Below are 60,948 nucleotides of genomic sequence, written 5' to 3' on the forward strand. Positions count from 1 at the left end.
AGAGCAATGCTTCTAAACTATACTGTGCATACGAATCACCTGGGAATCATGTTAAAATGCAGATATTATGAGTCATAGGTCTGGAGTGGGCTCTGGGACTCTGAATTTCTAACAAGCTCACAGCTGCTGCTGAAGCTTCTGGTTTGGGAAGGAGGAAGAAGCTAGCAACTGGAGAGTCTGATGATGTGACTCTTGTGTCTGCTTCTCTACTTTTATCTCTGGCCTTCCTGGTATTTTGTGGACAATTTTATATGCTAATGATGGAGCTTCACAACTGCAGCATTTAAATAAGGCTAAAGACTTTTTACTACTCTTGAATTACCATTTTCTCCTCTAAGTTATGTAAATATCAGCCTCAGTCTTATTTTGTCTTTGCATATAGAGATCCAGAGTCATGTTCCATCTCATGCTATGAGTAATATTATATTTTAAGGAAACCTTTAAAAATATAGATAAGCAAGTCTGTTAGGAAGTATCTTTCACTTAAAGATTCATGGTTTAATTTAGAAATAAAAAAGTGTTATTTGATTTAAAATGTTAATTATTGGGAGTATGGGCGGTATCATTGAAAGTTTCTCTGGAGCAGAAGTTTACATTTCTATTGAAATGACATTCACATATACACACACACCTTTGTAGAGACAAAAAGGAAAAACATTTTAGCCACAAGGTGGCAGTAAGATATATGTGAAAAAGAAAGGGATTTCAAATAAATAATGATTTCAGACTATTTCTGAGGAAATGATTGTCAAAATAAACAGCATTTGCTAATGCAGTGGTATGCAGAAATGCCTTATCGAAGCTTCTTATTTATGGAATTCTTGGATAATCATACTCTAAATTGTGAGCTGTGCTAACTGGGCATCCTCTTGGGTCCTCTGTGAACATTGCAGAGGACAATTTCCAGTTAAAAAAACAATTGCATTGTAATATTTTTTTATTTATTTCAGTTTCGTTTCACTTAACCAATAGTTAGTGTCATAAATTACATATAAATATCCCCAGGATGTGAATTCTAGAAGCTCTGACAAGCTATCAATTTCACATGACATACTTAACTTAAACTGCTTCTTTGGTACAAGGAATACATTTATTAAAAGTTTTGAAAATGTTTTACTGTTCCACTCTTTGTGAAATTATATCACTTTTTAAAAATCTTAAATATATGACTCATTTTTTTAAAAAAGACTTTTTGTCTTGTATTATAACTGTATTGTATACTAGGAATTAAACTGATTGTATTTTGAGTATCCCATCAACAGTTCATTCGAAAGCCAAGATTAAGTTTACATAAGCAGTTCTAATAGAAAGGTGAGATAAATATTACAAAAGCTTCAAAGGTATCCAGATGAATGGGGTACTCTTTTCCCTTTGGAAAAGGATTGCAAGGGTCATGGTAGAGGATGTTAAGAAGGGCTTTGCGAAGGACAAAGAGACAGATTGAATTATTCAATACCTGTTCCAGTTCTTTAAATAACTTTTCATAAGGTGAAGCTTTGCTCACCATATATTTAGAACTTGAAAATCTCCTCAAATACCAGCTACAGGCCAAAACTTGTAGCTGTTTTGGCAGTCAACTGGGAAAAGGAAGAATGTTCTGGCTGGAGTAATGGGTGGAATTTCTTCTACTTCCCTGCCTTTGGCAGGATGCCCGAATGTCAGTTGTGTTGAAGCTGGAAAACATCCAGAGTGAAGCCGGGGCCAAAAAGCCAGGGAGTGACACCTGTGCTGGTGTGTCTCTGGCTCTTACTCAGATATCTCTTTTTTTAAAAAATATTTTTTCTTCATTTATTTATGATAATCACACACAGAGAGAGAGAGGCAGAGACACAGGCAGAGGGAGAAGCAGGCTCCATGCACCGGGAGCCCGATGTGGGATTCGATCCCAGGTCTCCAGGATCACACCCTGGGCCAAAGGCAGGCGCCAAACCACTGGGCCACCCAGGGATCCCTTACTCAGATATCTCTTATGCAAGGCAATAGGGACTGTACTTTTGTTTGCTTTAGACTCTGCTGAAGGGTTGAGCAGCATTATACAAATCATATATCTAAATATGAGTGAGATTCTATTAAAATCAGTGCTCAGAAATGAAGGAATTGTCTTTTTGGAATTTATGAACACTAAAGACTTCAGGTTTATGAAGTCTGCCATACTAGAGTGCTCTTTCAATTACTCTATTTTGAATAAAAAACCCACTGTTGTTTGCAATAACTCCACAATATCTATCAGTGCTATATTATGGTATTTACAGCCTTTAACTGACAATTAAAAAATAATGAGAGAAAAACAATTTAACAATGACTTTATAAACATTCCAGGGGTTGTAGTATCATACTCAGAAATGATGGTGGAACTTTCTGTTGATGTGAGCTTGAAACCACAGGCAAGGAGGGAGAAGAGCTAAAACCATGGAGTGTTATTGTACAGTGATGCAGTGGTTGATGAGGCAATGAAACCATCATAAGTGAAGCAGCATTTACATACAAATCATAAAGATGTAAGTACAAAACTGAATTTAATATATGAAGGATCATACTTCTGAGTAAAACTATCATTATCATTTCATTTACTATTATTGCTGCAATCAAAAAGGTGAATCTTCTCTGGAAAACAAAAATCTAGCAACAAAATTTGTTTTGTTATCTTTATGTTAGGTTCTAAAATAGTACAAATTTTACTATTCTGTTTTCTTAATTTAGCTGATGAACTTAAACTATTAATTTAAAAAATATGCTTGATTAAGAATCGAAATCATTGTGGCAACAGCCTATATGCCTACTAGGCCATCATCTTTTATGATACCAATGGGGAACACATGCAGCACACAATTGACAAGTGGACTATGTTGGATCTTTACCTCGTAGCCTGAGTAAATCATATATCCTGATCACAATGAACGCTAACTTATGATTTGGAGTGATAGCAGATACCACTATTGTTCCTAACCAATCACAAATGCATACTCCACCATCATAACCAGTGACAAAGGGGACTCATGTCATGGCCAAAGACATCCAGGACTGGGCAACAAGACATAGTATCTCCTAGATTTTCCATCCATCTTATAATATTCAGAAAATAGATATCATTTAAATGGTAAATGAAGTGTTGAAAGTTCAACTAAAAATTCATATGCCATCGTTATAAACGCAGGACTATATTTCCAGCTGAAGCCATCATAGAAGTCAACAAATTCAGAGATTTCCAGCAGGGGGATACAGTGGACATAGCAACATGAAACTCCAAGAGAGTGTTTTCTTAATAGTGACTGACACAGTGGGGACATCAATTAGATGTAGCTGTCCTAGATGTGGGCCCAATTCATTCCAATGCTAATTCAGATATAATTTGGTTACCTCCAAAGTTTAAAATGTATTTTTCTCCAGAATTGCTAAGATAGGCTTTGGATTGGCTAAACAGAGCTTGATGATGGTGAGAGTGGTTATTAACCTTGCTTACATGAGGAAGCTACTTCATTACTGCATATATAAGGGGTGAATATCATTAGATTGGAAGTAGATAATTGTTTTGTCTAGCCAATGCTGTCACCCAGATTGTGAATTAGGCAAGGCATGGGAAATTCCGTGCTGTGGGTTTAGGGTGAGGGGATCCAGGTCATACTGGTGCCAACATGCAATTGTCTCCCTGATGGGAGCTTGAGAAAGAGGAAGGTTACAGCTATAAGCCCTGGCAGCAAAGAGTGAATGAAAAAATAGAAGGGAGGCACTTATTGACAATTTGTTGTCAAGAGACAGTGGGAGAATAAGTTTGTTTCCTAGGTCAGGTGGAAAGGAAGAGCCTGCCAGGATTGTCAGTTTCCTTCTAGTAAGCCTCATGCTTCTCTGCCTTTTTTGGGGGCATCATATACATGCTTTATTCCTCAACTTGACAATACTTCCACATTTGGTGCAGAAATGAGGGGCATTCTCATCCTCCCCTATATTCTACACTAATTATGAGCACTCTTATCATCATAATTGTTTTAGTCAGGTAAGCCTCAATTGTATCAAATATGATACCCAATCCTAAAATCTGAGTTTCCCCCAAGCACATATAGCTTATTGCCACAAAAGGAACTTTGTAATGGAGCTAATTTTCAGTACTTAAGGTGCCCGTATATCCAGAGAATTGGTTCCGTCAGATGGGTGTTCTATCTTAGGGCACCATGCATAGTCTCCTGTCAGATTTTCTTTGGGGCTGGACTACTGTAGATCATGCACCCCCAAACCCTGATAGATAGTCTCTGGAATGGTGCCCATTGGCCTCATCTCTGACTCTTGCCTATACTTATTTAGGAAAGTAGGAAAGCAAATTGTCTCAATTCTGCCTATTATTTGGCCAGAGAGGCACATTTTGAGCAGTTCTGTTATAAGAAGTTATCCTCTGGTCAACAGAGATCCTGGATACTTTGCCATTGTCCATTTGTTTTTAAGATTATAGGCTTACTCCTATTGAGTGCTTGATACAATCTTGAACAAAAAGTGTGTATTGGTTTAGAGAATATTTACTTCCAAATTGGGAAGAAGAAGCATTAGCTGAGATGACTCCCTCTGATGGTAACCCAGTTGACTCTCCAGATAAACTATTCTAGGATGGAAATCCTATAGTTAACATCTACCAAGAATTGTATCCTCATGGTCTTTGAGCTCACACAAGCTGCTGCTAACTGAGGTGGGAACACTTTTATCAGTTTGGCTCAAAAGGTTATCATTTGTTCATCTTATGGTGACTCTTGACCCAGGGGCTGGTTGGGATGAGCCTCTTGAACTTCCCACTTCCTGTTTTGCCTCATCTCTCAGCCTCTAATACAACAAAACAGTTCTGTTTGGCTCAATCGTCAAAATATATTCAGATTCTGACTACTTTTCACCAGTTCTGCAGACACCATTTTTTCCCCCTAATCCACCACCATCTCTCCTGATTTTTTGCCAAAACCTCTGCATAAGTTTCCCGGCCTCCTCCCTGGTCTATTTTTCACACAGCTGCAAAAGTCACATCATGCTTTAGATCCTCCAGTGGCTTTTCATCTCATTCACAGTAAACACAGGGCTTCAAGGCCATAGCGGAGAGCATCCATCCTACAATGACAGCCCCGTGTCCTACCAGTGTTTTCCTCCTCATTACGCTTCAGCTACTCTGATTTCCTTGTAGTTTCTTCAGTTTCTTCTGTGTGCTCATTATGCTTCCACTCTGGGCTCTCTTGTTTCCTACTTGGAATGGTCTCCCTACTTGGAATGGTCTCCCTCCCTCCCCACCCTTATATCCATCCGCACAGCTTGCTCTTTTTTCCCTTCTCGGGTGTCTGTTCAAATATTAGTTTATTGGAGCTAACTTCCCTGATGACCTTATTTAGAATAGAAAACTTCAGCTTCGTTCATCTCTAGTCTCTTCACCAATAGTGTTGCCACATTCCATGTTTTTGTTTAGTTGTCCACTTAGTTGTTAGTTTTCTCTCAAACAAGAATGTGAACTACTATATTTAAATAGGTCCTTGTCCGTTCTGTTCATGTTTCTGTTTCAGTGCCTGGAGTACTGCCTGGCAAATAGTGGGTCCTCGTTAAGTATTTGTTGAATGAATGAATGAAATGTGGCATGTGCAGTCCAGTTGACCACCAGTTTATATTCCATATAAACTTATGTTAAGCCTATTTTATTATCTGCTTATTACCCTTTTTAGGTATTTGAATTTGTGACTCTCAGCTTATAGCTTAGAAACAAAAGTTAATTTAAGATCAAATGAGCAAATATTCAGATAATATGCCTTTGAGAAACATAAAAAAATCTATGTTAACACCATCTCCCTGCCACTTTCCATCCCTCCCCCAGGACAGAAAGTCCAGATCTCAAGAATAGAGGCTTTACTTTCTTGGGAAAAGAGAAAAACAGTTCATTTCTTCCCAGAGTCTACAGCAATGACACAGCCTTAAATTAATTCCTCTGAGGGAGAAAATGTGGTAAATAATAAGCTTATTTTTACAATGTAGAATAAATGTTTTTTGAATTAAATGGAATTGTACATAATTCAGATCAGAATGATTTTTATTTGACCATGGCTATTAATACTTTGTGTCTTTGCCTCACCCCTGACTGAGTTGTTAAAGATATATAAAGACTGAGGGAAAGGAAATTGCTATTTTAAAGGATTCTTCTGAGCCCGGAAAGAAACCCATGATTATATGGGCAATTAATCTATGACAAAGGAGGCAAGAATATACAGTGGGAAAAAGATAGTTTCTTCAACAAGTGGTGTTGGGGAAACTGGACAGGTACATGCAAAAGAATGAAACTGGGCCACTTTCACCATATACAAAAATAAGCTCAAAATGGATTAAAGATCTAAATGTGAGACCTAAGATCTAAATGTGAGACCTGAAACCATAAAATTCCTAGAGGAAAACACAGGCAGTAATCTCTTTGACATTAGCTGTAGAAACATTTTTCTAGATATGTCTCCTTTGGCAAGGGAAACAAGAACAAAATGAAGCTATTGGGACTACACCAAAATAGAAAACTTTTGCATAGTGAAGGAAGCCATCAACAAAACAAAAATATAATCCACTGAATGGGAGAAGATATTTACAAATAATATATATGATAAGAGGTTAATATAAAAAAAAAAACATGAGAAACTTCTAAAACTCAACACCAAATAATCCAATTAAAAAATGAACAGAAGACCTGAATAGCCTTTTTTTTTTTTTTTTTTTTCCTAAAGAAGATATACTGGGCACCTGAATGACTCAATCAGTTAAGTGTTTGCTTTGGGCTAAGGTCGTGATCCCAGGGTTCTGGAATCGAGCTTTGCATTGGGCTCCCTGCTCAGTAGGGAGCCTACCTCTTCCTCTCCTGCTCCTCCTGCTACTGCTCTATGTCAAATAAATAAATAAAATCTTAAAAAAAGTAAAGATATACAAATGGCCAACAGACACATGGAAATGTACCCAAAATCATTCATCATCAAGGACATGCAAATCAAAACCACAATATCACTTCACAACTGTCAGAATGGCTAAAATCAAAAACATTCAAAACAGCACACATTGGCAAGGATGTGGAGAAAAAGGAACATTGTTGGTGGGGTTGTAAGCTAGGGCAGCCACTGTGGAAGACAGTATAGACATTCCTCAAGAAATTAAAAATAGAATTACCATATGATCCAATAATTCTACTCCTGAGTATTGATCCAGAAAAAATGAAAACACGAATTCAAAAAGATATATGCACTCCTATGTTCATTGCAGCATTATTTATGATAGCCAAAATATGGAGGCAACCCAAGTGTCTATCCACAGATGAATGGATAAAGAAGATGTGGTGTATATATACAATGGAATATTTCTCAGCCATGATAGAAAATGAAATCTTGCCATTTACAACATGGATGGACCTAGAGGGTATAATGCTAAGTGAAATAAGTAAGTCAGAGAAAGACAAATGCCATATGATATCAGTCACATGTAGAATTTAAGAAACAAAAAGAATGAACAAAGAAAAAAAGATAAAAGATCAAACTCTTATCTGATGACTCTTATCATATGAGCACTGTGTAATGTATAGGACTATTGAATCACTATATTGTACACCTGAAACTAGTATAACACTGTAAGTTAATTATACTTGAATTAAAAAAATAAACTCTTTTGACAATTTCTTTTTTATTTAATCAAATTATTGAGGTTTAATTTACATATAATAAATGGCACCCGTTTTCATTTTCCAGCATGAATTTTAATAACTGTACACACCTATGTAATCATTTGCATGGCATCAAGATACAGAATGTATCAGAACTCTGAAGAGTTTCCTTGTGTCCCTTGGTAATTTCTTTCCTTCTTACTTCCTTTTCTAAGCAACCACTGATCTGCTTTCTGTTACTCTAGATTAGTTTTACCTATCTTAGAATTTCAGGTAAAATGGATCATACAATATATAGTCTTTTATATTTGACTGCTTTTGTTCAGTATAATGATTTTTGAGAATTATCCATGGTTTACATGTATCAGTAGTTTGTTCAGTAGTGAGAATTATCCATGGTTTACATGTGTCAGTAGTTGTAAAGATATTTATTTATTTATTATTTATTTATTTATTATTTATTTATTTATTAGAGACAGAGAGAGGCAGAAACACAGGCAGAGGGAGAAGCAGTTTCCCCACGGGGAGCCCAATGCGGGACTAGATCCCAGGACCCCAGGATCACGACCTGAGCCAAAGGCAGACACTCAACCGCTGAGCCACCCAGTCGTCCCATGTGTCAGTAATTTTATTGTTGAGTGATACTGTTTTAACCTACAAGTTTGCTTGTTCATTCACCTTAGAGTTGTCAGAGTCGGTGGCGGAATTTCTAGTTTTTGGCTATAATTAAAACTGCTGTGAACATTTGCTCAGGTGCTCATGTGGGAGTGTTTTAACTCTTGGATAAATACTTAATAGTAGAATTCCTGGGTCATCTGGTGAATATATATGTAATTTTATAACAAAATTCTGGCAATCTTTGTCTTCTTGTAAAGGGAAGCTTTCTTGGTAATTTACCTGCTTTTCATTATGCTCATATTTTTTTAATTAAGTCACTTTTGTGTGTATGGGGGTGGTGAAGACTCAAATATGGCATTTATTGCCAATCATGCCTGTAGAGAAGTTCAGAAATGGCATTCAAATGGAGGAAAAGTTTCCTCTCCCTAAAACTCTGTGGCTGGATGATGTGTCTGTCCCTCATGGGGCTGCTGGGGTGGGGGTGGGGGGAGGTTTCAATGAACTGAGACATAAAATGTCCTTGATATAATGCCCTGCATATAGTTCATGCTCAAGGACATCATGTGCTTATTATCTGTGTTTATTAATAAATTCAGATAGAAGATGTGACTCAAGTGGCATAGAGTGAAACTATTGACTTTGTACTCTATGGTGATTATCTCTCCTGAAAAGCTTACCTCACAAAATCCATGGTAGCTTACTTACTTGCATTAGTGCCTTATAATGTATGTTCATCTCCATTAAATACACGAAAGTAAGTTCAGAGGATCAAAATGTCGAGAAAGGCAGAATCCAATAATGTCTCAAATGGCAAAATGAGAAAAATAAGAGCAGAATCACAGGTGGAAAATTATAATAATTTAAAACTGAATACGTACTTTAGTAGAGACTTTCCAGTTTCCTAAAATGAGATAATTTCATTAAAGCCTGTAACTACTTTTGACTTTTGCTGTGTCAGCTCTGGTGCTTAACCCTTTTCTCTGATGAGAGGATCATGCTGATAGTCTGCGTGTATTTTTAAAAATGTACTAATCTTGAAGACTCTTTAATCTGTGGGTGGCCTTGTTAAATCCAGAGGTTGGAGAGAAGAAAGAATATTCAAGTTTATGTAGAAGCTGCATTTTTAAAACAAAGAGAAACCTTTATGTAATGTATATTTTAATCAGAAGTACAAACCACTTGGTTTTGTTCCTTAGCAAGTAGTAGAGCCTATTACTGACCTCCAGCCTCAAGATGGCCAAGTTACTGTGGGCAAGCTCTGTTCCTAGTCAAAAAGAGTTCTTGGATGCCTCTATATGAGCACAACAGAAAACCTCCTGTGTAATAGTTTTCATTTTTGATGAGAAATTAGTAGGAATTAAACTGCCTTGGTAGAGATAGGTGAATCTCTAGTCTTTCCAAAATAAGATTGAATGAAGATCAAAAGGATTGCAGTGGTTAGCAGTCTCATTAATCAAGTGCTATTTGAAAAAGACTGTGTTCTGTACTGAATGCTACTGAAGATTATCAGCTGGTAAAATGCCTACATTCTCTCTCAGTATTCTCTTGCCATGTAATCTAAGAGTTGAGATAGAGAAGAGAATCACCACTGCTTTGCCCTGTTGGTGGGAGAAGGATTTCTGCTCTAGGATTATAGGGATGGCTGCACACATGACACCCCACGCTGGGCAGATGATATTGACAGCTCTTGGAGTTCATGCTGTGTTAGGAGGGAGCCTGGAGCAGCCTCCATGAAGATGAAAGAACAGAGAGTGAAGTCCAGATGAAAGCCAATGCTAACTGCCAGATAGGTATGTGTACATATCCTCACAGCCTGGTGGAAAAGGACATCACAAGTCCTACAGAGCCTCATGGGGGTTGCACTCCAGAACGGACTGAATAAGCAGGGGTTGTGGGAGGCAGGCTTTGTGGTATCAATAGGGATAGGAGCCTTCTGGTTGCAGGGTGGGGAGTGTTATTGGCTTGATTGAATAATTCCACAGATTAGCAGAGAACTTAGACTCGCTGCTCAAGGATAAATAGGAGATACACATGGTCCTTTTGATAAGGAGAGTTGTGTAACTGGGGATCTTATGCCCAGGAACAGGGTGGGGAGAACTGGTGGTTAGGCCTTTGAGTACCTCCTGATTTTGCCAGATATCAACGCAACATATAATATTGGATCTTGATTTAAGCCTTATACCATACTATCCAACAAATATTTAATAACAGCTACTAAATGCCAGGCACTGTGCTAGAAGCTGAGAATGTTTCACAAATAATTTATTTCCTATGCACTTGAGGTGTTTAAAGTTTTATAGAAAGAGCAAAACATGCAAATAGGTAAGTGTTAAATGAGCTATAGTAGATATATAAATATAGGACCTGAGGGCATAGAAGAAAAGTAATCAGTCTTACCTAGATAAGAATAAGAATAAGAATAAGAATAAGAATAAGAATAAGAATAAGAATAAGAATAAGAATAAGAATAAGAATAGTTTCCCCAGCAAAGTATTTGTTTTCTGTCTCCTTTGTGAATAAGGGAAATTGTAGCAGAAGCTCCTCCAGAGGATATTTCCTTTATATATCTATATCTATTTATAGCTATATCTATGTATATCTATCTATCTATCATCTATATATGTATCTACCACTCTATCACCTATTTTTTTTTTTTTTGGGTCAAGGTTATATTGTATGGACATATCTGAGTTAGTTCCTGGTTAGAGAAATTTGGTAGCTGATTGATTTAGACAAATTGTTCAGCTCTTGGGGTTGGGAGGTGGGTGATGAAGCACATGGCTGCTCAAAAAAATCAACACAGTTATTCTAATTCTTCCTCTTCGACACCTCTTCTTCTCTTCTTTTTTTCTCCTTCTCCTTATTATTTACCCCCCTCCCAACCTCTCTGCACCCCCCCTCCTTCTTCTTCTTTCAAGATGTGGGCAGATTCATAGTGGGGTAGGCAATATCAGCTCTTACCTCATCCTCTCATGTCCAACCTATCAATTTGGTTCTGTCAAATCTAGCTCCAACACATTGTTAGAGTCTTTCCACTTCTTTTCATGTCCACTGCCAGCACCTTAGTTGAGGCAAAATGGGGCTCTTTCTCTGGGCCCTGAACTTTGGAGGGCTCTGTGTATCACAATCAACTTATTAAAGTGCACATGGGTTCCTTTTTAATTGGCTCTGGAACTCCACAGAGGCACAGCATGATCCTTCACCCTGACCAGCTAACCACATGATCAGCATTGTCCCTTTTCAGGGAAATTCTTCTCCACAACTCTCACCCTGTATTCTGTAAGCCAGCAATGATACATTAGAAAAAGCCATGAAGGCCTGTGATGTGTGCTTTCACCAATGTCACAAATTTAATATATTCCAAGACTTGTACAACCATCATCTCAATTTAAGTTTAGAACATTTTTATCACAACAAAATCCTGCAACTGTTAGTAGTCATTTCCTATTCTCTACCCCTTTCCCCATCCTTTTTTAAAAAATTTTTTTATTGGAGTTCAATTTGCCAATATATAGCATAACACCCAGTGCTCATCCCATCAAGTGCCCCCTCAGTGCCCGTCACCCAGTCACCTAATCCCCTGCACACCTCCCTTTCCACTACCCCTTCTTCATTTCCCAGAGTTAGGTGTCTCTCATGTTCTGTCACCCTCTCTGATATTTCCTACTCATTTTCTCTCCTTTCCCCTTTATTCCCTTTCACTATTTTTTATATTCCCCAAATGAATGAGACCACATAATGTTTGTCCTTCTCCAATTGACTTACTTCACTCAGCATAATACCCTCCCGGTCCATCCACGTGGAAGCAAAAGGTGGGTATTTGTCGTTTCTAATGGCTGAGTAATATTCCATTGTATACATAAACCACATCTTCTTTATCCATTCATCTTTTGATGGACACCGAGGCTCCTTCCACAGTTTGGCTACTGTGGACATTGCTGCTATAAACATCAGGGTGCACGTGTCCCGGTGTTTCACTGCATCTGTATCTTTGGGGTAAATCCCCAGCAGTGCAATTGCTGGGTCTAGGGCAGGTCTATTTTTAACTCTTTGAGGAACCTCCACACAGTTTTCCAGAGTGGCTGTACCAGTTCACATTACCACCAACAGTGCAAGAGAGTTCCTCTTTCTTCACATCCCCTCCAACATTTGTGGTTTCCTGTCTTGTTAATTTTCCCCATTCTCACTGGTGTGAGGTGGTATCACACTGTGGTTTTGATTTGTATTTCCCTGATGGCCAGTGATGCGGAGCATTTTCTCATGTGCTTGTTGGCCATGTCTATGTCTTCCTCTGTGAAATTTCTGTTCATGTCTTTGCCCATTTCATGATTGGATTGTTTGTTTCTTTGCTGTTGAGTTTCATAAGTTCTTTATAGATCTTGGAAACTAGCCCTTTATCTGGTACGTCATTTGCAAATATCTTCTCCCATTCTGTAGGTTGTCTTTGAGTTTTGTTGACTGTTTCTTTTGCTGTGCAGAAGCTTCTTATCCCCATCCTTTCCTAGTGTACTAGGCAATCATGAATTTACTTTATTTCTTTGTATATTTAGTTTTTATGGACCTTTCATGTAAATAGAATCATACAATATGTGGTCTTTTGTAACCAGCTTCTTTCACTGAGTTGTGATGAATTCTGATGCAATGCTATCTATATATTATTCCTCAGTAGGTTTGATTATTCTTTTCTTTACTTAATGAAATAGGAAATTACCCAAACATGGGAAGGATGTTCAAAAGCTATTATGTAGCCCCAGATATGACAAATGTCCATGACACATGGCTAGCTTATTCTTTATGTCTCAGCTTATATGTCACCTTTTAGATACCTGCCCTAGGTAAAGATAGACCATCCTTGGTATTCTATTTCCCAGACCCTTGTTTGTTTTTTTAAAGCACTTAGGATAACGTGAAGTGATTTTAATTGCCACGCTGTGTGTGTGTGCGTGTGATCTCTTTCCCTCATCAGAATATAGATTTCATGAGTGAAGGAACCATGTCTATCTTGCTCCCATTGTACCTCTAGCATTATGGTTCAAAATTTAGCACAGTGGTTCCAAGTAGGCACTCAGCTTTAGAATAAATGAATAATTGAATGTTATTGAATGATAAAAGGAATGTAGTGGGAGGCAAATGGTTATGGGAACCATATGGAGATTTCAAGCATGAGGAAGCTGTGGGCATCTGGGTGACCGTGTCTTCTAGGTGGCTGATAGAGTTTATACTCACAATTGTCAAACTAAACAGTACAGAACAGCTTTTAAGAAAAGGCAATATTCTCTTGATTTCCTCTACTCTCAGTCTTTCTCTCCAAATATAAACATTTCTAACTGTGCTTAGCTGCTTTAGTGGTTACTCCATTGTCTGCATCTTTAAATCTGACACCTTATTGCTCTTTCCTAATTTATCCACTTCTGAATTATCTATTGCTATGCTTCATGAGTCTATTTAGGTCAAATTTCTTTTTTTTTAAATTTTTATTTATTTATGATAGTCATACAGAGAGAGAGAGAGAGAGAGAGAGGCAGAGACATAGGCAGAGACATCGGCAGAGGGAGAAGCAGGCTCCATGCACTGGGAGCCCGACGTGGGACTCGATCCCGGGTCTCCAGGATCGTGCCCTGGGCCAAAGGCAGGCGCCAAACCGCTGCGCCACCCAGGGATCCCTTAGATCAAATTTCCATCTTTCTTCCCATCTCCTCCCAAGAGTTATATCTTTAAAACATTTCTGTTGAGTACACTTGTAAACTTAAAGTAGTTGCTTAATCTTCTGCTTTCCCCACTATAAATGGTTCTTCCTGCCCTCCAAAGTTGTAAGATAAAGATGTTTGTGTGTCTGGCTTTCCTTCCATCTCCATTTCCTAGTCTCTAGAAATTGTACTTTTAGTTTTGTATAGTTAAGATAATGACGTTTATATGCTCCTGACATAGGTTCTCTGGCTGCTCAAAGTCACATCACATTTGAATGAATTGGTTTTGTGTTTGAACCATGTTTGAACCATGTTGAACCATGTTTCATTTTTATTATCATTCCTGGAGAAACTGATTCCATTTTTTCCTGATGGATGAAAAAACATGTGTTTCTTTACCATATTGCTTATATCTAGCCTCTTACTTATTCTCTATACTTTTTAGAGCCAATTATTTTTTTCCATGAAGGCACTGATTTCCTGTTTTAAGTTGGAGTGGTTGCATAAACTGTGGTTTTATCATACAATGTTCTGTTTTTCTGGAGGTTTACATTTCCTTCATTTCTTTTTTCTTATGAAGGTAAAAAGTATATATTGATACAAAATTCCCTCAAGGAAATAAAATTTCAGTTAAAAATGGAATAAATTCTATAGGCATGTTGATTATATTATTTTTGGGTAGATTATATTATTGAGCTAAATATTAGATCTCAGAATTTGACTGTAGTGTGTAGTTAACATTTAATTATATAATAAGTTCCATAAATATGGATAACTCTTTACAGCTTACATGCTTCCAGACTAATCAAGAGTTGTGTCCTTAGTCATAGTGCTTATTATATTATAATCAAAAGAAAAACATGAGCAGAAAATTTTTCTGACAAAATTCCTGCTAGAGTCAAAGCCATAGCTAAGAGAGGGAGGAATGTAGAACTTAATTTGAGTGCTGTTTTCTGCTGAGATATGAGTAGATAAGGTAGGTGATGACCTGATCTTTATCATTTATTAAATATGTGAAAATATTTCGAGATGGAAAAAGAGGTAGTTTACATACTTTTAGAAGCAAAGTCTGAATAATTAGATATCCCAGGAGTAAACAAATTTCTCAGAGTCTGTTTCATTTTGGCAGATAGTATTTAATGGTATAAAACCTAAATTTATGGAACACCTACCCCTACACACCTACACTTACACATACACACACACACGCACACACACAGAGGCATGCATATAAAAGACCCGATTGGCACTTGGACCAAACTGACATAAGGCACAGTAATTGTGCCAGCATAACCATCCTTATCACATTAATGTGCCCCATTATGTGATGATTAAAACTTTCCATTTATCTAGCTTGCTATAATGTTTGCATTCCAAGCAGAAATGAGGGATACAAATTATGCTTAGGCAAGGGGAAAAGCTTGAAATAATTATGACAACTTACAGTATACAGTATATAGAAAGTTTGCAAAGTGCTTTTCAGATAGATTTGCTCATCTGCTTTCCATTACAACCCTGAGAAATGCATGTTGCTGTATATTAGCTCCACTTTATTGCTGACAAAACTAAGGGATCAAAAAAAGTTATGTTTTTCAGGAAATTGTTGATAAGAAGCAGAGAAGGAGGATTCAAACCTGGGAAATATGGCTCTTAGTCTTTTTACTGCAACACAGAATTATCTGTTATCACCTGATATGGTCTGTGTAATAAAGGGAAGACACTGGATAATTGTAGGTCTCCAGATTACTCATGCAAGGTATTGTTTACACCTCACCACCTCTTCTAAAGGTCAAAATAGTAAGGACAGATCTGACCTTCAATCCTGGCTATTCTCAGGAAAATATATGATTAAGGAGAACAACACTGTGTATCTAGAATTCTCTATCCCACCCCCATCTCAGATAACTTCTACTGAAAATGAATCCAGAAAACTTTGGGTTGGGAAAACGTCATAAAATTATTAGAGCATATTCCTGCTGCTTTGCCTCAGTGGTGTTCGTGGTTTGATTAGGTGCATTCTTTTATTTCAGCATATACTTTTTGAGCATCTACTATGGGTCAGCACAATTCAGAATGTAAAAAAAAATGCAACACAACAAAATGATTACAGACTGTGGTCAATCATATAAGGGAAGTAAACAGAGAAAGGCAAAGTGCTTTTATTGTTAATTTATTTGTTGGGTTTAATATACTATTTTTTTGTTTTATTTTTATTTATTTATTTTAAAGATTTAATTTATTTGAGAGAAAGAGAGAGAGAGAGAATGCACTCACACTAGCAGGGGGAGGGTGTGGGTAGGGGCAGAGGGAGAGGATGAGAGAAAATCTTAAGCAGCCTGACTTGGGGCTCTATTTCATGATTCTGAGATCATGACCTGAGCTGAAGTTAAGAGTTAAGAGTTAAGAGTCCCACACTTAACTGACTTAGCCACCCTGGTGCCCCTGTTTTATTTTAAAAAATTTTTTATTTATTTTTAAAATTCCACTATAATTAACATACTGTGTTATATTAGTTTCAGGTGCACGATATAGTGATTTAACAGTTCTATACATTACTCAGTGCTCATCATGATAACTATACTTTTAATTCCCTTTTCCTCTACCCACTGCCTTTCTGGGTAGAGGGAAAGGGAATTAAAAGTATAGTTATCATGATGAGCAATTATTCTCTACCAATTATTCTCTATATTTAAGAATTGTTTTTTCATTTGTTTCTTTTAATCTTCCTCAATTTATTTTGTTTTTTAAATTCCATGTATGAAAGAAATAATATGGTATTTGTCTATGTTGTTGCAAATGGCAAAATTTCATTCTTTTTTATGTCTGAGTCATATTGCATTGTATGTATATACCCCAACTTCTTTATCCATTCACTTATCAGTGGACAAAACATAAAGTGCTTTTAAGTGAAGGGGTCAGAAAGGCCTCTGTGGAGAAATGACATTTAAACAAACCCAAAAGATGCGCTGAAGCCAGCAATACGAGAACCTGGGGAAGAACATTCTGTAGAAGACACAAGAAAGAACAAAGACCCTGATATGGGAAGTGATCAAAGAGCCATGACCAGTCTCTGTGGGCAAGGAGAGAGTGAACAAGATTTTTTTTTTTTTTTTTTGAACAAGATATTAAAGTGGAGAGATAGCAGGACCTGATTGGAAATGTAAGGAGATTTCTGGGTTTCCCCTGAATGCAACAGAAAGCCATTGGTGTGGTTGAAGCAGAGATGACGTGATGTAATTTACATGGAAAAAAGTCACTATAAAATCAAAAAAATCAAAATAAATTGAGATTGGACGGAGGGGTTAAAGCTGAAGCAGAGAGACAGCTGGGATGTTTTCAGCTTGAAGAGACAGTGATGTGGACTATGGTGGAGAGAACTGGAGAGAGAACTGGAGAAAAATGGAAGATAGAATAAGTGAATGGATCCTTTTTTTTTTCCTTTGGATGTAAAATAATGAACCTAACTTCTACCCTAGAGGCCAACCCTGTAATAGCTACTGTCAGCACAGAGGCTTCCTCTATTTTTTAATGTCATAGTCCTTAGCCAGTTACCTGGGATCCTTATTCCAAGGACAGATTTCTTTCAAATTATGCAGCGATAGTTTATTTTTTTGGAAATGAATACACAAAATTTACATAAATTCTTTACTGATGAACAACATACCAATAACATTAAAGACAAGGTATCTATGTAAAAAGCTCCCAGATCAAGAGATGAAAGACATTCTCAGCATCTCTGTAGCTTCCTTCTGTGCCCTCCAAGTCACTCCTAATGAGTTCCCCAACAAACCACTCACTATCATGATTTCCTTCAGTACAGGTTAGCTTTGCCTATTTTTACACTTTTTACAAATTATATGGTATGTGCTGTGTTGTGACTGACTTCTTTCAGTTAGTATGTATGACTCATTCATATTATTGGCAGTTGTAGTTTGTTTATTCTCATTGCTTTATAGTATTCCATTTCCCAACTATACCCGTGGAATAGTCCCATAATTTTCCCATTCTGCTTTGATGGACATTTGTTTGTTTTTCCATGATAATAGGATTGAATCATGCTCTGCTGCACAGCAGAGTCTTTATGATAAATGTCCTTGTTAATATTTAAGGGAGTTTCCTCAGCAAATGAAAAGAAAAAGCTAATTATTTGATATGGACCCTATTTACAAATATTAGCACAATTACCAATGTCAGTACAAATTTACAAATATTGGTACACATCTAATGGCAACATTGATGAAAATTTGTAATTTGTCAGGCACTGTGTTGTTTGAACATATCTCACCCAATCCTTATGGGCACTTTATGAGCCTTATTCTATCTCCATTTCCCATATGAAGAAGTTGAGACTCAGATAGTTTGTCTCAGATCAGAGTATCACCACAGAAATAGACCTAATAGGATTTATATGTGTTTATATATATTCATATAGATATAGATGGATAGATGGATAGATAGGTAGATTTGCTGAAAGGAATTGGTTTACATGATTGGGAGGGTTGTCAAGCCAAGTCTGAAATCTCTGTAGGGCCAGCCACAAAGAAGGGCAGGTTGGAACTTTTGGACATGGGATGAACTGTGATCTACAGGCAGAATTTCTTCTTCCTTGGAGAAATCTCAGTTCTGCTGTTAAGGCCTTTCAACTGATTAAATCTGGCTCACCTAGATGATCTAAGATAATCTTCTTTACTAAAGTAAACTGATTATGGACTTTAATCACATCTATAATATACCTTTTTAGTAACCTTGAGATCAGTGTTTGACTTAATGATCTGACTGTTGATACGTAAAATGATCCTCATACTCATATAACTAGTAAATTGTAGGACTGAGATATAAATCCAAGTTTGTGTGATTTTAAAGTCCAGCTCTAAATTTCTATGATCTATTAAAAATTGGCTTAGACTATGAGCAGAGAATGTTCTAAGATTCAGTGGTGACAATCTACTAGGGATAATCCAGGAATGAAAAGATGACCTCTGTGCCTGAAGCACACAGATCTGGGGAAGGCAAGAGAAAGATCAGAGGCTGGAAGGCTTCTGATAGGGTCTCTGCTAAATGTTAGCTGCACGATCTAGGGCAAAGTTACATAAACTCTGTTACTCTCCTTTGTAAAATGGGTAATGGAACCTATTTCCTAAGGTTATTGACTAAATTGATACATGTAAGATGCTTGGAATAGTGCCTGGCACAGGTAAGTATGGCATAAATGTTAACCATTAATATTAGTGGACTTTTGGGAGGGGCGGGTTGGACATGGTAAACTTGCTCTTAAGTAGCCATCCTTGCCCAGTCCTTTATAGGATTTAATATATAAGAAAGGAAGAATCAAGTCAATAAAGGAGGGCTGCATAACTCAGTAAGTAGTGCTGTAACACTGCCCAGATCTTTCAAAAAATTAAATAGACGCATGTTAGGCAGTGTACCATAATAAAACCTGGGGTGGGGGTATTAAAAGTAAAGATAAGACCATGAAAAAAGAAAAACATATAGGCAAATATTAGACAAGGTATGAAATTACAGAAGAAATGAGAATACATCTGACTACATAACAATGAAAACATTTAAAAATATCTCTGAACCATCTGATCAAAATTCAACAGCAAATGTCAATACTGCTTGCTATCAAGATGACCAAGTGTGATAGCTTAAAATCCATAGAATAAATCAACACCCCAATATATAAATGAGTGAGTTATATGAACATTCAAAATGTCAAAAAAATTGGCCGCAATAGGTTTAATTATAGAACTAAAGGAAATTAAAATAAAATTTGAGTGCATTCTTTTTTGCCTATCAAATTAGTAAAAAAAAAATCATGCAGATGAAAATATAGGAAGATACACACACATATATATGTTTGCAGTGTAAACTGGTACAGTTCTTCTGGTAAGCATTGTAGCAATAATATATATTAGAAAATTTAAAATATTGCTTACCTAGTAATTTTACTTAGTCTCCAGGGAAGAAATAACCTGTAATTCTGACAAAGTGAGATGTATAAAGTTATTCATCACAGCACTATTTATAATAAAGAAGCATTGTAAAGATTCTAAACGAATGGTAATAGTGAAATGTTTGTATCTATCTGATTACTACACAGCCATTTACAATTATGTGTATGGAGAGAGTCAGAGAAATGAGATATTAGTCAAAGAGTACAAAATTTCAATTATGCAAATGAGCAAGTTATGGAGCTCTAACACACAGTAGGGTGACTATACTTAATAATTCTGTGTTGTATACTTGAAAATATTTCTTTTTTTAAAAGATTTTATTTATTTATTCATGAGAGATGCAGAGAGAGAGAGAGGCAGAGACATAGGCAGAGGGAGAAGCAGGCTCCTCACATGGAGCTGGTTGTGGGACTCGATCCCAGGACCCTGAAATCACGCTCTGAGCCAAAGGCAGATGCTCAACCCCTGAGCAACCCAGGCGTCCCAACTTGAAAATATTTCAAGTAGATTAAAAAAAAGCAAACAAACTATGTGAAGTGATGTATATATGTTAAATAACTTGATTGTGATAACCATTTTGCAATTTGATGGTATTTTGGTATATGCATACCATAACATTACTTTGTACACCTTAAATATATATAGTTTTTATCAGTTATATATCAATAAAACTAGAAAAATAAAATTATGTCTGTGAATAAAAGGGAAATGCTTTTGTTAAATGAAATGTAAAAAGTAGAATACGTCACTATTTTATATATGTGTATATAGCTCCATTTATATCCGTAGAAAGTAATTATTTTTGGGTGGTAGAATTATGATTAATGTTTTTCTTTATTTCATTATTTTCTCAATTTCCTACACCTTTAAGTTTAATTGGAACAAAAATTGCACGGAAAAAGGAACTGCTATTTGCCTAAGATGGGACAGGAAGTTTTAGTGTACTCACTCTGCTTGGCTGTACAGAATAACTTCTAGCCAATTCCTGGGTGCTTGGTGCATTCTCTTATCTCAGTTGTTATATTATTCTTTCAACCAGGAAATATTCTCTCGATTGTCTGCTTCCCAAATTCCTCCATCATCCTTCAAGCATTATTTCCTTTTAAAGTATTCTCTGACACTTCTCCTTTTTTCCTCTTCAAGAGCTGGGTGGTACATCCTTTCTAGTGTCCCATAGCACTTGGTACATAGATAAGCATGGCCTTAAAGTCTGGAGACACAGGCAATATACACAAATATTTATCAGTAGTACATTCAAATACATATAAAGTAATATCTGTTTCTAGACTGGATGCCCGTGCTTTATATTAAAATTTTACTTCATTCTATTATAATCGTTATCTTGTTCTTTCCATACTTGCAACCCTTTTGAAGGCAGTTCATTTGCCTTTCTTTCCAATTTTAGTATATGTGCTGCCGAAGCAAGCACTCATTTGCCTTTCTTACTCTGTACTGGATCCTTCCTTTTACTGAAGTGGCCCTTGGTAAATATCCATTGAGCAAATGTATTATTTAATTGGCCTAAAATGTATGTATGTATTTACTTATTTATCTAAAATGTATTTTTTTCTAAAATGTATTTTTTAAACGAAATGCTGTTTATTAGTAGTTTAAAAATAGACTTTGAAACATTCTAATCATTTCTTATCTTTTTAGCTGGAAGATAAATCTCTTTGGTGTTTCCCTTCAGTTTTGACTATGCTGGTTGAACTTCTCATCTCTCTTTGACCTTTTACATCTGTCTGGGCATGAGAACATAAAACAGAATTGAGTGCATTATTCTAGGTTTGGATATGTTGCTCTTCTGTACAAACATTTTGCTTCTGAACCTTGGTAATGATGATCAGCATATGTAAATTAAAGCAGCATTATGCCCTGCTCCATGCATTCCAAGAACATTCCAAATCATATTTACTTACAGTGGTATTTGTGAGGCTAGGTTATGCCTCCTGAATGACACTTTTAAGCTTTTATCTTAAGTTCTCTTTCAAGCTTTGTAGTAGTTGCCATCCATTGCCATGTAGTTTGCAGTTCTGTCTAGACCCTTGTGTAGAATCCTCTAAATAGTTCTGAGGATTGTTTAAAATAGCATCTTATGGATGCCTCGGTGGCTCAGTGGTTGAACACCTGCTTTTGGCTCAGGTCATGATCCCGAGGTCCTGGGATTGAGTCCTGCATCTGGCTCCCTGCAGGGATCCTGCTTCTCCTTCTGCCTGTGTTTCTGCCTCTCTGTGTCTCTCATGAATAAATAGATAAAATCTTAAAAAAATATATATAAAGTAGTATCTTAAAAAAGTAGGGAACACATGGGTGGCTCAGTCAGTTAAGTGTCCCACTCCTGATTTCAGCTCAGGTCATGATCAGGGTTGTGAGATTGAACCCCTCCCACCCCATCAGGCTCTGCACTAGGTGTGGAGTCTGCTTAAGATTCTCTATCACCCTCTTCATTCCACTCACGCTCTCTCTCTCACTCTCAAAAGAAAAGTGGGATATTTTCAAGATTTTTTAAATTTAAAATATTCTGAATCTTTAGTAAGTACTTAGTAGGGTGTGCTGTGCTTGAGAGAATGATTATTTATTTGTCTTTGACTTTTTCAGCAAGCAGCTAACAACAGAGTGGTTCAACACAGCTTAATTTGGACACTACATTTTCACCAGAAAAACACTGGATATATATTTAGATTTCATAGAACTTACAGTGAAAAAAATAGGTTCACACTCAAGTTCCAAATATATTTAAAAGTTTTTCTGATAACTGTACTAAGGATAAGTTTTTAAGTTTAAATTAACTACAATTAATTAAACTAAATGTAATTAAAAATTAACTAGAATTAAATGTAACTTCAAGTTAATTAAAATGAAATAAAATTAAATATTCAGTTTCTCAGTTGTGCCTAATCATATTTTAATACCCACGCATGGCTAGTAATTACACTATTGGACAGGACAGTTTTGGATGGATTGCTATAATTTTGAAAAATTCTACCTGTTGTTTTGCTATCAAGCTTTAACTTTTATAGTACATTTTTCAAAACTTATTTGGTATGTAATATTACTTTTTCCTTTCCAGTAATTTCAAGTCAGAATGATCACACTCTGGTTTAAGAGGCATTATGTTCTTTGCCTTTATACTTTCAGGGTCCTTCAAGTTACTGTCTGAAAATGAATTCACTGAACTGGCATATATTATCAATTGCCCATAAAAGTGTACTTCTACTAGGGAATGACATTTTCATCTACTGACTAGATGACCAGTTATGCTCCCAATTTGGGTGCATACATGCTTGCATTGTTTGCTTGTATATTCTGGTGTCAATTGCATACTCAGAATTTGCCAGAAGAATTTAAAAAGCCAATGTTAGATAAGTTTTATAGATGGCATTTCTCAAGCCTTCAGGCTCCTTGATATATTTACTTATAATGAATGCACATGTACTGGTGGAGATTAGTGTGGAATTTACTTTATATGTTTATACTGTTATTCTGTGAAATGAGTCCAATCTACCTGTCATGTTGGTTGTTAGCAGAGGGTTTTTGTGTGTATGTGTGTGTGTGTCCAGGGGATTCTAGGTGTCTCTATGATTGAAATCTGTGTGTGGCTTTATTCCAGCAGAATAATTTTAAAGCCTTGTAGGTTGTAAAAATACCAAGTTCAGATTGATTAGCCATTTATTTATTCTTTCATTTATCATATATTTATGGGGTACCAACTATGTTCAGAATAATACAGTATCTAAGGATTCATGACCTCTTTATGCAAGTGACTGATATTTCCACTCACATATTCTGTTTTACTATAGTTTATATGTTAAAATATTAGCCATGGGAGCCATAACACTATGATTGTTGGCCATCTTGGCTGGACAAATCTGCTCTTGTCAGAATATAAAGGATGTGAAAATGAAAGAAAACCAAACAGAATCATTGAGCTTTGTTCACCATTCAATCACTAAATTATTGAATACCTATGGAAAAATCACTTCACCTTTTTGTTTCTCAGTTTACCTATGTACAAGGATCATGGCAAATATCCTATTCACCACCCTAGCCAATTTTAAGAGTCAATTGAAAGGATCAAATGAGCCTTGTCTATGACTGAATGGTTTGTGTCAGGATAAAGGAAACATGGTGCCAGGACTTTTGGGAGATGGAAGATCTACTATAGATGGAGTGATTAAATTTGCAGCAGCTGCAATGGGTTGGCTGAGGGGTAGAAATAGAGGAAAGCACAAGTGGTGTGCAGCATTAATTGGAGAGTAATTGAATTTTTGGATCTCCTATACCCCTGTGTTGTCCCCTGGCTTCAATGAGGTACAAAGAGCATGCTGGCTTCCATTTCCTGGACTCCCCAGAAAGTAGAACTTGAGACATAAGTTTGGGTGCCTTATTGGGGAGCAACTTCCTAGGGAGTAGAAGAAGTACAAGGTTAGCAGAAGCAGGAAGGGGGATGAATTATAAAATTGCCTATGGGTGGCTTTTGCCTCTTCCCATAGGATCATTGGAGAATTTGTATGACCTGTCATAGGACCTTATCTGTCAGCTCTCATCCCCTATTGGTTGAAGGTCCCCCCATTAGGTGTCCAACACCTCTTGCATTTCTGGCTTATTATGGATGGGTGCTGAGCAAGTCTTGGGCTGTCCCTATGTCTCAGTGCAACACAACTCAAAGTGTGATAAGTACAAAAATCGAAAGGAAGTGCTTAGAAACTTTTATAGCATTTTGACTGAATAATTTTATGTCTGTTGAATCTAATAGTAAAACAATTGGGTTTGTCTTTTTGTATACTTTTGGGTTTTTTTTTTTTTTCAGTTCACTCTTTTAGTGAACTGAAATCTAGTAATTCTTTTGTATTGTATTTTACAAAGTGTCAATCAGCCATGAATTGGGGAAAAAATGATTCTTCACCAAAGATAGCTTGAAAATGACTACCTTAGTTTAAATAGGGAATCCCTGACTAGGAGGCGAGAGGCGCCCTGTGAAGGCAAGGGCACCAGGGGTGACAGCAGGTCTCACCTGGTGAGATAAGTCAGACCCCACACAGAGGTGGTCATTGTAGAGGTGGCTGGAACCAGTGGTTAAAGTCCCCAGAGAAAAGTGAGGCAGGGAGGATTTGAATAGATGCTAAGAAGTATTGATACATTTGTGTGGGTGATTAGAACAGTAGTTCTTACTTTTTTTAGTCTCAAGATGCCTTCATAGTCTTAAAAATTATTGAGGAACTCCATAGACTTTTATTTGTGTGAGTTATTATCTACTAATAGCTACCATATTAGAAATAAAACTGAGACGAGAAGTGCCTGGGTGGCTCAGTCAGTTAAGTGTCTTTGGCTCAGGTCAAGATCCCAGGGTCCTGAGATTGAGTCCCACATAGAAGCAGGGAGCCTGTTTCTCCTTCTTCCTTTGACCCTTACACTCGCTCATGATCTCTCTCTCAAATAAATAAATGAAATCTTTAAAAAAACCAAAAACACCCCCAAAAACTAAGAAATCTGAAATATATATTTATATATTTACTTAATATAACAAAAATCTATTGTGCTGACATACATAAAACAATTTTTAATGATAGTACTATAATAAAAAATATAATATTTAATTATGTTTTCTAAAACAACAATTATTTAATGAGAAGGGTGGAATTGTTTTATATTTTATCAAATCTCTTTCAGTGTGGCTTAATAGTAGATAGCTGGGTTCTCATATCTGCTTCTGAATTCATGTATTGTTATGATGTATATTTATCTAGATAATTAATTAAACAGTTGCCGTGTGCTAGTAGCTATGTTAAATAACTGATGATACAGGCATGAAAGCCCATTGTCTTCCATTTGGATTTTAAAGTTTAGAGGAGGAAAAAGTAAACTCAAAAAACAAGAAATGACAATAAGGTGTGGAAAGGGTCCTAATCTACACAATGTTCTGAGGGACTAGGTGAAAATGACTCTTTAGACATAGCAGGAACTGGATATAGGGAGTGACAGATTTTGTCATAGTTTATTATAATTGTATTTAAATTTTGAGTAGGATAGAAGCATCACAATTTTGATAGAGAATGAGAATCATTCATATTTCAGTAGCCTTAGGCTGGTGGAGTGAGTCACAAAGAATTTTGGAAGCAGAAAAGGGCTTAAAAAAAACCCAAACACACTCCCTCCCCTCTTCCCCCCCAGAAAAAAAAACTACTGGAAAAAAATGCTGAGGAAGATCATGGAGTAGAGCATTAAGGTAAAGATTAAAGAAAAGACAACCAGAAAATTATTACATAAAGGAAGTACCAGAAGTGCCCTAGACTTGGGTATGAGGACATTAAAAAGACTTTTAAGAGGCTACAGGGATTTTAAAAACTAGGACAAGACAGATGTCATGTATAATTTATTACCTAGAAAACTGTTAGTTAGAGTGGATATAAAATTGCAGGGTAGGAGAATCAGGTGTGGAAAAAAGGTGCCCCGGCAAAAGTTAATGTGCTAAAGCAATACGCTTTCAAAGTCAGTTCGTCAAGATTATTGAGAATAATGGGAGGTACAGTGGACAACTGTAGTTAGAATTTATGGGGTTGTAATAAAAAAGAAGAGAAAAAGGAAAGCTAGAATTTTTTGTTATAGCAATAATGTTGAAACTTATAAATGTTTGAAGGAACAGAGAGGTGTTCTAGCCTGCAGGATAAAACACATTTTTAGGAAAGAAGAAAGGAAATAAGGTAAAAAGAAACAATGACCATTGAGACTCTTCACCTTGAAATTTATTTTTAATTAAAAAATTAGATTGCTATAAGAAACTCCCAAAAAGATTAATCTTAAATGTTTTCATTATGAAGTAATACATTCTCATTATTATACATTTAGAGCATGTAGGAAAATCAGCCTTAGTTTCGCCATTTAATTTTAACATTTAATATTTTTTTTCTTGTGGGGTTTTTTTTTTTTTTTTCAGTTTATGCTTGTCTTTGTTTTGACTTTGGTAAGATGTTGATAAAACCATCTAATTGGGTTTAATTTGATCCCAGAACAAAATCATATACACAAATACTTTGAAAATCTTTTTATAAACAAAAGTTATGAGAGTCAAATGGAATTATGTAGGAGTTGCTTTGCATACATCACCATATTTGTGCAAAGCTTTATAGAATCTATTTCAGGTGCTCAATCTTGAACAAGTTTAGCTTATGCTAGCATGCAAGGAGGAATTTTCTAGTGAGCTGTGGTGGTGTTGTAGTCTTTTTTGGGATGCTATAACAAAATACTAAAGACTGGGTAGTTTAAAAAAAAAAAAAAGACTGGGTAGTTTAGAAACAATGTACATTTCTCGCATTTCTGGAGACTAGGAAGTCCAAGATCAGGGTGCCAGCATGGTCAATTGAGGGCCCTCTTACTGGTTAATAGCCTTATTGTGTGTCTTCATGATGTGGTGGAAGGGGGCTATCTGAGGCTGCCTTGGTAAAGATACTGATCTCAGTCAGGAGGGTGTCACCCTCAGGACCTAATCACCCCCCAAAGGCCCCACCTCCTAATACCATCACATTGGACATTAGGATTTAAACATGTGGATTTTTTTCATTAATTAACTTATTTTAGACAGAGGGAGAGAGAATGAGAGAGCAAGTGTGTGTGTGAGGAAGGAGGGCCAGCAGACGAGGCAGAGGGAGAGAATTTCAAGCAGATGCTGTGCTAAGCATGGAGCCCAATGCAGGGCTCAATCTCACGACTCTGAGATATGACCTGAGCTAAAATCAAGAGTTGGACACTTAAACAACTGAGTTACCCACGTACTCCTCAACATATGAATTTTGAGAGACATAAACACTCAAACCATAGCAGGTGGTACGTATAGAGTAGGTTTACTATCTGGAATTTCTTAAAGCAGAGTTCATGGGTATTTATGGAAAATCAACAGTGTTTTATATACTATCCTTTTATCTTGTCTGTTTGATAACAGCTTTTAGATCTCTGCTTCCAGAGAAAGAAAGGACAGATCAAAAGTTCATCAATTCTCTGATTGTAGTAGAAAGAAGCGATTCTGGTTGGGACAGGAATCAAATCTAAGCTCTGATCTCTTATTTCAAGAGATCTTTTTATTTTATAATCATCACCTCTACTTCGTCTACCCTCCACACCCCTCTTTTCCCTGGAGAGAACTAGATTCACTTAATCATATCCTATATACACTTTTTAGTGTTTTTCTTACCTTAGGGTAGTAATTCCACTTCAGGAGAAGTGTACTTTTTTTTTTAATTTTCATTTTAATTTTCAGTGATATGTATACCCTAAGATCTGAATTCAGTGTGAAAGGAATTATAATGTGTGATGATACTAGACTTACTTTTACAATTTTCTATGCATTTTATTTTGAATCCACTATATTTAGCACAGTGTGTGGATGGGCAGGAACACAATAAAATATTTATTGAATGGGTAAGAGTTGTAGTTTCCCTTGTGAAAAATACTGTTCCCAATAAATTTTGTAGAACTTTTTCCATTGAGCTTGGTTTCTGGACTTTGGGTCTGACCTTGCTCCAGTCTAAATTTCTTTCTTTTTTTAAATTTTTATTTATTTATGATAGTCACACACACACACAGAGGCAGAGGGAAAAGCAGGCTCCATACACCGGGAGCCTGACGTGGGATTCGATCCTGGGTCTCCAGGATCACGCCCTGGGCCAAAGGCAGGTGCTAAACCACTGCACCACCCAGGGATCCCTCAGTCTAAATTTCTAACAGGGTTTCTCAAACCCTAGTGTGCATTAAAATCACCTGGAGAACTTGTTGAATATGCAGACTCTTGCATAGATATTCACTGGGTGGGTCTAGCCATCTGCCTTTTTAACAAGTACTTAGAATGTTTATATAGAAGGTTGTCATAGGACTATACTTTGGAAAACATTGTTAGATAGGAGACTCAGGCAGATCCAACTTAGATCTGTGTTTTCCTTAATTTGGGTACATTCTATTTCAGGTAGATATTCTAGATGGCTACTTTTACGAAATGCTCTTATGGTAGTCTTTAGATCTTTAGAAGAGTTCTAAAAGACTGTCTTGTCTTAGTTGTACATGCAGAAATTAACAGCTTGTCATATATTTTCTTTCCACTAGTAAATCTTCATGACATCAGATCTTACCTGATTAAGCAGCTGACCATTGATTTACCAATGAAATATCGTAGCAACATTTCATTATCATGCCCTCATAGAGGAAGGACTAGTCAATTCCTTAAAAGAAACTGCCTTTGGCTGGCTGAGAAAAGATTGATAAACCTTTGACAATTCAACGTTCCTTCTTTAAGAATTTGTGATCTGCACCTGTGGTTAGTCCTAGAGTTACCCTTGACACTTCAAGTGGGAGTGTCATGGTTGCATTTGCTTCCTGTGCTCTCTGAGTCTTACTGGAACTCTGATCTGAGTTCCTAGATGCTCCCTGTCCTCAGCAGCTGTCAAACCAGCTTCTTTTCTATGGCACCATGCTATTAGTGTCAAAGAGTGTGTGGCTGAAAGGGGAATGAGGGAAATAGTTTGGCCTCTGAGTTGCCGCTTGTAGCATATATCAAACACTTCACCACCGAGTGATTAAAATCCCCTCTGTGACTTTTGCATTAAGCCAGAAAAGAGTACAGAGCATCTGAAAGAACATTAATGTTATTTGGGATCTGGTAAGTAAATCTATTTTTTTAAAAGATTCTATTTATTTATTCATGAAAGACACACAGAGAGAGGCAGAGACATAGGCAGAGGGAGAAGCAAGCTTCCTGAGGGGAGCCCGATGTGGGACTCAATTCCAGGACCCCAGGATCATGCCCTGAGCCAAAGGCAGAAGCTCAACCACTGAGTCACCCATACTCCCTTAAATCTATTCTTTTACATACCACTACAATAAGAATAAAATTTTGAACTTCAACTCCCAGACAACCAACCAAGCCAACTACCCAATCTCCAAACTTTCAAGTTGAATGATATTTATAAGCCTGCAGAAAAATTATTACTGTATACATGAGTTTTAACTTATTATTTGACTTATTATTGTTATCTAGAGACCTACATATGTTAATAAGCCTCACTGTACTGTCTTTAACTGACTGTCAAATTCTATGACTCCATTGGTGGAGTAGAGGGGGGCCATTAGCATCTCCTCTAGCCTGTCTCCATATCTCCATTCTCACACTCCTTCTTGTGGAGTGACATCTTTTTTGGAGAATGCTGAAGCAGGAATTGAACATAGATGTCTCAGACTCTTCCTTTTTTTCTTCTTTCACCAGAGCCAGCTGCTGGTGAAAACTAAATATTCTGGTCAGTATCTCTAGGTTTTAAGTTTTCAGTGGTGGCATCTCTATAAATGAGGTCTGTGATTGCTTAACACTGCCCATGGTGGGATGTGACAGTGGTGGGTGTCATACTGAAAGACCTACTGTTGCTGAATGTTAGCCATATTCTCCAACTTGATCTGTGGTGGACCTGAATATGTGCTCCGCAGGGGCCCTTTAAGGAAGCACTTGTTGTCCAGCTAGAAGAAGGTGGTGGGCACAATACCTCCAACTGCCTGTTCTTTTCAGGTCTGTCTTGGCAGCAAAGAGCTGTCTGGCTTGCTCAGTCATTCCTTTCCCAGGGCAGCCCACACCAAATGAGCTAGGAGAGCGATCAGAGGCTCAGACATTTCAGCTCACTATGAGATGACTCTCATGGGCAATACCTACTCCAGAACTTCCTGCCGGGGTGGACCAGGTCTGCTTCACCTGTGACTTTTTCCTCTGCTCAGTCTTGCTTCTTCCTCTTCCTTTGATTCTTTATGTACGTCTTGAACTCAAACTCTGTTTCAGTGTCTCTGCTTGGAGAACCCAACCTGTGATGTGGCTTCTTTCGATTGTATAGATTATAATATATTTCTTTCTTAATTTTTGGTTTTCTTGGCTGGTTCAGAACTCAAGTAGGCAAACTGTGGTGCCATTTCTGGGCTCCCTTAGCATCCAACAGTGGAAATAACTCAGTTGAGATGAGGAAAACTTTTATTCTAATCTCTATGTAGCTTAGAGAAGCAGAAAATATGGATGACATCAGGTGGCTGAGTGGAGTTCCATATGAGTAACTGGCATTGTGAATATACCATCAGAGCTTAATATATTTTCTTACTTACCCTTATTTTTTTTCTCGATCTTATAAATAAAAACATGACTTCCTGTCTTGACATATGTAAAACAGTGAAAGAGCCTTATTTCCAGGGAGAAGTAAAATATGGTTTATGATTACATGGGCTTCTTAAGAGAGCAAACAGATATTCCAGATTACCAAAGAAGAGTTAAATAACTCCAGTTTCTATTGAATACACGTATACATTCTTGGCTTAGAGCATAAATGATTGCCAATATTCTGATTTCCTATAGAATATAGCATTAGGTAAATACCAAAATAGTGTCAAAAGCCTTTCTGTAAAGAATACCCACCTTCATGTGCAGTGCCATACCAAGGCAGCTCTGAGCTAGTAATTGTGAAAAATTAACAGTGGCTTCTGTTGAGAACAGAATGAATAGAAATATGACTTGCTGCTGCTGAACTACTGTTTTAATGGTAATGATATTCAAAAGGAGCTATTTCACATAAGATTTTTCTTTAGAATGTAGCATGTATTCTCTGGCAAATTAAACTTGGGATCATAATGGGATATTCTATCGCAGGAATGGGAACAAAGAGTTTTATCTGGGAAAGTCCATCTTTGGGAAGGTTTCCCTTGAAAAAATTGAGGAGAAATCAAATACATACTCAATAAACCAGATCAGCTCATTTTAACCCTGGAACTCAAAATGACAGATGTCACAGTCAGTATTCACAGTTTTTTTGGGTTTGTTTAAATCCGTGGCTCTCAACCTTATGAGAAGATGAAAATAGATCCTATTAAATAAACAGAGAAAAAGAAAACTGGCCTTATTTAAAAACCGGCCTACATGGGATGCCTGGGTGGCTCAGCAGTTAAGCGTCTGCCTTTGGCTCAGGGCGTGATCCTGGATTCCTGGGTTTAAGTCCCACATCAGGCTCTTTGTGTGGAAACTGCTTCTCCCTCTGCCCTTGTCTCTGCCTCTCTTTCTGTGTCTCTCATGGATAAATAAAAATAAAATCTTTTAAAAAAATAAAAACCAGCCTACAATGTTTCCCAAGAAACATAGATACGCAACGTTTAGAACAGGTCAAAGACTAGGCCACACTTTAACCACAAAAATGGTTAACACTCAGTTCTCATTTTTAACAACCTTGCCTTCTGAGTGATTTTGGTTTCCCAATCTTCCTGCCTCTTGGATGAAGATAATTGAGGTATTCACTCACTGACTCTTCCCATTTCTTGACATCATCTAATCCAGAACTGTCCCCGGCTTTCCAAGCTTTTCAAAAAATCACCCAATATGAAGCTCTCCTAACCTCCCATGTATTGAAAAGCCCCCAGGATTCTCCTAGGGTCTCCCATGCTACAGCAAACGAAGTAAACCTAACTTTTCTTGGCAACAAGTTTTGTCTTGGTCCTCTTTAATGGGCTTTGACGCTTGGCTGCACATTAAAATCACCTGGAGAGCTTTTAAAACTCTTGATCCTCAGGCTGTACTCTAGACCAATTAAATTAGAATTCTTGGGGTTTAGGGCTGGGCAGAAGAATTTTGAAAAGCTTCTCAAATGATTTCAATGTGCAGCCAAAGTTGAGAATCACGGGTTTAAGTGATTCTATAGGAGGTGGAAAATGTGCAACGTAGTAGCTGAAAGTTACTTGCAGCCTTGGGATTTCAACCCTGATACAGTTTTACATTGGCTCTGGTTGTTGATGCTTGTGAATTTGTCTTAATCTATTGAAGACAGCTTGATGAGCTGGAAGAAATGCCTTCTTGATGATATTCGTGATTAGCCTGGAAGAAGGTAAAGAAAGATATTGACAAAATTCATATTGGGTCCTTGGAGTGAAAACAAATGAGGTTATTTAAAAGGCTCTTTCAGCACAACTGAAATAGCAAGAGGTATACATTCTCTTCTCACATTACCTTGTGGATCATCTAGATAATGTTTTTGACTTAACTATTGTTTCCTTTAACCTGTTCTTTTAGAACTGATGGTTAAACATTTAAATATGTTTGTTTCTAAGTATTTCTGTTAACAATGTAAATTAATTTCTCCTGCAGGGCAATAGTAATTATGCCATAGAGGTTTAAGGAGGAGCATCTGAAACGTTTACATTAATACTCTGTAAGGTAATGCTTAATTAACTCATGTTTGCCATGTGTGGGATTTAATGTAGTGGAGAAGAATTGGTGACGGAAGCAGAAAAACAAAACAATCAGTTCTATAGAATATGCCTCAAGCTAGAACACTAAGATAAAACCAGACACATTTCCTTTTTAGTCCTATTTAAGGCTTATGGAACATGCTTGTTTCTGGTGTATTGGACCATTCTCCACACAGAGCTGAGTTGAGTAACTTCATAGATGTGGCCTTTCTTGATTAGGTAGTTCAGATTTTGAATTTATAATGCCAAATATTTGATATTTGCCCAAAGACAATTCTGCCTGTGTAAGGAGGCTGACTGAAATGTGGGACTACAGCTCTCCGAGCTATGTTTATGCTTCCCTTGGAACTGGGAATGACCTGCAGGCTCAAGGTCAAAACAGAATCATCAGTTTTCCTAACATGGTTGCAATAGTCAAGCAAGAGGTGCAAGGGGGTGAGGAGATCATCATTGTTTATGATTTTTTTCAACAAAATTTATCCTTCCTCCTCTGAGCTTCAAAATAACCTGGCTTTAGCTTTGCTCCTTGAGGACTGGGTTGGAACTGAGGATGAGCCGATGCATGTAGGTGTACCTTTGGATTGCTAACAGTTGTTGTTGTGATATGGTAAAACTGGACTCTCAACGATGTAAACCTTTGTTTCATATAACATTTTCTATCTAGGGGTACCTGGGTGGCTCATTGGTTGAGTGTCTGCCTTTGGCTCAGGTCATGATTCTGGGAATTGAGTCCAGTATCAGACTTCCTGTGGGGAGCCTGCTTCTCCCTCTGCCTATGTCTCTGCCTCTCTCTCTGTGTCTCTCATGATTAAATGAATAAAAGCTTTAAAAAATGTTTCTATGTTTCTCTCTACTGTCATCATGTCTGAGAATCTAAACCATATTATCTCTCATTTTATGAGCCCATGAACAGATGACCATGGCTTTATAGAAGTGGTTGGGTGATGTCATGAAACCAACCCATAAACAAATTGACACATACTATTGCAAACTTGGTTAGCTGTGTAAGCAAATGCCGAAAAGTAATACTACTTTTATGTAGCCAGATGGAGTGTTCTTTTTCTTTTTTTTCCTTTTGTTCTTATGGATCTACAGAAAGCATCATTGATAATGCATATACCTGAGACCATATGCTTTAATGTTCACTGTCTTTCCTCTCTTATTTATTCATTTCCACGAGTCTAGGCTCTCAGAATTAGGTTCTTGATGTGTAGGGTATCAAAGGGCCAAGGAGAGCCTCTGGGAAGTGAGTCTGGGACTGCTAACATGGTAGCCTAAGCCCCTTTAAGGGAGTGAGGATGAAAAACCATTTCAGTGGTTCTCAGCCCTGACCATATATTAGAATCTCTTGGGCACTTTTAAACATTACTAGTACACTGGATGTCCACAGAGAGTCCGAATAAATAAGTCAGGGATAGGGCTGTGGCTGAAGGGTTACAGAGGTTCTGTGCTCAGGTTTGGCAGCTCCTGGATTTAGAATGAGGAGAAGCTGGTACCTCTCGTCTACAGTAGACACAAACTCCTGAGTGAGTTTGCATGCTAAAGTGGGAAGGTTGTTGGTCAGGAATCTTGGAAACCTGATTCTTACACCAGCATCACCAGTACTAAGCACTGCTACTCCAGGCTATTCCAAATCTCTGACTTTTAGTTTCTTTGTATATAAAGTTAAGAAGTTTGACTATGGCCTCTTTTAGAGTTGAGTCTCATTAAAAAAAAAAACAAAAACAAAACTTCACATATTTTTAGCATGTATACTAGCTCCCCCCGACCCCTCAAATAAATTAGTATACTTGAACAGAAGTGTTATCAGTGCTAAATTAATCTAGAAGTTTTAAAATAATTTAATTTTAATTTATAATCAATATTTAAATAAGTTCTAACTTTGGTAGAATTAGCTATCTAGAAGTGAGGTTCTGAATGTATGAATTCTTGAATTTTGTCTATTCCAAAAATAGTGGGAGTTAAAATAAATGATCACATAATCCAAATGACTGTTGCATGGGGTAGAGGATATTACAGTGACAGTTTCTGCAATTATAGATATTCAATTATAGATGATTTTTAAAGTTGGTTTCTTCAGCATCTGAATGTACTTTATTTTAAGAGATTTTAGATCTTTTGGTCTTCATTGTAGAGAAGAAGAGGGAGGATGGTGTTATTTAGGCCATTATATTAGCACTTATTACACGTTTGTATCAGATTTAATTTTTTTTTTTTTTTTTTAGCAATGTCTTCAAGAACAGAGAAGAAGCAATTTGACCTTTATTTTGGAAAAGGACAGTGGTGGGGGTGGTGAGTATAGTTCTGCTTTTCCTTGTCAAACAGAAGAAAAAAAAACTTTAAAAATAACCCACCAATTTTCAACCATTATATTTTAAGCCACAGGAGCTTGTGAGTTTTCTTTCATCCTGGTTCTGTCACATAACCAGAGAAATTACACAGCATCTCCCCAAAAAGAGGTCTAGCTGGGAAGCAATTCAAACAAAAAATATATTATAGAAATGAGATTGTTCAGTGTATCATTATAACAGTTACTCATCTTTGCCCCTCAATCTATAGTTTTCTCAGTCCTCTCTTTTCTTCATCTTTTATGTGTCTTTGCTTTTTCCATAAATATGTGTGGCAGAAAGAGTGGTCATAAGACAATGACCCCTGGGGAAGAATGTTCAAGGAATTTATTGGACTTAAATGTCACTGAGTAGTGTCCATGACACCTCTGCAGAGAGAAGGTACTTCTTTTATTCTTCTCCCTCCCCTTTTGATTTGCATCCCTGGGAGGAGAGCTAACTGTGTTCAGGATTAAAAGGACTTTATTTTAATACTGGACCAATAATAACAATTTATCATTAGAAGGTGAGCAGTGTTCATTCAGGTCATTCATCATTAGAGCACACATTTTAGTCCTTGCTTTCCTATAGGTCCCTATTTCCAATGAAAAATATGACCTTTATTTGGCATATCATATAATAATATGACAGAGTATTTAAAATCTGGATTTTTTTAAAATCTGGATTTTATTGGGAGATTAGGAAATATGGTGCTTTAATGTAGCAGTTATTATTACTGTGTAAGAAGCCACCCAAAACAATAATCATTTTTTCCCCCATTGTGGGTAAATAATTTGGGCTGGACTCAGCTGTATGCTCCTTTTGCTGACCTCTCTGGGTTTCACTCATGTGGCTACAGTCTGCCTTTCTACAGGACTGGATAGCATAAGAGGGCCTCACTGACATGTCTGATAGTTGACATTGACATTGGTTATTGGTGATTGTCCAGGGGTCTTAATTGGGACAACTCCTCTCTGCCTCATGTTGTCTCTTAACTTCTAATTGATGATACTGGGCTTCTTTATGGTGATCTTAGGGTAGCATTTCAAGAGGGCAAGAAGTAAAGCTGCAAAATTTCTTGTTGTGTAGGATGATGATGTGCATATAAGGATTAGGAGTATTATCATGGCTTTCTTTGTAAACAATCTACCATAAACACTTAAAGAGGCATTTAGATTCTTAACTAAAATTCTACAGAATATCCCACCCTTTTTGATAACTGTGGAGAGAAGATGTTGTAAACATGAAAAAGGGAATATTCTATTTCTGTGGAAGATGAAATATGGAGATATGTGATTCTAGATAGAATAAAGACTGGGCTAGAAATAAATATGTATCTTACTGTCCATTTTTCAACATAGAATATTCATGAAAAATGTCTTTTTCCAGAAAGCTAAGATTTTCCATTTCTTCTCTGAGTACATACCTGTAAAATAGAGCTCCTGATTTTCCTCTTTATCTTCTTTCTTCTTAATAGCTTAACAAAATACTGTTCTTCCTTTTCTCTTCATCTCTTGGTCTAGTTTTTCATGAAGCTAAACAAGCTTCTTTTACAGTTTCAGGATAAGCTTAAGATTTACTTTGTTCTTTTTTAAGTTAAAATTTTAATTTTAATTCCAGTGTAGCTAACATTTGGTGTTATATTAGTTTCAGGCATACAGTATAGCAATTCAGTAATTCTATACATTGCTTGGTGCTCATCATGATAAATCTACTCTTTAATCTCTATTTCTCTTTAATTACCTATTGACCCATTCTCCCTCCATCTCCTGTTACTATTTACTGTGAATAATTAAACATCAAAAACACTTCCATGAGACTTTGAAATAAAGAGGTGGCTTTTTGCCACTAATTATGTGATTTATTTTTTTAGTCACTCTTGGAAAATACCAATTGACATTTATTTATTGAGGTTCCATGGGGTAATTAATTTACTGTTTAATGATAACACCATGTTTTCATACTGAGAGGAAAAAATAAAACACCATTGAGAAAATCTTTTTGTTTTGGGTATGCTACACACTGACATGCCCTGTTCAGTGTGAACAAAAGGCTGTTTTTAAAACAGTGGTTTCAAGGAGACTTGATTGGAGATAAGGAGAGCTTGCAAACAAAGTAGAGTTTTATGCGGCTGAATTGAGGAATAAAGAAAGGAGGGAGAAGTAATGTTGAAAACTGTGGTAACAGGAAGTGGGAAGGATTCTGAATATGCTTTGATTGTAATTTCATTGAAATGGTGAGAGGCAGAGGTTGGGGGTGGGGATAAGTACATTTTATGTATCCTCTGCAACAAAATACATGCTTTAAAAATGCTTTTAGTTTTGAAGATGATTAAAGTAATTACTGTCCAAGTAAATACCTAATGTTGGTTTACAGATCTTGTCTCTTAGTCTCCGTACTGAAAAGCAATAGAAAAGTTGGCATCAGAAAGCTAGCATTCTGTGTTTGAGATGAGAAACTGAGAAGCCAGCTAGCTCCTTTCTTTACTTGGAATATATGAAACACTGAATCCTTCATTTTATTACCTTGTAGTTTTTAAGAAAAGTATTTAAGAAAGATTAGAAACTGGAAAACTTGATAAAATTTAACTTTCTGGCACAAGCAGCATTAAGTCATTGTTGCAGTCTTAGAAATGGCTTATTTGGAATCATTTATTATGTTTGATGAACTCAATGAAAATCATGACAGGAGCACCCTTTTTATTTCCTTGCTGTTCCTTAATGATATTTACTGTTTGCACAGTGATCATTCAATTTCCAGAGATGCTCACCACCTTCTCCTGCTGATTAAATTCCTGTTTGGTTTCACTGCCAAGTCTGTTGGATTAAATTAACAAGTTCTGTTTGCTTTAGTGGGAATGACCTGCACCAACCTTCAGCTTGTACAAAATAATAATCTCTTCAATGATATATTGATTCAGTGCTCTTTATCTTCTTTTAAAGAAATGTGCAGTGAAAATGTTATCTTCAGCTTGCTGGAATTTGCAGGCCTGCGTTGCTTATTATAGTATATTGGAGACCTTGATCTTCCACATCTAATAACTCCTTTCTTTGGCTGTTTTTAATGATTCTTGTTCTTCTAAAGGATCACCAAATCTTGATTACTCTGAGGAAGAACTTTAACATGATCTTTTAGTCTATAAAATGTCCCACTCTTGAAAATTATCTATATCAAAGGGCCAATTAAGGAAGATTAAAACCTTTCCTTTTTAAAAGTAAATCCAATTTTTATTGAATTGCTTTCTTCCATCCCTCTTTTATTTGCTTTATAGCTAGCAGCTAAGAAGTATTGAGAAGTTTTTGAAGAAAATGAATTAAAATTTTTGATATAAAAAGATTTGAAAGTATAACAAGATTTTATAAATTTTACATGGAGCCTAAGCCATTGCAAGCATTACAGCAAGCAGTAGAAAATTAAAATGACATTCTCTGAATTTCAATTAAAAAAGAATGGCAAGGGAAGAATAAGGAATAGGGGCAAAGGAAAGAAGAGAGTAGTGTGGGGAAAACAACCCACAGTTACCATTTATTTTAGGAATTAGGCTCTGGCACACTGTTTGTGTATATATGTATTTTAAAGATTTTATTTATTTATTCATGAGAGACACAAAGAGAGAGAGAGGCAGAGACATAGACAGAGGGAGAAGCAGGCCCCATGCAGGAAGCCCGATGTGGGACTCTATCCTGGGACTGCAGGATCATGTCCTGGGCTGAAGGCAGACGCTCAACTGCTGAGCCACCCAGGCGTCCCAGTTTGTGTATATTTTTGAATTTATTAACGATCTGCCCCCTCCCTCACATTATTTCCTTTTTACAGATAAGGTAAGTGAGGAGCAAAGAGATTCAGTAATTTGCACATAGTGCACAAACTGGGATCTACCATTTTACCTAACATTAATTTCACTCAAAAGCTTATTCCCTTCTTAACAAAACATACTCTACCTTTCAGAAGTAATCACTTCCAAATTCTCAGCTCTGTTTTCTACTTTCTACCCAAAAACTTACCCCATGATTCTGCCTACCAACATGATAAACAAGTAAAAACATGGGTTATCAAATGAAACCTTGTTCCCACAGAGGTTCTTGCTTACCATATTCATTTTTTAATCTGTTTTATTCTTTTCATGTAGTTCAGTGAGATTCAGCTCTCTGTTGTTGGTGAAAAGTGGAAAAAACCACTCAGGGAGCCTCCCTTAGCACTAAGGACCTCAAGGAAGCCAGCCTGGGAGGGAACCTGGCGTGGGAGCCATGCCCCTACTGCTCTGTCATCCAGTTTCAGCTCCCAAGTGTGAGCATCTAGTTGAGGCGAGTGTGCTTCTGAGGGGTGCTTTTTTGTACAGCATCACTCCTTACCACAAGCCAGGGGTCTTAGTGGGAGAATCTGTGCCAATGTAGGAAGAAACCTGGCTGATTTGGATTTACTGAGAGATTACATTTGTAGGCTGTACCTAATGGGCAACTAAAGGCATTGTAAAGGATAGCTGTGACCACATTAGCTTCTCACCTTGTGTGTGATGGAGGACCTGTTATCCTCATCTACCCTGGCCTTTCCACCCACTTCTCCACTGCTTCAGTGTCACCCTCGGAGCACATTTTTGGATAAGGCAACTTCCCTCACAGCCTTTAACAATTGGCCTGTCTTTCTGAGGTTCTGCTACATGTTTAGTGACCAGTGAACAAGTTTTCCATCTCTGTTGGCATCCATAGACTTCTTTTTCTCCCTGTTTGGAGGACTGTTTTTGTTAGTTCCAGAGAAAGTTCTTTTTTTTTTTTTTTTAAGATTTTATTCATCTATTCATGAGAGACACAGAGAGAGAGAGAGGCAGAGACATAGGCAGAGGGAGAAAGAGACTTCCTGTGGAGAGCCCGATGTAGGACTCGATTCCAGGACCCCGAGATCACAATCTGAGCCAAAGGCAGATGCTCAACCACTAAGCCATCCAGGCATCTCCAGTTTCAGAGACACTTCTACCCCTTCCTTCAAATTTCTCTTGGCTTTGTTGGTCCTACTTTCTTTAAAGAATCCATGGTACATATCTTCCCTAAGGCAAGGAAGCACAGTCTCTTTGAGATGGGGAAGAGAAAGGAGAAAAAAAAATGAAGGAACAAACTTCAGATTTCAAAAAGTTGCCTGCTATAGTATTAGGGTCAATTGCAATGTTTCCTCATCCTCACTGGAGTGTCCTGGGCTCAATATTGCTGTTTCTTGTTTGGCATCACACAGAATGAATAAAAACCCAAGAGAGATGGTGTTCTTCCCTGGTATCAGTTTTCAGGAGGCTTCTGTATAAAATTTAGTTGAGTCAAAATCAGTTCCCAGGGGATAAAACTGATGGCAAGTTGTGGCATAGGTTTTAGTAGGAGGCAAGCAAGGGATTTTGAGAAAGTGGTAATTAGGCCATGGGATATCCTTTTTTTCTGTCCCTCTGACATGGCTCTAGAACTTTTGTGATATCTTCTTAATCAATTTGTGGTGATTGTCTGGAATGGATTTGAAGACCTGGATTTACCTTTGATTTGTTAAATTTCTATTATTGCCTATTCCTGGCTATATTATTAATAACCTCTCAGTCCTTTCATTTTCCTTTTTAAAAATAAGAGCTTCATACTCATGCATAGTGAGAGAGTGCTGTGGTTATTAGGCTAACATTTTTCTAAGGCCCGTTTTATTAGTATTCTTCTACTATCCCTCAGGTTATCTACAAAAGAATTTTCAGTCGTTCAGCCTTTCTATTGTACTTGAACATAGGTCTTGAGAGTATTTCTTTTTTTTTCCTACAAGTAAGTAGTATTTTTCACTGCCATTTTCAGTGACACCGCGTCAATATCAAAGAAATGATTTCCAAGTAGTTGTGCATAAGTTGAAGTTTCCAATTGATCTTTGCAGTTCTTTTCTTGCAAGTTGAGGCTGAGAAGCAAACGAACAGAAGAGTTGTAATTGAAACGGAAGCCAAGTGAAGTGGAAGGCAAAAGGGGGCTTGTAACTGGGGCTGTATTCTAACCGATTGATCTGGGACTGACACTGACGAAGGACAACATTCTGCAGGAAAGAGTGATGAGGTAACTAGCTATTACTCAGATAGCAGTGTTTTTGTACTTTATCGCTGTCTGTGAGCAGTGATAAGAGTTGGGGCGACCTTCCAAACGATGCCATAGCATTTGTAGTGATTGCTAGGCCTTGAACAAGCTTTATTATGGGGTGGCTATTCATCTCTTCAGAGAGAACTAAAATATAGCTGGACGATGTCCTATGATTAACTTTTGGTGAGGGGCTTCCACATTAAAGCAAAGCAAAAAAGGAAAGAAAAGAAAAAAAATGGCCCAATGTATGCAATTATCGAAAGGAGCTATAATGTGTTTTGTTTTTCTTTCTTAAGAGGAGAGATTGAGTATCAGAATTTGGAGATGATGTAATAGACTGTAATGGTTTAGATTTCTATACAAATGATTATTTCTTACCTGTTTTGGGACACGAGCTTTCCACTGGTACTTTGGTATGAGGTCAATGGCAAATGCCAAAAAAGCTATTAAAACTTCTATTCTGGCGATGCTAGCCGGGATGGGCAGATGGATTCATTAACATTAGACCCTTTTTCTCTTTATTATTCCTAGCTGCCTTTGCTAGAACATTTTAGTCTCAGCTATTTCTCTCCTTTTCTTGCTGTAATAATTTTTCTCCCTTTTTCCCTGGTTGTTTGACATGTTCATTTGTCTTGGGAATTATGTTGCTTATTTCTGCTCAACTATGAATTTTACTATTTCTACCATACAGTAAGTTTCATATACTTTACCTTATATTTTAAGCAAGAAACTAGTGACTACTTAATAGTAGTATGAGCACTATGTTCCTCATATTGAATATATTTTAGATACTTCAGATATGTGATTTAGTGAAAGGTAGACAGGGAATATTTTTTAGTGAAACTGAGCACAAATATATTTCCCATGTATTTCATGAATTTGTCGATAGATATGAATTATAATTCTGTCTCCTCATTTTTAAGTCTGTATGTATTTGGGTTTATGTGACACTTCACAGGAAGCAGAGTGTGAAGTGAATAAACAATAATATCTTTAGGGACTCCATGCCTGGAAAGGTGGCAGAAGATGGTATGGTGCTACATGGAGGTATCCACACAGTGGAAGCTACTACTCTAACCAGATGTAACTTTCTTCACAAAAATAAGTTTACAATCTCCATTCTATCTTGTTAGTGCTAGAAAAACGTTGTAGAAAGGATATCATGATTATAAAGCATAGATACCTTTGGAGCCTTCAATCTACAGAGGCAGAGAGTTTTAGCGGCATGCAGTCTACAGAGCGTTAATGAGCATGGAAGGATGTAAGTTATGGATAAGTTCCTTGAATTTCTCCTTCATGCTTACAAAGCCTCTGGCTTGACCTGCTCTATCTCCTCCCCTTTTAGGCTTTTCACAGTGGGTTATGTTGACAGGTCAGTATTTGATATTTTGTGATAGAGAATTGGGGGGAAAAAGGGAAAGGGAAAAAAGCTTTGTTTTAGGGCAAGAGTAGGTTGGGAGCATAATTATTACATGAGAGCAGAAGTGGAAGAGGAAAATGGTGATAAAACAAGGTGTTGCTAAGACTATCTTTTTTTTTCCACCACATTTGAGAAATACAAATAAAATATCTGCGATGCCTGGGTAGCTCAGCGGTTAAGCGGTTGGGCTCAGGGCGTGATTCCGGAGTCCTGGGATCAAGCCCCACATTGGGCTCCCTGCATGGAGCCTGCTTCTCTCTCTGCCTGTTTCTCTGCTTCTCTCTCTCTCTCTCTCTCTGTCTCTGTGAATAAATAAAAAAATCTTTTAAAAATCTGTTATTTTCATTTGAAATCACTTGTGTTTACATGAGTTGTGTTCTGTAAAGATGAGCCCTGTGTTCTGCACTATGTGGGTCAAAGCATAAGCATGTGTGTGTTACAGTTATGATGGTATGAACATTCAAGACGAAGAAGACCTGGACCAGACAGCTGCATGGCTTAAACCATAATAGTTCATTATTTTCACCATTTAGAGGGCGGAAGCTTGAGGCCAGTATTGGTAAGTTAATATCTGTCTACCTTGTGCCACAGGCAATTGACATGACAGTGCTGGCAATCCTAAATAATCCTGCAAGAAAACAGAAAACTGATTCAACAGTGCAAAGTTTAAAAAATTAATTGCAAAAGTAAAATGCTCAGTATAAAAACCTAGCCAATGTCAAACACAGAGTAAAGATTTCCTTTACTTTACTCTAACTTTTCAGAATCATTGCTGCAGTTACCTGCTTCATGTGCAGAACAAAGTATACGGTATAATTCCATTTTCATGTAGCCAAACCCTAAAACTATGCTTACTTGTACCGTATAGGCAAAAGTGATCTAAAGGAAAGTAGTCTTTTATGTATGTAATTTGTGCTTGAGATAGCTTTTGATTGTGAATAATCTAGTTGGAATGTGAAATAGGTTTTACTTGAGTGCTTCTTCCTAAAATTTAAAAATCATGAGTCAAGAAACCAGAAACCACACTGGGTATTTCAACAAAGGGAATTCAATCTAGGGAACTGGTTAAATAAAACTGAAAGAGTAAAATGGGGAAGCTCAGTAATAATACAATGTAGAAAGTAGCTACATTCCTAAGGCTAGGGGGACAAAAAAAGAAGATAGGATTTTCAGAAGCTATGAGTACATACTCTGTAAACTGGGCCTCACATTACTGAAGAGAAGTCATCACCTGGCTACTGCAGGTTTTCTGTGAAGTGTACAATGAAGCCAGTTCCAGGAATGCCAATGGCAGCTGAAGGGCCAGTGCTAGACAACAAAAATAGGAACAGAAAGGAATAATTTCCTCTCCTCTTCTCCTGCACCCCAGTCTCCTCCCAAAGTGTACTACTGGATGCACCTGACAGGGAGCAAGCTGACAAAGGACAAAGTTAGTTTTCAGCATCTTGGCCTTATAATCACCAGAGTATAGAATGATAGATTTGGAGCTGGGCCATAAGAGCTTCATAACCAGAACAATACTTATGATTATTTAAAGGTATTTCTGAATTTTGAGTTTTTGACCTTGGGTCATAGCTGAGATCTGAGACTAGTCCTTATTGGTAGTCAAAACAGAATACCACAGACTGGGAGGATGAGACAACAGAAATGTATTTCATCACAGTTCTGGAGGTGAGAAGTCTAAGATCATGGTGCCAGCATAAGTTATTTCTGATGCAGGCTCTCTTCCTGGCTTATAGATGGCTGCCTTCTCACTGATCCTCATATGGCCTCCCCTTTGTGATATGAGAAGAAACAGAGTTCCTGGTGTCTCTCCTCATAAGGACACAGATTCTATCTGATCAGCTTTTCCCTATCCCCACCTCACCACTCCATGACCTCATTTAACCTTAATTACTTCCTTAATGTTGCCATCTCCAAATACAGCTATGCTGGGGGTTAGGGTTTCAACATATGAGGCTTAGGAAGACATAAACATTTAGTCCACAACATGGATGAATTTTGCTTCTTTGATATTCTCAGCGTATGTTCTAGTTACCTCAGTTCCTTCATTTGTAAAGGTCAAGAGAAACACTAAAGAGTACCTGAGAGCTAATGATAAAGGTTATATCCCCTGCAATTAATTTCTTTACTGATAACTGCAGTGCTTGATCTTAATTTTTCTCGAGAGTAGTCTAATCTTACTTTGATTTTTATAACTGAATTTAAGTAAAACTTAAAGGTAAATTCATCTTTAGCTATATACCATTCTCTTAGCATGTGGTGTAATTTTACAGAAAACATTTTAGCTTAGTATTTTAAAAAGCATTGCAAGTTTTGTTGTATCTTACTTTTCCCTCTCACTGAGTCTCCAGGGGACAAATAGGTATTTGCATGGAGTACAAAGGAATATTATATTTCTCCAGGCATTTTTTTTCTTTTAAGTATTTGACTTGATGGTTTAGAATCATAGGACTAACACCTGCACTACATTGTAAAAGTAGATCAGCCCCATTCCAGAGATGTGAAGAGGTAGTTGACGTTCTTCTTTAGCCATCACACTCTAATAAGAAATTATTGTGAGTGGAGCAAAAACTATATTCTGAATTTTATTTGAACATTGCTTTGATACTTAGTCTATATTAGAGTATAAATTCAAATTGCTTGCTGTGTTTTAACTTGTGAGGCTTATAAGTATGCCCAGGGGTTATTTAACACAATGCATAAATGAACTATGATTTAAATAAGTGCGCTAAAATGCTTGGTTTTCTATTCTCTACTGGGGAGAGTAAATTGATCACTGGAGAGTACAGTGAGTAGAATATCTACTAGAACCAAGGAATTCTCAAATTCACATTTTAATTGAATAATATCCGAAGATAGTATTCTTCTAAGAAAAGGAGAATTGACTGAAATCTCAATAGTCATGCTGTGAGCATGACTATTTTCCAACTTGATATTCTCTGAACCTACTGAAAGAGGAGATTGAAACTGAAATTTTTTCTTATCAAAGTTACTATTTTTGTACACGAAAGTGCTACTTAATAATAATAATTGGCAAAATAAAGTGTGCCTGGCATAGTACATGTCAGAGACTATGCTGAGAAGTGGGATTTTAAGAAGAAGAATGAAATAATAATCAGGGGTTTGTAATATATGAACTATATACATATATCCTCAGATATGCTTAGAGTAGGATGGTGGGACTACTGAGATAATAGGAGGATATGCTTGTTCAAGAACAGAGGTGATACAGTGGAGGGAATGATTAACTAAGACTCTTTGGGGGTAGAAAGTCCAGAAAAGGGCTTAACAGAAGATATGATGCCCAAGATCATCTGTCGACACTCAGTACCTATTTTCTCCTCTTCAAAGACCCTATATCTTTACAGGAGTTTGAAGGCTAAAAACTATCATGAGGTACTCTAGAGCAAAATTTGCAAAGCAGGGCGGAATAGAGTCATTTTTCCTTCAGCAGTGATGGCAGCTGAGGTAGAAGGATCCTGCAAACATTCTTTTTTCTTACAGTGACAGACTCCTTATTTCACTGTCAAGTCATCAACCTTGGCTGTGGGGGCAGCTGTGTCATTGGCAGTACTTGTAGCTTTCTGACCTCTGACTGTCAGCAGCAGCTTCCAAGTTCTGGATTATGCCTGCCATGTTGTGACCTGAAAGCTTATTGGTGGCCCCTGACTTGTGTTCCTCTAGTCCTTTCAACAGTCAGTTGTTGGTATTTCATTCCCTGCATTAAGTGCCTTCCTGTCTGACACATCCAGAGTGGCTTCTACTTCCCACCGTGAACCCTGCCTGATACAAAGGATTTGGAAGGTGAATGGGAGCTCACCAAGTGAACAAAGGAAGAAAGGCCCATCCTACTCTAAGCAAACAGGATGCCGAAAATAATGGAGGAGGGAAGCATGAACAGTATGGTATGTGAATATGAATCAAAGTAAGTCATTACTGCTGGAGTGTGAGGAGGTAGGAGAGATAGAGTTGAGGTTGGTGCATTGAAAAGGAAATAAAAAAAAGTAAGAAGGAAAGAGGTTATGTAATGAGTTGTATGGTTTTCTAAAGCTGGCATTGGGGAGCTGTTGAACTAATTTAACTAGGGAGTGGTTCTGTGAAGGTTATATTTTTAGGTAGCCCATTCTTATGACTCTATGGAGGATGACCGGGAGGAAATTGGTTCAAAAAGTAGAGAAGACCCAGGGAAGCGTACAGAGTAAGAGATTATCAAAGAGAAAATTCTATTCGGGTTTAGATCTTTGAGTTAAATTGCTATTGTTTTTTAATGGAAAATATTCTTAAGAAAATGCATTGTGCTAGTTTTCCATTTTAGAAAGAATTAAATTTCAAAAAAAGAGAAAGAATTAAGGCTTCAGAGAATCATTTTTCTTTTTCATGCTCAGGGTATGTATCCTTCCTTTCTTTGTATCCACAAGAATCTTCAGCCTTATATATTTTAGATTTTTTGGGAGAATATGTCAAGAGGAGAAAGAACTACTGATCTGTGTAGGAAGGGGATATTTTTGTCTTCCCTTGACGTTTGCATCAATTTAAATGGAAATTTCTTTTTAAAGCATAAATACATTTATCCCCAACTTCCTTCTTGTGAGTTATTGTAGCACAGGGTGGGAAGAAGCAAGACAATAACAAAAGAAGTGGGGACGCTGGGAAAGGAGGCATTTGGCAGGAAGAATCCAGGTTGGCACAGTTAGTCCCAGGCACACAAAGCTACTGCTAAGCTGTTGGGGGTAACTGTGAAGGCTGCTTCCTTTGCTCACTCCACATCTTCTCTTCAGTTTTTCCACACAGTAGTCTTGGAAGTGAGCCTCTGATTTCTTCAACCTAGCCCAAGAGAAGCTGAACGAACAACACAGAACACCAGGACACCTAATGTTTGCAAAAAAAGATGTGAAAACTATGGATGTCTTTAAGCAGGCAAACAAAGCGAGGAAACATTTTTCTTTTTATAGAATTAGACTCTGATGTGATTCAAACTTCCAAAAAGGAGGCAGTAGAAACTAGTTTATTTTTGTACGTGCCTTAGTCCACAGTAGCTGCTATAACAAAATTCCAAAGACTAGGTGGCTTGTAAACAACAGAAATGTATTTCTCACAATTGTTGAGAATGGAAGTCTGAGATCAGGGTGACAGCATGGTCGAGTTCTGGTGAGAGCTCTCTTCCAGGCTGCAGACTGCCAACTTTACATTGTATCCTCACATGTACAGAGCAGAGATTAGAAGCTAGTTCTCTTCTGACTCTGCTGAGGGTTTCCCATTCACTGGGGCTTCTTCTTCATCACCTCATCTAATCATAATTACCTCCCCAAAGCCCTACCTCCTAATAACATCACATGGTAGGCAGGGTTTCAACATAAGAATTTTGGAGGGGACACAAATATTCCATCTATAGTAATAGGTCTCTGATGTACCTTTGCCAGAGATGGGGCTTGAAGAAAGGAGAATATTTTTTCTTCTTTATGGGCATGACCTATCCGGCCTTTTGCTCTCTAACAGAATTATTTGCCAATGGACATTTGCCTATAAATGGGCAACTCTACATAGAAACTAAAATATCATACTGATGTATTTTCTAGATAAACTTCATTTATGAATAATCCATGGTTTGTCAATTAAAGACCTCCCCAAAGAATCATTTAAAAAATAAGTGTATTTATGCTATGGAATAAAAATCATTCATAGTTTTCTCCACTACCAACTTAAGCATAAAGGAATATTTAAGAATAATTATTGGATTGTGGGGTTCTGGTCTTAATTTTTTAGTCCCTTCTAACTAAGGCTGGGGAACTCCTTGGCTATATTGGCCCCTTCTGTTATTATTATTTAGCTTTCCTGGCCACCCTTTGTGAGCCCTGTTGGTCTTTGAAAGAATGCTTATTTATGAGATCTTTGGAAATTAGGATCAGAGTTTTTGTTCTCATTCATAAAGTTGAAGGAGGCTCTGTATTTACTTGATGTAGCCTTATTTGACCTGTTTTTGCTGACAACTTCACAATCAATGCATTTTTGGGACTGGAAGTTCTCTGTCTCTTTAATCATGCTTTTTGAGAAATGTCAACTCCTGGAGGAATTATTTCCTTTTTCACACTGGAGCTTGTTGGAAATGTGCTTTTTCCCTCTCTGTTCTGTGACCTCTCAGATCTTCAATGTCCCTGTATTGCTCTTTCATTATCGACAATGGCAAGAGAGATGTAGCTCTTGGGTTTTTAGCTTTATAATTCATATGTCAGATTATCAATAAGTGCTGAGCTATACCAACCTAGGAGGTTCTGTTTAACCACTTTATGGTTACTTTTGTGCAAGCCATAATCCTTTATGCAGACAACTCACTATTTCTAAATCATTGTACTTTACTTCCTCCCTGCTTGATCATACAGTTCCTTCTGCCTAAAATGCCTTTGAACTTCCTTTCTTACTTGTCACACTGCTACCCATCCTTTGAAATCAAGTTAAAAGGGCTCTTTCTCTGTGAGGCCTTTTCCAGTAACTCCAGATTTAAGTGATCCCATCCTCCTTTGAAAACCAGATCTCTTAATTTTCATGTGTTGATGATATTCTAAACTATAATTTTCAATTGCTTGCCTTACGCTGTTATCTCATATAAATATATCTGATTTTGTTTCTAAAAAGATTTGAAGTAGTTACATCTCTTATCCTGTAGACAAGATTCTTATATAAAATTGTGTCAATTATCATAACAGATGAATCCCGACATCAAAACAGTTGAATATAACTGATTTTTTTTCTCACTCTTGATAACACTTCAGTGTGGTCCCTGACAGGTATCCTTCTATATGGTGATGGAGCAGCCAGACTCTTTCCATCTTGGGGTACTGCCGTCTTCAGCATGTGGCTTCCGAGGATGCCATCTAAGGTAAGAGAGCATAGAGAGGCCATATATGCTTCTTAACTAGGTTGGCACAGAAGAGTTCACTTCTCTTCTGTTTACATTCTATAGTCACCTGGCCATAGTTAGATGCTAAGAAATACCAGGAAATAAAACATCTAGCTAGAAGACATTTCCCTAGACCCTATGGGGCAGGAACACAGATCCTTGGTGAACAAGTAGCTCTGCCACAACGTCTTAGGTCTCTACAGCTCCCTTACCCATGGGAGGTGCTTGATATATGTTTGCAAGAAAGAAAGAAATAAAGAAAGAGAGAGAGAGAGAGAGAGAAAAGAAAGAAAGAAGGAAGAAGAAAGAAGAAAGAAAGAAAGAAAGAAAGAAAGAAAGAAAGAAAGAAACTCAAAAAGGAAGGAAGGGAGGGAATATTGTGTCCCAAGACAAGGGTAAAGACAATTAGAAAATGTGAGCCAGAAGTTACCATGTGTTTTATGGCTACTGGTTGTAATAGTTCACAAACTTAAGGTGGGTAGGAGAGTAGCTGTTTGCCCTAAGGGAAGAATCATCAGTTTGGGATTTATCTATGTTCTTTAATCAGGTCTTGTTCCAAAGGTCACAGATTATTCTACAGAAATAGTGATGAATATTTATGAAAATATATGTTCTTCTTTTTTTTCCTAAGTATATTTTATCATTTCAGTGCTTTAAAAATTATTTATTTGCCCCAAGAACATTCTCGAAGGTGTATTTCCATTTTAGAAAATAATTGTTCTTACTGTTGGACAAACATCCATTTGTTCTAATGATTAAAGAAGTGTTCTATTACCTTGGGAATGACTCCGATTTTTAAGACCCAGGGATAGAATCACATGATTTCTAAGACAATGAAGTGTGTTGGTTTTTTTCCCCCATAGGAAAGATTCATTGGTACTGCTTTTGCTATTTTTTTCCTATCAAGAGACAATAGATAGGGTATCTATTCAAAAGCATATAATGTTATAAAGTGACAAGATGTCAAATGCACAGGCCAAGGGAGACTATCTCTTAATGCAACACATTTTTTGGGAAAATGCTAGCATCTATTAAATTGTACAAGTGAACAAAATTGATAGCTGTTAAAAAAATTAAAGCACCAGCCATGGTCTGTTTAGAGTCAATGGGGAAGACAAAACACTTTAGATCTGAACTTCCACTTCATTTTATATGTGTGTTTACTCAGGAATTGTTATGCCTTATCACTTTTATTGTTCTTTTATCACAGCTGTGTGAAAAATTACAGTTGGAGCAGTGTTCATGTTTTTACGAAAATACATTTTATTTCATGCTACAAAGCAGATCACTACCGTTTGGACTTTTATTATTAGGACTGCACAACTCCCTCCACTTTTGCTGTATTGGTATTTCTATGAAAAAAAAATCTCGTTTTATTTATGTGTTTGTTTTTATTCTGTGATTGCTTTAGCTAAGCAGAGGTGCATCTCAGAAGAACTTGCGCTAAGTTAAAAAATTGGACAAATAAAACCTTAGTACCCAACACTGACTATAAATTCCATGCCACAAACATTGCACCGAAAATGAAGGTAAAGTTCAAAGAGGATTATTTCCACAGAGGTTGATAAGAAGGGACCTTTACATGGTGACTTAACCACTCACATTCTTGAAACTGAGAGTGATATTATGATATTATTTCATTTTTCTGGAGATCAGGTGAACTGTTAGAAAGCATGATCTCAGTGAAAACCTGGCGGAACAGAGCTTCTCCTGGAACCTTGTATAAACTTGAAGGGATGGGGCTTCTAGCTGTGTCAAAAATACAGCTATAGGTCTATATTATTAATATATATCTCTCTCTTGGAGAGAGAACAGAGTTGGCTTCCTCACCCCTGTAGTTGCAGAGGTGTTTGCTCATGCAGGTTAGTTAGCTGGACTGAGGACCACCATCAGTGTGTGGGAATATCACTGTAGCTCGTTTACCCCATTCGGCATGGAGAGGGCTGCTGCTGTTTTCCTTTACCAAGTCCTCCTGCTTGCCACCGTGCTGGGAAAACAACTGTAATACAACATGTAAACACTTTACAGTTTCATATTTGAAGTTAATTTCTCTTTGCCTTGTGGTAATCCACCAATCTGCAAACATGAACAGGCATGTGCCAGGGGAAAGTGAAAAACCGTGTGTGAGGTACTGAACTGGAAGCTTGCAAGTGTGAACATCACCAGGGAACATGCCCGGGCTGCTTTGCAAAAATGTTAGTTCCTGCTTTACTCTTCAACCAAGTTCCCTAGTGTTTGGAGGCACAGGAACATGGATAAACATATGGAATGGGCAAGGCTTTTTCTGCCACCCCAGTTGTTTAACTTTCTTTGGACTGTCTGAGCGTCAAGTCAGGAATGAGAATGGGAAAAAGGCAGAGCACCGGACCTGGGATTGGGGCTTTCTTGGAATCTGTGATCCCAAGTCACAAAGACTCTAGGTACTGTCGCCCTCACCTAGCACTCCAGATGCCCACCATCAAATCATCAATTTTTTGATACCTCTTTCCTGTCTTAGCTAGCCTACGAGCACCACATCTGATAAATTTCTTGACAGTAGGGGATACTGTCCTGCTACCCTGACTCAGTTAGAAAATGGAGTCAAATTCTAAACCAGAGCTCCTTGGGATTTCCTAGAAGCACTAACTCCAAAGCCAAGGCAGGCACTTAACTCTAAACCATTAGAGATTTTTAAGTTCTCTGCCATATTTATAGGGCATCTATTTCATTATCAAGCATTTCTTGGGCACCAAAACAAATAAGACTGGTCAGTAAGAATATATACCACATATAAGGAATTTTGAGACTCTGTGGTTATTTATAACTATTGTAGTTCCAAGTCCAAAACCATAAACATTTCAGAGCATTCAGGCATAGTCTAATGACTGTGATCAAACAGAACAGTCAGGCTGGGACACTTGCAACACAAATTTGATTGTTCTCTAAGGCCAGAGGAAGTAATACAGCCTAAGGCCATTTAGGAAATCATAGTAGCAGATATAGATAGATAACTGAGGAAATCATCCTAAAGCATGAAATGCCTTGATTTACATAGGAAGAAGGGGAAAAACAAATTCTGCTTGCATTTCCAGCCCAGCTCTCTGGGACTTCCTTGCATCTATGCAGAAAACACATTGCATCTGAGATTTGCTCTGCAGATTAGGGAGGGAAATTATGTACTCTGCCTCGAGGCTGCAAGCTGAACATTACAAATGGATGCATCTGGGCTGTGTTGGAAGAAGATACACTCAAAACTGTCCAAGGAGACAGAGAGAAGCCCATCTGTGTATAAAAGCCAGAATTGGGCGGCTTTTGCTTTTGTTGTAAAAACCCATTCTGTTCAAATCCCAGCTAATGAAAATGTGCATCTGTAAATAAAAAATAAATCAGGGGACTGTATTAATCCTGCAGCTGCTGTCCACTTAACTTTACTTAGAAAAAACAACTCAATTTTCTTGTCTGACTGTTCTTACTATTTAGTAGTGTGATGACAATTTGAGGGGGACAAAATAAGTATTGAAATCTCTTTATGCCTAACAACCTTGGAAATGAAAGAGCTAGGCAGTAGTTGTATGGTCATTCAATTTTGTAACTGCGTGGGTACTTGAGGTCTAGAGTCTGACACTACAAATCCCTTACCTGGCTGGTTAAACTTCTGTTTTATTTGCCCATGTTATTAATTAAATTGTTTCTCTAACCTAGGCCTGGCACTGTGCATGGGTCAGCTGGGCAAAATTCCATGTTTTTTAACTGGAGAAGAATTTAGAAAGAATAAAAATTAACCCAAATTTTTCTCATACTTGCATTCCATGGTGACGAGAATGTTTGACTTTTAAATTGTTAGACTCTTCTTTTCTCTAGGAAGGATCATATACATTAGCTGGAATTATATAAACGTTAATTTACCTCATTGATCACAATCCACTGACTGGAAATGAGGCAAGACCACAATGAAAAAGATAAAATATTTCAGTTCTGATGAAGCAAGAGAAATGGTGCTTTCTTTAAAAGATCATCTCTCCTAGAGGTTTAGAAATTTTAAAGATCCTGGCATATAGGCCATTACAAGTATCACCATGGGATGAGGGCAGAGATAGATACAGCTTAGGATGTACAGATAGGATGTGTGGCTAGAGCACAGTAAAAGTGATGTTGAAGGTTTGTTCTTTGTATTTATAGGTCTCATTCTGCTTTTTGTTTGTTTGTTTATGCATTTGTTTTGTTTTTTAGATTCCATACGAGTGAAATCATATGATATTTATATTTCTCAGTCTGACTTATTTCACTTAGCATAATACCTTCTAGGTCCATCGATGTTGTCACAACTAGAAAAAAAAATCATCCTTTTTATGGCTGCATAATATTCCATTGGATGCATGTATGCATGTGTGTGACACACATGTATATACATGTATATATAAATATGAATATATATATCTCACATCTTCTTTATCCATTTATCTATTGATGGATACTTGGATTACTTCCATATCTTGGTCATTATAAAGACTGCTACAGTAAACTTAGGGTATATATATATATATATATATATATATATATATATATATATATTTTTTTTTTTTTTTTTTAAGATTTTATTTATTTACTCCTGAGAGACACAGAGAGAGAGAGAGAGGCAGAGGGAGAAGCAGGCTCCATGCAGGGAGCCCGACGTGGGACTCAATCCCAGGATTCCAGGATCACGCCCTGGACTGAAGGCGGCGCTAAACTGCTGAGCCACCTGGGCTGCCCAGGGTATACGTTTTTTTCAAATTATTGTTTTCATCTTCTTGGGTAAATACCCAGTAGTGGAATTATCAAATCATATGATATTTATATTTTTAACTTTTTGAGGAAACTTATTTCTACCTTGGCTTCCCCAGTTTACATTCCCACCAACAGTGGATAAGGAAGGGTTCCTTCTTAACCACATCTTTGTCAACACTTGCTTTTTCTTATCTTTTTGATTAGGTGACAGATGGTGGCTACCCTTGTGGTGAGCATAGCATAATACACAGAGAAGAAAAATTGAATCACTTTGTTGTATACCTGAAACTAATGTAACATTATATGTCAACTACACTTAAATTTAAAAAAGTGACATTGAGATGCCTAGGTGGCTCAACGGTTGAGCATCTGCTTTCAGCTTGGGGTGTGATCCCGGTCTAGGGATCGAGTCCCACATTGAGCTCCCTGCAGGGCACCTGCTTCTCCCTCTGCCCATGTGTCTGCCTCTCTCTGTGTATCTCTCATGAATAAATAAATGAAATCTTAAAAATGTAACATTGTAGGAACAGTTTTATAGATAATTTCTCAAATCAAGAACAGAGTGTCTAATATAGAGCTAAAGAGATTATATCTTTGAAATACAGCAAAAATAAATGAAATTGTAGAGTTACTGAGCAACTTTTTGTTTGTTTGGATTTTGGCAATTTACTTATATATTAGTCTTACCATGTATTAATAATACTGTCTCTCTTAATAGGGAGGATTCTACTTGTTAACTTTTAGAGGCAGATCCCAGTGGTAAATATTGACTATATCTTCTAATTTTTCAAGAGATAGACTTATTTATCCACATTTGGTTTTGATTGATACTTGCCAAATGCATCAAAGTGGAAGACTTTAAGCTCAATAAACAGTTCATGGCACTGAGGCAATATTTTCATTTACTTGTCTTTTAACATTTTCAAAATAGTCTCTTGTTGTAATGGCTCTTAAGGCACCTGGGTGGCTCTGTTGATTGAGCATCTGACTCTTTGATTTCAGCTCAGGTCATAATCTCATCATGAGATGAAGCCCAACTTGGGCTCTGTGCTCAGCAGGGAGTCTGCTTGAAATTTTCTCCCTCTCTCCCTCTGCCCCTTCCCTCTCTCTTCTTTCTGTGTTCTCTCTCTCTCTCTTTCAAATAAATAAACAAATCTTTAAAAAATGGCTCTTACAAGTGGCAATCCTCCCGGTTTGTAATCACTATGACTTGATGAGTTTGTTCTGGTGAAATTTTATGGTGGCTGGAGAAAAATCGGGTTTCTTTTAGTATCTCTTCTCTTAATTTCTTTACTTACAATTTTCAATTTCCCTAGAGATTTTTTAGAAAGAAAGTACATTCCCTTCCCTGTGCAAAATTGCTGTCTTGTTCCTTGATATCTCATTTTTCATGGTGACCACAGCTGAAATATTTTTTCTTCTTTGTTAAACCTGGTTGTCTCCACTGTGCCCATTGCTTTGTGAAACAATGAGATTGATGGCAGTATTTTGCATTCACCTGACTGTTCCTACCAATCTCTACCAATCCATTTTCATTTTAATGCTTTTCATGAAAGGCAAGCAGAGGAAATCAAATAAACTTGCATAATTCTGTTTTGAAATTCAGCTTATTATTCTCAGTTTGAAGGGTGGCAGCTAGACAACACAGAGGCAGCTGGATGAGGTCCAGGGTTTGCTGGGCGCTGGTGAATTTTAAGGTATGGTTAATACTTTTCGATGGTCTCTTCCTAGATTTTATTTAATAATGATAATTAAATTTTAGCTAAGTACCTTGGATGATTGGCTTTGTTATTTTTCCTCATAAGAAAAAAAAAACAAATGGTGTAGAATGGACTTGTGATTAATTGTATTATTTTCTCTTCAAAGATGGGAAAATAGTCTCATGTAAACATTCTTTTCCTCGCCATGCTACATTACTAAAATGCTGATGTTGGGCATTTGTAGTTGACTTAGGTATTGAGCACAAAAATTGTGCTGGGTTCTTTATGAATAAGCAGCATGATCCCTGTTGATCATCTAAGTGTTTATCTTTCCTACTAATTAGAAGGCTCATTTTATACCCACTTTTATACACTAAATTGGGAGCTCTCAACACAGGACTGTTTTCAGAATCCTTGGAAAATAGCGCCTGCAGTGAAGCTTAGGTGCTAATGCTTTATTGGTCCAATCCAGGGCAATGGAGTGACAGAAAAGAGAAGTTAGGTGAAGAAGGAGGAAAACAAATAAAAGTGATGCATTAGTGAGCTATCCTTTGTTTTACAGAAAGCCACAGGTGGTCTTAGAGCCACACAAGAGGCCTCCTGTCAGGATGTTCAGAAGTACTTTACCCTCAAAAGGTCCACTATAGTAAAGCTAATTGTAGCAAAGCAAATTTATCTACTGGCTTTCGCCCATCTCTTTTCTTTCCCTGGTTAAAGTAAACTCTATGGGGTGTTGACAGAGCTATATTTTTGGGTTTGTCACTAGATTGTGCAGCTAAGGAATCCAAATCCTATGTCCTGTAACTGGATACTTCATCTGAGTCAAAAGTGATTTGAAGGGACAGAGATTACAGGCTTTGCCAGCTGCTGACAGCTGAATCACACAGCTCTGGGTCTTTGAATTGGTGTACAAGGTGATGATGGTACAACAGGCTGAAGACCCAGGAGGTGGGTGACATGGAGAGAACCTGAGGATATGTATGTGATATATTTAATATGAGTATATTACATCATGAACTAGAGGGTATTATGCTAAGCGAAATAAGTCAGTCAGAGAAAGACAATTATCATATGATCTCATTCATATGTGGAATTTAAGATAAAAGAGAGAATCATAGAGGAGGAGAGGAAAAAATAATACAAGAAGAAATCAGAGAGGGAGACAAATCATAAGGGGCTCTTAATCATTGGAAATAAACTGAGGGTCTCTGGAGGGGAGGAGTAGGAGGGTGAAGTGACTGGGTGATGGACATTAAGGAGGGCTCGTGATGTAATGAGCACTGGCTGTTATATAAGACTGATGAATCACTGACCTCTACCTCTGAATCCAATAGTACATTATATATTAATTGAATTTAAATAAAAAATTAAAAAAATATTGTGGGAAATAAACTAGATAGAGAAACATATAATGTAAAACATGTATTTACATTCAACAAATTCCTAAAAGATAAAAACTGCTACTTTGGAGGAAAAAAAAGAAAAAAAATAAGTGTGTTCCATCCTTATGTGTGATTCTTTGCTATAAGCCCTGAAGAGAAGTTATTACTGCCTTCTACTACTGCTTACTTTGTATATTCATGTCTCCCTCAGCTTTCTTATTTACTTATTTATTTTTAATTTTTTTGTGTATTTTAGTTTTTCTAGGGTGGGCTAATACGTCCTTTTCTTCTTCTGTTTTTTTTTCTTTTTCTTTTCAGAAACAGAGAGTGCACTATGCCATAGCATGAAGAAAGTAATTGCTTGATTGAAAAAGTACCAAGTTGAGAGATACTATTCAATAATGTACAATGTCATTTTCAACAATGAAGGCAAGTGAAGTGAAGATATAGATGATTGTGTTACATTGATTTGTAATCTGGCATTGAGTATAAATGTTAATAATTTGATCATTCACAATTAATAAATGTGCTTTGAGATGGTCTAAACAAAAGAGTTAGAAAAATGATGAGCAATATTATGGGAATTTAGTCATTAGTGATATACCAAGACCCAAATTCTTGTAAAGGAAAAGATAAGATGATTTAGATGACTTGCTCCTGATACCATGACTGTATTGAATACTGAGGTCTGAACTGACCATGGAGTAAGATTTTGACTAATCTTACTAAATTACATATTCTGGGTACAAAGCCCAGTTCTACTTTCTAGTTTTGTGACTTTGAGGAGTTATTCATCCTCTTCAAAACTTTAGTTTCCTCATATGTAAAATGGCAATAATATTAGCATTTCACTGTGCTCCATAAAACCAATAGGTTTTTTTTTCTTTTTTTCCTATTGTTATTATATAAAGGAAATAAATGTAGTGACTTGGGCACATAATATCTTAGTATAGACTTTTCAATATTTGAAATGTAAGTGGCTCTCAGACTCTTTCCCTATGAAACCCTGAAGGTACCACAATGCCTTTTTCCTATTCCATCTTTTCCACTCTACTAAGAATTGCAATTTGCAAATAATAGTGTTCAAATCACTCTTTGAACTGTATCTCACTTCATTTTTCATGTAGTTTGCTGCCCACTATCTGCAAACAATTCAGATTTTCATTGTTTCTTCAGATGGGATTCTCTTATAATGCTACTATCAGTCTCCTTTGGGTCCATGATTTCCATGTTAAGAAGCATTCTACTAAATATTTCAGTCAAGCAGTTGACAGAGATTTATCGAGCAACTTTATAGCACATGTTAGGTGTGATATAAAGCATTAGACATTCAGCAATGAAAAAGACTGAGTTCTTAATTTGCAGATGCTTATTCTATAGACTGTTGGATACTTAGGAAAGGATAATTTTCAGTGCTGATAGAGGTGATAATAGTAAGGAAACCGGATGAGATTGAAAACCTTGGTAAGGAGGATCGCATCTTCTGATGGGAGGGCTGACTTCCCAGTGTGCTCTGCTGTTGAAAGAAGAGCTTGGGTGGTCTTTGTTTGCTTGTTTGATCTTTATAGCTGAGGATTCCTCCGTCTTTGTTTTTGGTAACACTTACCTCCAACATATTTAATTTGATATCAGGCCTGCTAAAGTCATATTTGAAAATAAGGCTATTCTATTTCTCCTAGTCCTAAGCTTTAACACATGCACAAAATTCAACTACCGAGTCAGATGACTCCAGTGCTGATATATGTCTTTACTGTGGCAGACATGTTTCAGGAAGTCAACTTCTGGTATGCAGGGGTATTTAGTTCATGATTTCTCTAATGACTTTCCCAAAGGCCTCGAAGTCTTAATATTACATGAGATAGCACATATTTTAAATTCTTATCTAGCACTTAAAAAAAAAGGTTTTAACTAACATGTTAATAATCATTTGAGTTGCCTATTGATGTATCTTTTTGGTGTATCTTGGAAATATATCCTTGCATATTGTAGCATGTAACTGGATAATATTTTTAGCTATCAAGATTTTTTTTCTTTTTATATTTTCTACTTTTCCATCCTCCTATTTAAAGAATTAGTTGGCTCTGGACTTTTTGCCAAGCACAGGTATGGAGCAAGTCAGAAAATGCAGTACCTCACAAACCTTTGTAGCCAGTCAGTTATTTAAGGAATGTTTATGGACCCTTCTAAGTGCCAGGCACTATTCTGGGTGTTGGGTGTTGGGGAAATAAGCACTGGAAAGAAAAAAAAAAGACAAAAACCAAACAGATTAAAAAACAAACAAATCCTTCTGATAGACTTTGATAGACTATAGACTTTGTGGGGGTTACTATTTTTCAGAAGGTCTTAAAGCATTAGAAAAATGTGGGGACTATTGCAGAGGAAGCAGAAGGAAGGAAATTCATGGCACAAAACAATTTGATAAGAAAAATGAAAAGAGATGGGATTTTTGAGACTGAAAGTCTAAACCGTTCCTGAGTTGGATAATGATATGGGTTGCAGTATGTCCTCCAGAAGTGATATGTTAAAGTCCTAACCTTCGGTACCTGGGAATGTTAACTTATTTGGAAACAGGATCCTTGTAAATGTAATCAAGTCAAGATGAGGTCGTTAGAGTGGGTCCTAAATCCAATATGACTCGTATGCTAATCAGAAGGGCAGAAGGGGAAAAGCACCATGAGAAGACAGAGAAACACAGGGGAAACTCCATGTGATGACCAGGCAGAGATTGGCATGATGCAACTACAAGCCAGGGAATGCCAATGGTTTTGGCCACCCCCAAAAGGTAGGTCGAGGCAAGGAAGTATTCCACTTGGATTCTCAAAGGAAGCATCACCCTGATGACCCCTGGACGTGGGACTTCTAATTTCCAGAACTGTGAGAGAATAAATCTTCCTGGTTTTAAGCCACAAAGTTTGTGTTATTTTGTTATCGTGACTCTGAGAAGTGGATAACAAGTAGTGAGGAAAGAGTGTAGTAGGACAAAGGAGGATTATGAGATGTGAGTGGGGGTAGGAGTGAGGAGCTGGTTTTGGAGAAGCTGCTCAAGATGGTAACTACTGCCCATGACAGTCAAAAGCACCTACCTGGCAGCATATTCATTTGGTAGGCCTGCCATGACAAAATATCACAGACTGTGTGCTTTAATCTCAGAAATTTATTTTTTTTCACAGTTCTGGAGGCTAGACATCCAAGATCAAGTTTGTTGGCAGGGTTCATTTCTTCTGAGGTCTCTGTTCTCGGCTTAGAGATGGCTGC

General features: G+C 37.1%; 1 long non-coding RNA gene across 1 annotated transcript; it reads left to right on the forward strand.

Annotated features, from left to right (window-relative positions):
* Positions 1-9,825: 9,825 nt before the first annotated feature.
* On the forward strand, positions 9,826-58,244 carry LOC140609118 (uncharacterized). The gene is made up of 4 exons (XR_012011074.1): positions 9,826-10,044; positions 35,366-35,432; positions 49,753-49,844; positions 58,012-58,244. It is a non-coding gene; the product is annotated as an uncharacterized lncRNA (long non-coding RNA).
* The last annotated feature ends 2,704 nt before the right edge of the window (positions 58,245-60,948 follow it).

This window comes from Canis lupus, chromosome 18 (genome assembly GCF_048164855.1).
Source record: "Canis lupus baileyi chromosome 18, mCanLup2.hap1, whole genome shotgun sequence".
NCBI classification, from domain to species: domain Eukaryota; kingdom Metazoa; phylum Chordata; class Mammalia; order Carnivora; family Canidae; genus Canis; species Canis lupus.